Source organism: Benincasa hispida, chromosome 10 (genome assembly GCF_027475165.1).
Source record: "Benincasa hispida cultivar pf3 chromosome 10, pf3_genome.v1.1, whole genome shotgun sequence".
Lineage (NCBI taxonomy): Eukaryota > Viridiplantae > Streptophyta > Magnoliopsida > Cucurbitales > Cucurbitaceae > Benincasa > Benincasa hispida.
In genome coordinates, this window is record NC_143487.1 from 46700181 (window position 1) to 46772269 (window position 72089).

Genomic DNA, 72089 nt, shown 5'->3' on the forward strand with positions numbered 1-72089 from the left:
GAATATCCCTACTTGGGAACCTACTTGGAAAGGTGAATTAAATAGCTTTGATGCATACATGCAAGATTAAGGACAATCCACTAAAGAGTTTAATGTGACTACTTGAACTTGTTTTATTTCAAAGACAAAAGTTGTTTTTGAGCGGATTAAAATTATTTAGACTAAAATCAGTAGCCGGATTGTCTAAGTTAATGAACCCCTAGATAGAACATTCAGTGGGAGGTACTTGGGGCATCTGATGCTTCATTTAAATCTCTCGTGTTTCTCCCTTACTGTCCACACCGTGAGATCTATCCTCGGCCTCGTGGCACCCTTGGAGTGTCCCCCTAAAGGATGGTATTTGGGTAGGTCAATATCAAGGTGGATGGAGAGAATGTTCATAGTAAGTGGGAGCGAGAAGTGCGACAACATATCCCACAGTCTCTCTTATTAGGTTGAATAAAGTTTCTACACATCGCCTCGAGGAACCCTGGGAGTGTCCCCCTATAGGATGGCAGCTTTGTGCATTTCTTTATTTGATCTCCTGTATAGGATAAGGTTACTTAGTCTCTTGTCCTAATCTGCTTTTCCCTACGGTGGGCACATTAGGGCGGGACTCTGAGGCCGAAAATGAGGGGTTATACTTACGTGAAATTGTTAAGTGCTAACAGTTCTGGACCGAACAAATGGTGGTTGTTAGGTTCAGTTCCAAGAGTTGGTTCTGCCTAATGGTTGAGAGTGTCTCATTCCAATGAAGAGGCATCTGATCACCCCACTAGTGACGTTTGTCCTGCCTCGCTGGGGCATCATTGCAAAATAGAAGTCTTTATCACTTAGGGTACTTAGGAACAGTTTTGCTAAAACTAATTAGTTAAAATGTGGTTTAGCAAAAGACTTATAAAAGTTTGTTCATTTTTCAGCAACGGTTTTGAAAATGGCTACAACCACGATTGCTTTGCTAAGCGCTGAAAAATTAACAGGCGACAATTATTCTAGTTGGAAACATATGCTCACGACAATACTAATCATTGAGGATCTTATGTTCGTCCTTATGAAGGAGCTTCCTCCTATTCCAGCTCCAAATGCCGCTCGAAATGTTCGGGAGGCGTACGAGCGATGGATGGTGATGGAAAATTAGAAGTCAAATTATTCAACAACTAAAATCCTTTGGACGCGGTATGCGATGCATGTTCTTAAGATATGCGTTGATAGTCATGCATCAATGGTCATGCGTTAGAATGATAATGCGTTAACGAATGTATGCGATGACCATGTGTCCTGCCACAAGTTTTCTTGCGCTCACGCCAAGTATAACGCGAACGCAAGTTTCTCGGATAATCTGAGGTCGAACACAGGGACTTGTAGCTATATGTATGTGGTAATGTGCATGTGGCAAGAATGGAAGGGAGGTTGCTAAGTTAATCCTACTCCTACTCCTATCTAACAGACAACACAATGAGAATATGTATGAGAGGTAGAGATACGACAACACTTGACATGAAATAAATGTACGGAAAAATAGATAAAATGTTGAGATGATTTCATTGCAACCTTTAAGAGTGACCGCAAGGGCAACCTTAGTCAACGCAAACCATGCAATCATGCTACACATACGTGAACCTAACTCTAGGACGTATGTGGTGTATCTGCGATATTGTCGAGAAGCCTATGCCTGCCTAGACCTCCATAACCCGGTCACTAGCTCTCGCCACATGAGCGTGGCTGCCGCATAACCCCTTATTCTACATCCTGGATGCATGAAAATTCATTCTGTAGGGTGCATACGCTGTGTGAAGCAAATAGAGCTTACCTCTAAGATCCCCATTCTTGCCTATGCGTTCCAATCCGCTCTCTAGAGTCTTAGATTTGTGTTTTAGACTAATCTCCCAAGTATGCCTAAATGATGAATGATGCGCTCATAGGACAAGGTAACCACATGAACTTTGCTGACCTAAGATTGTTCCTACCCCTAGTGAATAATGCATATATTGCTTAATGCAACCAACCACTTACCCTCCTAGGCAGTTAGTTGTTGCTGACTTTACTCATAGACAAGCAATGCGTTAGCCTATAGACAGGCGTTGCCGCAGCTTCACACTAAGCAAATAAGGTGACTCACACACTCACACAACGCACACCTCTTGGTGGGTTGCTACATGCTTCATATCCCTAATCCACATGACTAAGTATGCGATACCCAAGCAATCCCACTAAGTGTTGCAATGAAAGTAAAGATGCTAAGCAAAGAAGATGGAGATGAAGTCGAAAGAAACATAGAAATGCATTGAAAACAAATTGTATTAATTCCTTAATCACAAAATGTCATATAATACAATATAAGAAAATAAAGATAAATGAAGTGACCGGTTGGAAGCAAGGACTTGCTTCCAGCGGATGTGCATCAAGGCTGTCGGTGGTGCCATGGATGGGCGGAGGAGCTGACTCTCTCGAGATTTAGCTCTGGTCGAGGGCTCCGATGTCACTCGGAATGGATAAAGGAGGTGGAGAACTCTCAAATATCTTCTCACGCAGTTTGTCTGAATCACGGGGAATCATGGGGAAAATCCTCAGATCACAAGAATCATCCCCGATTAACTTGAATTTCTGCTCATCAGCTTCTATTTATAGAGCTTAGATCGCCGACATCATTAATTGAACTGCTCTGAATATGACATTCGACGCGTTAGTCCTTTCTGAACCTCTGCCACTAACGGCGTGGTAGGTGAAATGTAACATCATCTTTTGGTTTTTCTCGAGGTAGATGCGTTGATGTGTTCATTCCACCAACCCTGCATTGATCCCATTAGTATGCATTGTTGCGTAGCCACAATCATTTAATGACCGCATTCACTTAATACCACAACTCTACACGATGACCGTAATCGCTAGGCGAGTGCAACTCCCATGCAATAGATGTATACGGCTGATTACCGCAACATCCATGCGTTGATCGACGCGTTCGGCCTTGCGAAGGAGTGTTTCTCCTCATGCGGTCCTCTATGCGGTAGTTCAGTTTCCGCATTTGCGTCCATTTCCTGTTTTAGCTACAAAAATAGAACATTGAACGCATAATAATGCATAATAACGAGTTAGCTGAGATTCAATATGTTGAACGACGCAAGCTCATTTTCTCGTGAATTCCTATCATGATTGACGCATATTCTGCTTAACGACCTTCATAATTCTAAGTAAAAGGCTTAAGATGACATGCATTTCTGCATGTCATCAATGGACATGGGCGAATGAAAAGGCCTGAGCCTATATCTTGGCCAGTCTTAGTGATGTGTTGGCCAAGAAGGATGAGCTCATGGTCTCAGCGTATGAGATCATGAAGTCCCTACAGGGGATGTTCAGTCAACCGTCTGGATAGCTCAAGCACGAGGCTCTTAAATACATCTTCAACTCCAAAATGGAGGAAGGCATCTCTGTTCGTGAACATGTGCTTAACATGATGGTTCACTTTAATGTGGTAGAGATGAATGGGTCTAGAATCGATGAAGGTAGTCAGGTTAGCATAATCCTGCATTCATTGCTAGAAAGCTTCCTCCACTTTTTTTGCAATGCAATACTTAATAAAGTGGAAAATACCCTTACAACTCTCCTCAACGAGTTGTAGACCTATCAATCCTTATTGAATAGTAAGGAGAAAAGAGGAGGTGAGGCAAATGTTGTTTCATCTTCAAAGACGTACCATCGAGGTTCGACCTCAAGGATGAAGTCTGCACCTTCTTCTTCTAACACCGGAAAGTGGAAGAAGAAGAAGGGTGGTAAGGGGAACGGGAAAGCACCTACTAACCCGCCACTTGTCACCCAGAGGAATAGGCGTTCGACGTCGATTGACAAAGGAAAATGTTTTCACTGCAACCAGGATAGACACTGGAAGAGGAATTGTCCTCGTTATCTGAAAGAAAGGAAGGCCGCCAAGGCTAAGGCTAAGGCGAACAAAGGTAAATATGATTTACTTGTATTAGAAACTTGTTTAGTGGAGAATGATGATTCTGCCTGGATTATTGATTCGGGTGCCAATAATCATGTTTGTTCTTCTTTTCAGTGGATTAGATCCTGGCAGAAGCTGGAGACTGGTGAAATGACGATGTGAGTAGGCACCAAACATGTCATCTCAGCTGTGGCAGTGGGAGGAATCCAATTATCTTATAAGATAGATTTCTTGTTTTTAAAGATGTATTTGTAGTTCCTGAGTTGAAAAGGAACTTAATTTCTGTAAAGTGCCTGTTTCAATGTAAATATACTCTTAATTTCAATGTGGATAAAGTGTTTATTCATAGAGATAGAGTTGAGATTTGTACAACTAAACTGGAAAACAACTTATATGTGCTAGGACCGTTGGCCTTAAGTTTCCTCCATAACATAGAGATGTTTAAAACTGTCGTAACTCAATCTAAACATCAAAGAATTAAGAAAATACCCAAATTTGGCACCTTTGATTAGGGCACATCAATCTCAATAGGATTGAGAGGTTGGTGAAGAATGGCCTTCTAAGTGAGTTAGAAGAAATTTCTTTACCGGTGTGCGAATCTTGCCTTGAGGGTAAGATGACTAATAAACCTTTTACTGGAAAAGGTTATCGATCCAAAGAGCCTTTAGAGTTAGTACATTTTGACCTCTGTGGTCCTATGTATGTGCAAGCCAGGGGAGGCTATGAGTATTTTATCAGTTTTATTGATGATTACTCTAGGTATAGGTATGTTTATCTGATTCAATAGAAGTCTGAATCCTTTGAAAAGTTCAGAGAGTTCAAGGTTGAGGTTTAAAATGCATTGGATAGACGAATTAAAATACTTCGATCAGATCAAGGCGGAGAGTTTTTAGATTAGGGGTTCCAGGGCTATTTGATAGAACATGGAATCGTTTCCCAACTCTCAGTGTCGGGTACACCACAGCAGAATGGTGTAGCGGAGAGGAGAAATAGAACTTTGTTGGACATGGTTCGTTCAATGATGAGTTATGCTTTCTTATCGGACTCGTTTTGGGGTTTCGTAGTGGAGACTGCGGTGTACATACTCAACTGTGTTCCTTCCAAGATGTTGCGAGAACACCTCTGGAGTTGTGGAACGGGCGTAAAGCTGGTTTATGTCACTTCCACGTATGGGGTTGCCCAGCACAATTGCTTGAGGCTAATCCAAAGAAATTGGAACCACAGTCGAGGTTGTGCCTCTTTGTAGGCTACCCCAAAGGTACACGACGGGGTTACTTTTATGATCCGTCAGAAAATAGGGTGTTTGTTTCCACGAACGCTATTTTTCTAAAGGAGGATCATATTAGGGAGCACAGTCCACGTAGTAAAGTCGTGTTACGTAGCTTTCCAACGAAACTACTGAAACTTTTAAAAGAGTTGTTGAAGGCCCTACTTCATCAGCAAAAGTTGTTGATGATAGTTCATCTGGTAGGTCGGTTCCACCTCAAGAGTTGAGGGGCATGGATCTCACGGCATGAACATTTAGGGAGAAATGTGATGGAATCATTGACATATCAGATATATCTCTTCCTCCCACTGAGTATTCTATAACCAAGGGTTTTGTTTACTTAGAAAAAACACGGCTAAGAATTTTAACTAAGTGACTTTTTAGGTTTGCCCAAAAGTAACATTTACCTTGGATAGTTTAAACAACTTTTGATCATCGTCCATTAAACTCTTTAATGGAGTCTTTAACCAACTGTCGCATGTTTACAAAAAAATCTATCTAGTTCACCTTTCCAGGTAGGTTCGCAAGTAGGGGTGTTCCATTTCCGTCAGCTTAAATACCCCAGCCTAGACAGAACCCGCCTTAGACAAAAGGTCCCTTATAGATAGATTTATATACAATTTTAATCTTTTATGCCAATCAATTTAATCCTATTAAACCAATTTAAAAAGATTAAACTAGGTTGTTAATCCCATTAGAACCTTGAACTTAGGTCTATCTCAATTCAATTTTAAAACCCTTTTAAAACATGAGTTCACCTAAGTCTGCATGCAACTCTTTCTTATCGATTTTAGTTCTAATTTCTATTATAACGCTTATAACAGAAACAACCAAAATGAACCACAACGCAAAGCAAACACATACAAGGCATTCATAACGCTTACAAATTGGCCTAAGTGTCATGCTCCATGCATTGTTTATTCATTGCTACTTTTATATAACTCTTATACAAATAAGCAACGAACCAAGCAAAACATGCTTCCATTCACCCTTATACTATAACTCTTATAATATAAAGATGATGCATGAATATGCTTACTGCATACATAATATAACTCTTATATTTCATGATGCATGCGCATGTTTTTTTGTAATTTCATCATGACATATTATAACACTTATAATACATGATGCATGAATAATTGCACAACCTAAGGTGGGTTTCAAATCTATATGTCATACATTATGCCATATAAAATACATACATCTCATGTATATAAAACAAAAAGTTGATGAACCGGGATAATTAGCCTTAAATCCTTAAAACCAAAAGCTAACTATTACAAAAGCAAAGAGTCACCGGTTCAAACAGGCGAACTAGGTCTTGAACCGTCCGAGCGAAGGAACGTGTCTTCACTGATCATATAGCAAAAATCATGCGATCGTCTACAAGAAAGAGTAAACAATTTACTCAATCGTTTACCAACGCTTCCAGAGCTAAATGATCGTTTAGCAACGATCGTGTACCTTTTACTATGTGATGAAGCATGAGGTACGCAATCGTGCAGCGCGCAACGCATAACGCAAACCTTAAACGATCGTCTAAACGACAACGATGCAGTGAAGCACAATCATTTAAAGGATCGCTGAGCGAGCGCCTAAGTATCATATACTGCGTGATCGTGTGGTCAATAACGATGCGATGAGGCATGCTAACTACACGATCATTTAGTGCGTGCGTCTTTTATTACACGATGAGCATCATATGCTCCACTCGATCGTTTACCTCCAGCGTCCACGCGATCGGGCAATCAATGCTACGCGATAGAGAAAACATTTTACCCTAGCTAAACAATCATGTAGTAAATACTACATGATTGCATAGAAAAATCTACACGATCGTTTAGCCAAATCCCAACGATCATTTACCTGAGGCTACACGATACAACCAACTCTTAGTCTTCTTCTTTGCTAAGAACCGTATCTTTATGCTTTAAAACTTCATCACGAACGACTCGACAAACTCAAATACTTTGAATTACAAACTCGATTTCTTCTTAAGTATGCCCAAAAACACAGGAGGCCTTACAAATTAACACTTTGTAATTTAAAAGAAAGCTTTTAAACAGAGGCAATTAACCCGTAAACATTCATCAACGCCATCCACAAACGCATTTAACACTTAAACGCAAATGCAGAAAACCCACCACGACTGTAAAAGAAGTTCAAAACATAAATGAAATTTGGAATATCAGAACAACCTGACTTTGATACCAATTGAAGGAAATCAGACATGAGGATTTCCATGAGCAACGGAATGATCATTCCAAATTCCATTCGAAATTGAACATACATAATTACAGTCAAGAAACGGAAACTAACCGATCATGCACAATACGAAATTATAGCATGCTTGATAATAAGATCAAGGGAAAGATCATACATATTTTTGAAGACTCATCTTCAAACTCCCTCGATCACGTTGCTCATTCATTCTTCAAGACAGCAACACATGAATGCTCGAACACAGTGACTGCAACAGCACGATCAACGACAAACTCGAACTCAACGATCTTCAAGATTACGAACCCAACGAATAGCCTCTAAATATCTCGAACTAAGTCGAGTTGAGTAAGACACCACCACAATTGCTACCTTGGTATTCTCGGTGTGAGAATCCAGAAGTGTGGGCTCTGTGTGGACTTGGTTAGAGGAAGAGACCGGAGGAGTAACAATTGTGTAAACGATTGAGCATGTGGGAGATGATAAGAGACTATCGTATAGACGAATGCCCAATCGTTTAGAAGACGGCAAGCTATCGTATAGCAAAAGCCCCGCGATCATTTAGAAGACTACCAATTAAGTGAACTATCGTGTAGTGTCACTCCATGATCATTTAGTTTTTCTTTAACTATCGTTTATTGAATCCTATTCACTTAACAGCAAACTGTGAGTCTATTCGAGAATGGAAACTCTACTAAATTTTAGGAAAACATTTTTTCTTTTTATCTCACGGTTACAATAAAACTATCAATAACCTCCTACTCAATTGGTTATTAGAGAAAAAGATATAATCATCCAATAATTAATATTATTCTAAATATATATGATAACAAACTTACCATATTATATTTATAACCTATAGTTTTAATATTTCATCTCCTGAAACATAAAAACCATAGTTCTTTTTCTATTTCATGGTACTTAATGTAAATCTCATTTACATTAATCCTCCACTTGATGTATCTCATACATCACACCGATCATATCATAGATAATCGAATTTTCCCTTGTTTATTTGAACATTTCAAATCAACATCAAGAACTGATTCTCAACTTGAATCCATTGAGCTACCAAGGGGACCTTATAGACATGTAGCTTGAAGCTCCAACGGTATGTGAATAACTGACTAAACTCTTTAGTCACTGGATCCACCATCTATCAACTGCCAGGACTCCACTAAAGACCGACAGTTGCACTTTCCTTACTACAAGTATATTTTGTGTCTATATTAACCAATCAACAGTGCGATAACCCTTCACAAATTGCTCGTAAGTACAGTTGGGCCAATAACCGTTATGCTCTTGTAGTTACATCTAACTTTTTAAGTACCACTGATTCCTCTAATGAACATAAGTCATAGTCCTACTATGACTGAGTTCTCTCTTCCAAAGAGAAGTTGTGGCCACTATGTTCAAGACCCAGAATCAGCCCTTAAGGAAGCAATCTATCTACTTGCCTCTGCTTGGGGAAGGAGTGAATTTCATCTTGTGTAATTGAGTTCCCAGATCCCAGAGCAGACAAATCTCCAAATGACCGCCCTCAAAAGCAGAAGTTCCCAAAACACTCAGGATTGAGGTCATGTCATCTATGGTCGTTTAGGTGAGATGTAACTCTCACGTATCAACGGCGTTATATAAAGAGACAAATCATCTCGTGGTCTGGCCTTACACAAACTCTTTGTATAGGAAACCCCTGCTCGCATGTCTCCACATGAATGGTCAGGAACTACCATCTGTAGTAGTTCACAAAAATTGTAAACCTCTACAAAGCGGGTTGTACCCATAGTGTCACTAGGATCAGGTATCCCTCCTTAATCCTTATACTACAGACCTTTTTAGGTTATCACTTAAGGCATGATCCACTTGTATATCTCATATACATGCTTAAGTTTACATACAATAACCATGGAGCTTTGTTTATTAGATATAAGTAACTGCCAAATAAAATAACTCTTATTTTATTCATAACAATATGTACAGTGTACAAACTACGAGACTCCAGGAGAATTAGGACACCAATCCCAACAATATGTAGATGATATCCTACTCATTAGGAATGATGTATGTCCACGGACTAATATTAAGGAATGGCTAGCTACTTAATTCCAAATGAAAGATTTGGGTGAAGCATAGTTTGTTCTAAGGTTTCAAATCATTAGGGACCGTAAGAACAAAAAACTGGCATTGTCTCGAGTATCGTATATCAACAAAATGCTTGTCAGGTATTCAATGCAAAATTTTAAGAAAGATTTATTATCTTTTATGCAGGGAATTATCTTATCTAAGGAACAATGTCCTAAGACACCTCAAGAGGTTGAGAAGATGAGACGGATTCCCTATGCATCTGCAGTGGGTAGCCTTATGTATGCCATGTTGTATACTAGGTCAGATATTTGCTATGCAATAGAAATAGTCAGTAGATATTAATGCAATCTAGGATTTGATCACTAGACAATAGTTAAAACTATTCTCAAGTATCTTAGGAGAATGAGAACTATATGTTTGTGTATGGTGCTAAGGATTTGATCCTTACAAGATACACTGACTCTGATTTTCAGATTGATAAGGATTCCAGGAAATCCATATCAAGATATGTGTTTAGTCTTAACAGAGGGGCTATAGTATGGTGTAGCATCGAGCAAGATTATATTACCGGCTCTACCATGGAGGCAGGGTATGTAGCTGCTTGTAAAGCTTCTAAAGAAGTTGTCTGGCTTAGAAAGTTTTTGATAGATTTGGATGTTATTCCAAATATGACACTGCTGATCACTCTTTATTATGATAATAATGGTACTGTGGCAAATTAGGAGCCTCAAAGCCACTGAAACGCACATAAAATGTTCATTATTTGCCTTAAATTTAGGATGGTCTTTAATGTATTTTTATCAGAATTTACATGTTTACTAATGATTTCCAGAATTTATGATCTAGAAGTAAATTATACTTAAAATGAGCCAAAAGGACCAAATTAGGCTTAAAGGAGCTAAAACCGAGCAATGTACCAAAGAGGGTGAAGAGATGAGAGGAAAAATGCCAAAGAAAACAAAGGGCAAAGTAGCATAAGGCTAGCGTTGCGACGTTGCCCCATTACGCTACAAGGCAGTAACTATGTTAATTGAAGCATAGCAATGTTGGGTGTAGCATTACAATGGTATGACACATGACATAAATTGATCTCGCGCGTTTGATGGAGAGTAACAATGGAGTAGCGATGCTAAACGCATTACGTTTGAAGGCAGTAACTGCGCTTGAAAAGGCAATGTCGCTACGCTACAAGTACCATAGCATTACGTTGCAGGAAAATCAAACCAATGTCATTATGTTGTGGTTGAGCATTGCGACGCTTACTTTTCATATTTGAAAAATCTACGAATTTTGGCAAGGATTTTATTCCCAATTTCTCATCCTCTATGTATTTTAGATGTCTCCAAATACAAGGGCCACGAAAAGAAGGACATTCTGACCTAATTTTTAGATCTAAAGTAGTGAGATCTTACCAAAGAATAGAGTATGAAGAGTTATTATGGAGACTGTTCAACTTTTTGACATGCTAACAAAGAGAAGAGTGACAATGGCTACCAAAGGAGAAGCATTCCGGACAGGATTTTCTCTGGTTCTTTATTTTTCTCTACTTGGATGTTTCCAATTTTGTATGCAAATATGTTTATAAGAATCATGAATGGCTACACTCTTTGTTTTAGGGTTTTGTTGGATTTACATATGGATCTGGATTAATGCTTAGGAATTCTACGGAATTGCATAACTTTTTATCTTTTAATGTTATTGTTCTTAATTTATATTGATTGTCCATCTATGGATTTTAGATTAAATGTTCAATTCGGTAGGTTGCATGTTTAATCGGACTTATAACATTGAATTGATATTAATCTATCACGTATGTAGTTAGGAAGATAGTAAAAGTTGATGATGATAATGTTTAATGCCATGGGTCTTAATTTGATATCACGATGTTAGTTATCATTTAGGGTTGCATGAAAAATATTTGTTTTTGAAAGATAATAATTCGAAATTTAGTTTCTAGACTTAGATCAATGGTTTTGCTTAATTCCACGATTAACCTAAGTATTGTTCAATGAAGTTTGTAATAAAATCGACACCTCAGGACACTATTTTATTCTGAAATTACATTTGTTTGTCTTGTTATTTTATTTTATAGCAATTAAATAAAAAAATCATTCAAATTGACTTTCCAATTCCCTAGCTGAAATCGACACTATTCTAAATAGATAAGTAGTAATTGTTCATTTAATCCCTGAGGACGATATTTGACCTCTTAAATCGTTTTAATATACTATAACTTAACCACGTACACTTACATGTTTTGCACATCAAGTTTTTGGCGCTATTGTCGGGGATCAAAGTAGCAGTTTTTGCTCACTATTCAAGAATTGGAGAAATCTTATATTAGGGCTTATTTTTGTGCTAACCTTGTTGGAATTTTCTTTTAACCTTGTTGGAATTTTCTTTGTGCACCTCATGATAAGGACACACCTTTTTTGTCTCTTGATCCTAAGATTGAACGTACCTTGAGACGGAACGTTAGAGACAAGCAAAAAGTAGGAGAAGAGATGGTCGGAGAAGCGGAGAAGACTATTAAGGATTATTTCCAACCACCCTTACTCGTGAATGCACCTAAAAATGCAAACAACTTTGAGTTTAAATCGAGGATGATTCAAATGGCGAGGGACATTGCTTTTATAGCACATCCTACTGAAGATCCTCACAAGCATCTGAGATCATTCCTTGAAATTTATGGGATGGTAAAAATAAATGGAGTTTCTAACAATGCCCTTTGCAAGATCAAGCTAAGGATTGGCTTGAAACAATTCCACTAGAGAGCATTGGAACATGGGATGAACTAGCTTAAGTCTTTTTGAACAAGTACTTTCCTCCCACCAAATCCTCTAGATTGAGATATGAGATTGTAGCTTTCTCTCAACAACCCAATAAACATCTGTATGAATGTTGGGAAAGATATAAGGACCTATTGAGGAGATGCCCACAGCATGGATATCCCAATTGGTTGCAAATTCAATTCTTCTACAATGGGTTGAATGGTAATACTAAGTCCATTCTAGATGCTACTACTAGGGGATCGATCTTCAGAAAAACCACTATTGAGGCTTATACTATCTTAGAGTACATGGCCACTACAAGTTATAATTGGTCAAGTAACAGAGATTCCACCACCAAAATTGTCGAAGTGTATGGTGTTGATGAGGTAAGTGCCTTTAAGGCTCAGTTGACCACAATTACTAATATTTTGTCTAAATTGGTTTCATCAGGAAAATCATTAAATTCACCATCAATAGCTTCTCAACCAGCCATGGCAGTTGAATCTTAACAAGTTTTGGGAACACAAAAGAGTCGGACGACCAACTATGTTGACAGAGGACATATTAGAGGCCACTGATAAATTCCTACTCACTATCATCCTAGTTTAATAAATCATGAGAATTTTTCCTATGCTAACGATAAGAATGTTTTGTAGGCACCCCCTGGTTTCTCTGGTGTAGGTCCATCAAATGTAGAGAAAAAACTTCTCCAGAGGAAGTAATGTTCAAATTTATGAAAGAGTCTAGAGAAAGAACCACGACTTTGGAGAATATAGTTCAAGATCATGGGAAGGCAATTCCAGCATAAAAATGCATCTTAGTCCAATGCAAAAAGGTAAACTCCCTAGTTGTCCTAAGAAGAATCCAAAAGATGAATGTAAAGCCTTAAAATTGAGGAGTGGAAAAAAGCTGGCCACTCGTTTGAGAGATGACGATGATGATGAGCCACTTGAATAAGAAGTGGAAGAACTCAATGATGAACTTAGCGAAATACAAGAACCTAAGGAAGTTGTTAATGAAGAGCAACCAAAGGAAAAGGTAAGTGAACAAGAATCATCTTTAGGTGAGTCTTCTACTTCTATACCTTTTATGACTAATAATATTCCTTTGTTGGATTTTATGTCCTAAAACTCGTAGTTTGTAAATTAATAAACATATTCTGTTTTGTTTTTCAATAAAATTGTTATTGAAATTGTGATCTTGAATCCAATAAACTAAGGTCCTGAGGCCATTTAATGTAGTTTGAACTTTATGTAGTGACATAAATGTGGATCAAATTCAAATATATAGCCAAAATAGTCTATAGTATATGAATAAGGTTGGGCGCCTTGTTCTGGGGACATTATGGATACGGCCTACTTTGTAGTTAGTACAACCGATGAGATTCTAAATCATTCATGTGGAGACATGAAAGTGGGGGCATCCTATGTAAAGAATTTGCATAAGACTGAACCATGAAATAGTCACTATTTACGTTCTAAATGTCGTTTTATAACTGACTATTTCGTTAATTGATGACCTAGGTAACTTAATCTTAATCCTAAGCTAACTATGAATTCCTGTTCACTCGGAATTATCCTTAGATCTGCATAGGTGAGGGCAGCTCATTATCGCTGGCCCAATAAGCCTCCCATTTCAGGGGTAAGATCGGGTGGATAGCTGGAAACATAGGGTGCAAGACGGAATTCACTCCTACCCGTTATAGGGATAGTAGATAGGTTGTTCCCTTTAGTACTGAATCCATGTCTTGAACAAAGGGCCCCACCCTTTCCTTGGCCCGATAGGGATTCAGTTTATAGGTGGGACCTTAAACCAATTATTCATTAGAGGATCAGTGGAACTTAAGGAATAAGATGTAGTCTCAGGGGTAAAACGGTTTTTATGACCTAATCGAGATTAAGAACAACCTATGAAGAATTAGCTTACTAATCATGGTTATATCAAATGGACACAAATATATCTATAGTGAGGGGAGTGCAACTACGGGACTATAGTGGACTGACCCGTTAGTTAACGAATGTAGATTAGCTCTATCTAAAGAGTTTATCCAGCTAATCTCGGATCATTGGTGCCCACGATCTATAGGTCCATTAGGTTCCCCTACTAGCTCATATGGAATAAACTTAGAATAGTATGATAGAATAATTCGAATTGTTTGAATTAGGTGAAGAGAGAGAAACCGAAAAGTATATATGATATAGTGGTCGTGTTTTCAGTTTAGAGATACAGCTTTAATATTTAAATGTGATTTAAATATCAAGAATATGAATACATTCATATTCGGAAGCTCGAACATAATGGAAATGGTCAAAGATGTAAAAAGTCAAAGAGTTGACTTTTGGCTTTGAAAAGTCAAACTTTGACCGACCTTATATTCAAATGTGATTTGAATTTCGAATGCGGATTCATGCTTGGGAGGTCAAAATTAGTCAACATGGAAAAATTCATTAAAAAAAATCAAAATGTTGACTTTTCGGTCAAAGTTTGACTTTGACAAAATGACTATTTTGCCTTTTTGACTAAAGTTAGTGGGAAAATCCAAACTTTTGTTAGATAATTCCACTAACAAAATAGTGGGCTAGGTGTTGGCTTATAGTGGAGACATTAAGCCCACTTAGATGGTGGATTCTAGGTGTTGGGTTTTTATGAATTGATTTCATTCAATTTTTGCATGGCCTTTTTCTATAAATATGAGCTTTGAATTTGGATTAAAAACTTTTGCCCATTTTTACAAAAACTAGTTTTTTAAAATTTGGGCTGGAAAAATCACATTTTTGGAGAAAATTTTTCAACCCAAACCCAACCCAAAATTCCATTTCTTTTTCCATCTCTTTCTCTCTCTCGGGTTCTTCATTCATCGGGTCCCACAACCCGGTTCTAACTCCAGAGGATAGTAGGTCAACTCTAATGATGGTCCGAAAGAGTTCGAGTCGAGATTCAGCAAGGAAAAGCGTTTTTCGGGAGCTTCAAAAGTTGTATGCTATCCATTTTAATTTATTGTTTTTCCTTCAATTGCATGCTTTTTTCCTTTAAATTAAAAGCAATTAGAGTGTAATTAGATCCTTGTTCCGCTGCGTATGTCTCTTGTTCCATCATGTGGTATCAGAGCATGCTTTAATTACGCTTAATTGCTTTTGGTGGGTAGTTTTTCCTTTTCTATTCAAATGTTGAATGAAATGTGCACAAAAATGGGTTTATTATGATTTTGGCATTGTTTTTCTTTAAATTTCTTGTGGAATTTTGTAATTGTTCACATGTTTATGAGCATTAATGTGTGAAAAAGGGTCTATAAATTTTTTGGAGTCATTAGATGTAACATCCACACCTTTTTATTTATTTATTAATAATGTAAAACTTTTCCTTTGTCCTTAGTTGAAGGGCATGTTTGGAATTTTGAATTTAAAGTATAAATGTGAGGATTTAAGTGTTGTTATGGAAATTATTCAAAAATTATTCAATTTGAAAAGTTATGGCAGGAATTAATTATTTTTGGAAAAAAGAAAGGAATTAAATAGTATAAAGTGGGTTAAGGAAAGGATTTAATTAGAGTTATACTATTTTCCTTTTATTATTATTGTTGTTGTTGTTGTTGTTGTTGTTATTATTTTTATTATTATCATTATCATTATTATTATTATTATTAGTATTTTTTAAAAAAATAAAAAGGACCCCCCTTCACGCCTTCTCCCTCATGCGAGCCCCCCCCCCTCCATTTTTTGCTTCCACGCCGCCTTACTGCGCCACGCCTCTCAGCCGTCCAATCGCCACCGTCCAATCTCCACCGCCGCTCGGCGTGTAAGCTTCTACCTAGTCGACTTCTTCGTCGCACGTCCGCCGCTCTCAGCCCGACCATATTCGAGTCGCCGACGTCCTCCTCCGCCCAGATCCAAGCCGAGTCTCTCCTCCACCACCCACCGAGTCGCTGTCGGCTGCTTCCAGCGCCGCCATCCCTGTTCGTCGCCAGGACCCGCTTACACCACTAGACTTGTGTTTTGAGTAAGCGATTGATTATTTTTTTGAGCAAGATTTTGGTTGATCTAGTTTGATTACCCATTTGGATTTTGGGTTAAAAATTCATTATCTCTATATTTGGAATCCAGATCCAAGATTGGAGTACTTCGGAGTGCGCAATGTGCTGTTTAGCAGATTCGAGTTCGTTTGACAAGTATTTTTGGTAAGCATTGTGACCCTTGTTGTTGATTGTTAGGTAACTTTTGGTTGTTGGACTGATGGAGAGTTTGGTTTTAGTTTCTCGAAGGTTCCAAGTCGTTGTCCTTTAGGTTCTAAAATCTGCTAAGAGGAAATTTTGAGTCGAAATCTCGCGAGTGTTGGTTGATCAAGTTTCGTTGGGTAAGTTCATTGGTGATCCCTAAATTTAATTTGTATGTATGGATCTTAGTTCCAAGAATTTAAAATTTTTGTTATGTTCTGTATTAAGGGACTTAGTTCAGGGGTTTTTGGTTGGAGATCATTAGCATGGATTAAAAAAATCAGAATTTGATTTCGAGGTAAGTAATCTTACCACTGGAACTGCCCACGGGCCAGGCTTTAGTTGTATGCTAGCATGATAAGTGTATGTTATGGTAAATGTTAGCATGTTGATTAATAGTATGACCTGAATCAAAGTATGTTCTGGCACAAATTCTGATTTGTTTACATACACACCTAAGTGCTTGATCGTTAGTATGTGTTTTCATATGTCGATGTCTGATCTGCTGGTGTTGAGGCATACTTGTATGTTGTGGATTTATGATATAAGTTATACATGGATGATGTATAATATGTTATTAAGAATTATGTGTATGTGATGCAGACATGGTATCAAGGATTTTTATGTATGTTTTAAAACCGTACAATGTTGAATCATAGCACGTTAAGACTGTGTGAATATCCTCATTGATTAGTTAGATGCTCACCAGTTTGTGTTTCCTTCGGGATTCACCAGTTTGTGTTTCCTTCGGGATTCACCAGTTTGTGTTTCCTTCGGGATTCACCAGTTTTGTGTTTCCTTCGGGATTCACCAGTTTTGTATTTCCTTCGGGATTCACCAGTTTTGTGTTTCCTTCGGGATTCACCAGTTTTGTGTTTCCTTCGGGATGCACCAATTTTGTGTTTCCTCCGGGATTCACCAGTTTTATGTTTCCTTCGGAATTCACCAGTTTTGTGTTTCCTTCGGGATTCACCAGTTTTGTAGGCATACTTAACTACAATAGGATAGAACTCAGTCTCTTATCTGTTACATGTATTTATGTGCCATATGTGGGTATCTAGAGGACATAGATGCCTAGCCTGACCCCAGTGGTGGGACTACTTACTGAGTATTTCATACTCATTCTTTCTTATGTTGATGTTTCAGGTAAGGGTAGAGATGCACCAGCGATGGCACAGCAGAATTCATGATCGAGCCACTGGGAATAGTTTTTATGCTTCTGCATCATGAGATTTAGAGTTCTTTTCATGTTTCTCTTAATGTTTAGTTTTGATGTTTGAAACTTATTATTAAGAATTGTTTTTCATATGTATTTATTAACCTTTATGATTTATGGGTACCCTATTATTGTTTTTAACAATTGCATTTAATAAATGTCTTTTGAACTTCTCTTGTTTTAATTAGCATTTATTTCAAATAACTGAGCGTCGTTTTAAATTCTTTGCATGCATTTATTTTAGTAATGGCCTTACCTAAGTCCTAAGGGGTCGGGTCGTTACAGTTGGTATCAGAGCCCATATTTTGGGTTCTGTAGACTGACTTACTACATAAGTCTAGATTGTCCATATGGCCCATGACCGGATTCCTCGTCATCGCCAGGTACGTCTTATCAATTACAAGTTTTATGATAGTTGTGCATTAAAATATTTGTTTGGCTTAAATGCACCAGTTATGTTTGAATGCTAGGTTAGTGACTCGTTAGAAGTTATTATAAGAGGATTATTAGGTACGACACTACAAAAGGAGAAAAGTAAAATAGAGTAAATTATGAGGCCACTTGGTACTAGTTAATCTCATAAAAATTATGTTAGGAACGAACAAATATACGCCTCGGTTCAGATATGCTAAAGATTGATGAAACTATGTAGAGTTATGACAATTTAGGAATGAAGGTATTTAAATGTTTAAGGCAATGAATAAAATTGTCGAGACAAGAATTGATCAAGGACTAATGTTATGTTTTTGTGTTGGATAGTGCAATCGATGGTAGCATAAATCCACAGGCCAGTACTCAAGTATAAGGTTAAAAAAAAATTATGAATAAGAAGGAAAAGAAAAAGAGTCTATAAATTTATTGAAGGTTTGGAGGTATTAAGAACCCAACATTTCGAGAAGAATTTTAGAAAGGATTCATAAGTCATAATCATTTGGGTAATACTACGACTTGATGGAGTGGGCAAAGTATATGTGATGATATGAAGAATTCTTTTGGAATATCTAGCTAAGTTGATATTGTTTAAGAAAGTCAAAATAGTTAGGCATGAGTTTGGACTTAAAAGGGATAAAAGCAAGGTGTTATTTGTTTGGATTATTTTAGAGTACCTAGATTAAATTCATAGCGTTATTGTGATGAGGAGATCCAAGTTGGGCAACTTTGAACAAACAAAAGTCTTTCGGAGTCTAAAAGCATGAAAATTGGCAAAGGAGAATTCTACAAGATGGAAATTCTTAGTGAGAGATATAAGATTTATGGAGGAGTTAAGTAAAATATAATTTAGTAAAGAGATTATGTTCCAATTGGACAGTGGAAAAAAAAAGTGTCTTGAATTTAGTGGTTTTATCAAAGATAAGTGTAAAGGAGAGAGAAGTATCCAAGGAAGTTTACTTTTTGGAAAGAGAAAGGAATTTATGTGTTCGAAACTCCTAGTTAGGTATGGTTTGAAGGCTTGATAAGAAGGGTTACAAGGAATTTGTTTTGGTGTAAAAGAAGAATACCTCATTATCATGTGGAACTTGAGGACAATATGTGTTAGATGGAAAGATAGCTTAGGTAAGTGATTGGTATGGAACTTTGTTTTAACACAAGAATCTATTACCGAAATAGAAGGTTAAGAAGGGATAAGTTAAAATGGAGTTATTAGTAACAGTAGATGATCGAGAACTATTGACATGGTATGTTAAAGCTTCATTAATTAAGAGGTAAATCATTGAGGGCATTGGTAAGATTTAAGGGATTTTGAGTTTGTGTGCTAGTTGGAAACATGAACTAGAAAGACCATCAAGTTGATTGAGAAAAGAAAATAATCCAACTCGAGATAGACAATAATAGTATATGCACAAAAGTAAGTAAGTTGGATCTTCCAATATAACCATTGGTGTAAGGGATAGACTTGGCAATAAAGTTGAGTTGATAGTAAGAAGTTACTAAAAGTGGGTTTGGAGTATTACAAGATAGTATGTATTCTCTTGCATAGACAATGAGTTAACTAGCTTTAGGGAGTACGAGTAATCTAAGCTAGGATTTATGAATCAAGAAGGTTTTATCGTTAAAAAAAATGACTTCAAGGATCAATTACGGTTATTACGAGGTTATGAAAATGTGTTATCAATTGACTGGCGCTTTAGCAACCAGGGACATCAAAACCTCATTTTCAAAAGGAATTTTAGACTCATCCACAACAGGGTCTAAGTAATGATATGTGATTGTTTTAAAGCTAAAGAATAATATGAGGATTGGCTCAAGCAAGTTGTATAGCCCATGACAGTATAGAGCCTTATGAGGGGTTTCTCATGAATGTGAGGCTTAATTAGATAGAGTTATTCTTGGACATGTAGACCCTAAGAAAGTCATCACAGTCAGTGCTTCTAGAGTAGAAGCAGTTGACCAGTTTTGTTCTGGTACGTATCTTCAGATGACGCATTATATAGTATGACCAGTTTCTTCACTGCACATATAAAGTTTTCCCAGTGACAAAATGGTAAGTTCAAATGTATGTTTTTAGTGGATATGACTTTCTTAACTTCATGACCATTTTCACAGTTCTCAACTCGGACGTGTAGAAGTGTTGTTGATTTTCAACATCTTAAGTTTCATAGTTATTTATGGAAGGGGTTGTTACACCTCTTTTGGTACTAGTTTTAGCTATGTCAAACGATGAACCTCGTTTTGCATCTAGCTTTTTTGAAGAGTCTTCAATTAGCATTAGGTACTCGATTGGATTTTGGTACAATTGTTTTTCACCAATAGACTGATGGTCAAATAGAACGTCTGAATCAGATATTGGAAGATATGTTGTGCGCTTGTGCACTAGAGTTTTCAGGGAGTTGGGACTCTCACCTGTATTTAATGGAATTCACATATAATAATAGCTATCAGCCTGCCACTGGCACATTGCCATTTGAGGCCCTATATGGAAAAAGTTGCAAGTCTCCAGTATGCCAAGGTGAGGTTGGTGAGAGGAAGTTGTTAGGACCTGAATTGGTGCAGAACACGAATGAGGCATTACAGAAGATCAGGGCTCGTATGCAACAATCTCATAGCAGACAGAAAAGTTATGCCGATGTAAGACGTAAGGACTTGGAATTTGAGATTGGTGTGAAAGTGTTCTTAAAGGTGACACCCATGAAAGGTATTATGAGGTTTGGCAGGAAAGGGATGCTGAGTCTGACGTTCATTAGGCCTTTCGAGGTCTTGGAGTAAATTGGCCCCGTAGTTTACCGTTTGGCTTTGCCCCCAGCATTGTCTTCAGTTCATAATGTATTCCATGTTTCGATGCTAAGGAAGTATGTGACAGATCCATCCCACGTAGTCGACTATGAGCCCTTGCGATTGAATGATAACTTGAGCTACGAGGAGAAGCCCATAGAGATCCTTGCCAAAGAAGTTAAGACATTGCGCCATCGGGAAATTGCTTTTATGAAAGTTCTATGGCAGAACCACCAGTTCAGGGAATCCACCTGGGAGTAAGAGGATAGGATGAAGGCCTAGTACCCGGAGCATTTTTCAAGGATGAACTTTCGAGGACGAAAGTTCTTTGAGAGGAGAAGAATGTAACATCCCACACCTTTTTATTTATTTATTAATAATGTAAAACTTTTCCTTTTTCAGTAATTGTCCTTAGTTGAAGGGCATGTTTGAAATTTTGAATTTAAATTATAAGTGCGAGGATTTAAGTGTTGTGTGGAAATTATTCAAAAATTATTCAATTTGAAAAGTTATGGCAGGAATTAATTATTTTTGGAAAAAGAAAATGAATTAAATAGTATAAAGTGGGTTAAGGAAAGGATTTAATTAGAGTTATACTATTTTTCTTTTATTATTATTATTATTATTATTATTATTATTATTGATAAAATTGTTATTGAAATTGTAATCTTGAATCCAATAAACAAAGGTCCTGAGGCATTTAATGTAGTTTGAACTTTATGTAGTGACATAAATGTAGATCAAGTTCAAATATATAGCCAAAATAGTCTATAGTATATGAATAAGGTTGGGCGCCTTGTTTTGGTGACACTATGGACGCGACCCACTTTGTAGTTAGTACAAACGATGTGATCCAAAATCGTTCATGTGGAGACATGAAAGTGGGGCATCCTATGTAAAGAGTGTGTATAAGATTGAACCATGAAATAGTCACTTTTTACGTTCTAAATGTCGTTTTATGTATAAAACTAACTATTTCGTTAATTAATGACCTACGTAACTTAATCTTAATCCTGAGCTAACTATGAACTCCTGTTCACTCGGAATTATCCTTAGATCTGCATAGATGAAGGCAGCTCATTATCGCTGGCCCAATAAGCCTCCCATTTCAGGGGTAAGATCGGGTGGATAGCTGGGAACATAGGGTGCAAGACGGAATTCACTCCTACCCGTTATAGGGATAGTAGATAGGTTTTTCTCTTTAGTACTGAATCCAGGTCTTGAACAAGGGGCCCCACCCTCTCCTTGGCCCGAGAGGGATTCGGTTTATCGGTTGGACCTTAAACCAATTGTTTATTAGAGGATCAGTGGAACTTAAGGAATAAGATGTAGTCTCAGGGGTAAAACGGTTTTTATGATCCAGTCGAGATTACGAACAACCTATGAAGAATTAGCTTACTAATCATGGTTATATCAAATGGACACAAATATATCTATAGTGAGGGGAGTGCAACTATGTGACTATAGTGGACTGACCCGTTAGTTAACAAATGTAGATTAACTCTGTCTAAAGAGTTTATCCAGCTAATCTCGGATCATTGGAGCCCACGATCTATAGGTCCATTAGGTTCCCCTACTAGCTCATATGGAATAAACTTAAAATAGTATGATAGAATAATTCGAATTGTTTGAATTAGGTGAAGAGAGAGAAACCGAAAGTATATGTGATATAGTAGTTAGGTTTTTAGTTTATAGATACTGCTTTAATATTTAAATGTGATTTAAATATCAAGAATATGAATACGTTCATATTCGGAAACTCGGAAATAAAGGAAATGGTCAAAGATGTAAAAAGTCAAAGAGTTGACTTTTGACTTTGAAAAGTCAAACTTTGACCAACCTTATATTCAAATGTGATTTGAATTTCGAGAAAATGAATGCAGATTCATGCTCGGAAGGTCAAAATTAGTCAACATGGAAAAAATCATAAAAAAATCAAAATGTTGACTTTTCGGTCAAAATTTCACTTTGACAAAATGACTATTTTTCCCTTTGACTAAAGTTAGTGGGAAAATCCAAACTTTTGTTGGATAATTCTACTAACAAAATAGTGGGCTAGATGTTGGCTTATAGTGGAGACATTAAGCCCACTTAGATAGTGGATTCTAGGTGTTGGATTTTTATGAATTGATTTCATGCAATTTTTTGCATGGTCTTTTTCTATAAATATGAGTTTTAAATTTGGATTAAAACTTTTGCCCATTTTTGCAAAAATTAGTTTTTTAAAATTTGGGCTGGAAAAATCACATTTTTGGAGAAAAATTTTCAACCCAAACCCAACCCAAAATTCCATTTCTTTTTCCATCTCTTTCTTTCTCTCTCGAGTTCTTCATTCATCGGGTCCCACAACCCGATTCTGAGTCCAAAGGATAGTAGGTCAACTCTAATGGTGGTCCGGAAGAGTTTGGGTCGAGATTCAGCGAGGAAAAGCGTTTTTCGGGAGCTTCAAAGGTTGTATGCTATCTATTTTAATTTACTGTTTTTTCCTTCAATTGCATGTTTTTTTCCTTTAAATTAAAAGCAATCAGAGTGTAATTAGATCCTTATTCCGCTGCGTATATCTCATGTTCCATAATTCTTATCCTTAGAGGTTCCAGAAAAAGAAGTTAGATGAGCAATTTTCTAAGTTTCTAGGGATATTTAAGAAATTGCATATTAATATTCCTTTAATTGAAGCTTTAGCATAGATACCTAATTATGCCAAATTCATAAAGATATTTTGTCAAAGAAAAAGAAACTTGAACAGTATGAGATAATTGGTTTTAGAGAGGAATGGAGTGTCATCCTACAAAAGAAACTTCCTTCGAAATTAAAAGATCCAGGGAGTTTTACTATTCCTTGTCCTATTGCTCTCTTACTGTTAAGAGAGCCTTAAGTGATTTAGGTGCTTCTATTCATCTTATGTCTCTATCTGTTTACAGAAAGCTTAGACTGAAGGAAGTGAAGCCTACCACAATCTCCTTACAAATGCTGATAGATCTTCAGCATATCTACGAGGGATAGTTGAGGATGTGCTTGTCAAGGTGGGCCAATTTATTTTTCATGCAGTCTTTGTGGTTCTGTACATGGAGGAAGACTCTGAAATCCCCATCATCTTGGGAAAACCTTTCTTAGCCACAGAAAGAGCACGAATTGATGTTGAGGAAGGTAAATTAACTTTTAGAGTCAATAAAGATAAGATAACTTTTGGCATTTATCTATCCCTCAAGTGAAGGATCTTATTGAAGGGAACTTTGAGCGGAAGCGAAATCGTCCCAAATCCCATTTTTTATAGAATGAAATTTTTACAGAAAAAGAAAAAAAAATTATGTATTTACATAAATTATAACATGTTTTAAAAAAAGGTTTTATAAACCATTATCTTTGAAAACAGATCTTCAAGAATCCCTTAAACTAGAAATGGACACTACCACGATGGCGACCTTAGTATTCTCAAGTAAAAAACTTAGGAGTGGTGGGCTCTAGCTATATTGAAATGAGAGAATGAATTGTGAGAAGAGAGGAGGAAGAGGAATTGTGATTGATCTCTAAGAACAACTCTCTCACATAATGTTTTTGTCTCTTTCAGTGAAGAATGAGACTCCCTCCTTTCAAAAGCCAAAAATCACCAACCACCCACTTACATGGGTGGAGAGAAAAAAGAGGGTTAACTCCCTCCCTAATTTAAATAAATTAATTTTAATATATAAAATAATAAAATTAATTTATATATAAAAAATTAATATATATATATATATATAAATACGATAACTAATTTATCATGATATATATATTAAACTACATGTTATATCAAATATAACTTATAACTTATAGTTTTAATATTGTATCCCTTACAATATAATATATAGTTCCTTTTCTCTCTCATATGAAATTTAATATAAATATTTAAAAATTATGAATCCAATTCATATAATTAATATTTGAATCTTATTCACATATTTATTTCCTCTATCAAATGCTATAATGTATCAAATACATTACAATAATTATATCGTATATAATTAAAATAACTTAATTATATCATATATAATTAAATCCTTTTATTAATTTGAACAATTCAAATTAATCCAAAAATTGATTCTTATTTAATCCTATTGAGCTACCAAGGTAACTTCATGGATCTATAGTTTGAAGCTCCAACGGTACATGAATAATGAATCAAACTCTTTAATTAGATTATTCACTATCCGTTAACTGTCATACACTCCACTAAAAACCGACAGCTGCATCTTCACACCATAGATATATTTCTGTGTCCACTGGATGTAACCAATCAATAGTACGATGACTCTTCACAAATTGCTCGTAAGAACAACTAGTCCAAAATTACTGTTTTGCCCCTATAGTTACATCTAACTCCTAAAGTATCATTGATCCCTCTAATGAACAATAGATCATAGTCCAACTATGATTAAATCTCTCTTGGGCCAAGAGAGAGTGTGGCATCACATTGTTCAAGCCTTGGAATCAGTCCTTAAAAAAGCAATTTATCTACTTACCTCGACCTCCGGGAAGGAGTGAATTCCTTCTTGTGTAGCTGTGTTCCCAGCTCTTCAATCAAACGAATCCTAAAAATGGTAGACTTATTGAGTCGACAATTTGGCCTCTCTCACTCATACAAATAAAAGGACCGCCCTCATAGACAGGAGTTCACAGCTTACTCAGGATTCATTCATGTTACCTATGGTCATCTTGGTGAAATGTAAGTCTCTATTATGAACAACGTTATATGATGAGACTAAACATTTCGTGGTCCGTTCTTATACAAACTCCTTTGTATAGAATATCCCAACTCACATGTGTATACATGAATGATCATGATCAGATTATTTGTAGTAGAACAATTGTAACACTTACAAAGCGACCATACTCATAGTGTCACAAGGATAAGGTACCCAGCCTTATCCATCTACTACAGACCATTTAGGTTATCATTTAAACATAATCCACCTGTATGTCTCTACATACATGTTTAAGCTACAAGATAACCTTGGATGTTAGTTTATTGGTTTGTGGTTAATGCAACAAAAATATGGAATAAAATATCACATATTTTATTAAATAAACAATGACTTTGTACAAAACCTTACAAACGATAGAATCTGATGAGATTTAGGGCATCAACCCCAACATCAAGAGCTTTAATGAGGTAAGTACATGTCATAGGATATGTAACAAAGATGAGAACCCTATTAAGCATGCTTTTGTATTACCTCCTATGCCATCTTTATATGAGTAGGATTGATTAAATTTGTTGATTTCAGTGGCGATGATAGTATGATTGTTAACCCTCTGATTGGTTGTTATGATAAGTTATCTTTTAGGTATGGATATGATACTTTGATCTCAGGATGTGGAAGCATGGATGAGAGATCTAGACCATCATGGGATACGACGTGAAGAATGAGTTCAATTTAGCTAAGAGACATTAAACCAAACGCTTATTGGAAGGCAACCCAATATTTTTACTGCTTTCTTTATTATTTTTTTCTTTAGTTGTTTTCTTTAAAAAAAATTAGAGAGTCACTCATTTTTTCTCATATTTTTTAAGGTCTAATTCAATACAAAAGGTTCTCTTTCCACTAGCTTGATTGGTGGACTCCTGCACACTCCTAGGCTTGTTTTTCTGCGCTCTATTCTTTTTTACATTGAGGACAACGCAAATTTCTAAATTTGGGGTGTGAGGTGTCCCTTGTACTTTTGTGTTTGTTTGTTTATCCTGTTATGTGTGTTTATTTATGTGTTTATCCTGCTATGCATGTTATTTTGAAATTTAAAGAATATTTTAAAATTTTTAACATGAGTTGAAGAGATTTGATTAATTCTTTGTTATTTGTTGTTGATGTTGATTGTCCATGATGAGAGTTGATTATGCATGTTGAATGACTCATAATGGAGATAAGATCGCAATATCTTGAAGTATGATCTATCTATGTCCCACTTTGAGTCTTCTATATCATGAGCACGTAGTCACTTTGATTTAGAAATGTTAACTAAAAGTAGAATCATGTTTAGTTTATTTGGTTGCCACCTCGAAAGGCCCCACCGGTTGTAGAGTTGATGACATGATAGTTTGTAATTTTAGATTAAGAGGGAAGAAAATAATATTTTGTTAGCCTAAAAAAAGTGTATACTCATGTGTTTAAAAGAAAGATTCTATTTTATGCTTTCAAACTTGTAATGTGTATGCATAGATGGGGGTAAAAAGAGCTACATTCCTGTGATTAGTTAGAACACCTGGGAATTAACTAGGTACGATTTCCTGCAGTGAGTGTGTGAAAGCTAGTATCCCTAGATAAAATGATGCAAGTTTTAAAACCCAGGATTCTAACTAAGGCACCTTAGTAGACATATTACTTTCTTGAAATGTGTGGATACTTGATGATTGGTGCATGAGCTAGAGTAGGGGGAAACTAGAGAAGTTTTCTTGAACCTAACTTTAGTTTATGAGTTTTAAATTGACTATGACTTGCACACACACATGGGAGATGATTAAATTTGGCCATGGACGACCATAACGATAGCCTTGTTTGAATATTTCTGCTTGAGTTCTCAACTGACTATTCTCTAAGGCATGAATCGCTAGCACACTTACTTAGAATTTTTCTTTTCTCTTGTTTATTCTTTGCTCGGGACTAGCAAAATCATAAGTTGGCTTGGTGAAACACACACAAAATGTTCGTTATTTACCTTAGATTTAGGACGGTTTTGTTGGATTTTATGTCCCAAAACTCGTAGTTTGTAATATCATATTCTTGTTCAATAAAGCTGTTATTGAAAATATTTAGTAAAAATTAAATTATATATTCATGAATTCAATAAACTAAGGATCCAAAGCTATTAAGTTTAAGTTTGAACTTTATGCAGTGACATAAATGTGGATCAAGTTCAAATATATAACCAAAATGGTCTATAGTATATGAATAAGATTGGGCGCCTTATTCTGGGGACACTATGGATGTGGCCTATTTTTGTTAGATTTTATGTCCTAAAACTCGTAGTTTATAAATTGTTAAACATATTCTGTTTTGTTTTTCGATAAAATTATTATTGAAATTGTAATCTTGAATCCAATAAACTAAGGTCTTGAGGCTATTTAATGTAGACTTGAACTTTATGTGATGACATAAAACATAGATTAAGTTCGAGTATATAGTCTAAAATGGTATATAGTATAGGGATAAGATTGGGCGCCTTGTTCTGGGGACACTATGGATACGGCCCACTTTGTAGTTAGTACAAATGATGTGATCCTGAATCATTCATATAGAGATACGTGAGTGGGGGTATCCTATGCAATGAGTTTGTATAAGACTGGACCACGACTTAGTCACTTTTGCTTTATAACACCGTTTACTGTATAAAACTGACTAATTCAAATTTAATGACCTAGGTAACTCGATCTCAATCCTGAGCTAACTATGAACTTCTGTTTATTCGGGATTATCCTTAGATCTACATGGGTGAGAGTAGCTCAACTGCGCTGGCTCAATAAGCTTCCCATTTCAAGGGTAAGACCGGGTAAATAGCAGGGGACATAGGGTGCAAGACAGACTTCACTCCTACTCGTCTCTAAGGGTAATAGATAGGTTGTTCCCTTAAGTACTGACTTCAGAATAAGAACAAGGGGCCCCACCATCTCACTAGGCTGAGAGAGACTCGATTTGTTGGTTGGACCACAAATCAATTGTTCTTTAGAGGTTTAATGGGATTGAAGGAACAAGAAGTGTTCTCAGGGATAAAACGGTATTTTGACCCAGCCAATACCACGAACAACATGTGAAAGATTGACTTACTGGTTATGGTTATATCAGATGGACAGAAATATATCTACAGTGAGGGCCCGAAGGGAGTGCAACTACGGGATTTTAGTGGAATGACCCGTTAGTTAACAAATGTTGATTAATTAGGTTAAAAAGTTTTACCAGTTAATCTCGGATTGTTGGAGCCCATGATCTATAGGTCCATTAGGACCCCCTGCTAGCTCATATGGATTAAACTTAGAACAATATGTTGGATTAATTCGAATTGTTCGAATTAGGAAAAGGGATTAAAACCGACAAGTATATGCGATTTCACCATCGTTTTTTATGGCGCTCAATGTCCAAATGTGATTTAAATTTTGAAAATATGAATGCGGATTCATGTTCGGGAGGTCAAAATTAGTCAAGATGGTTAAAACTGTAAAAAGTCAAAGGGTTGACTTTTTCACTAGGGAAAGTCGAATTTTGACTTTGACCAAATGAAAAAAAGACCATTTTGCCCTTGACTAGAGTTAGTGGAATTATCCAACATTTTTGTTGGATAATCCCACTAACTTAAGTGGACTATGTGTAAACATTATAGAACGACACATAGCCCACTTTGGTTTAGTGCTTTGTGAGTTGTTGATCTTTGGTGAGTTTTATAAAAAGAAGTTTTCTTTTGAAATAAACTTCTTCTTTTCTCCTTTAAGCAAGCTGATTTTTTATAATTTTGGTTTCCAAAATTCTCACCAAAAATTCCCTTTTTCTCACATTAACCTTGAACCACTATTTCTTCCCCTTTTCATTCATTCATTCACCGGGTCCCACAACCCGGTTCTGAGTCCAGAGAATAGCGGGTAAACTCTAGTGGTGGTCCGGAAGAGTTCGGGTCGAGATTCAACGAGAAAAAGTATTTTTCGGGAGCTACAAAGGTTGTATTATATCCCTTTTGTTTTTTTCCTATATTTGCATGCTATTTTCCTTTTAATTAGAAGCAATTACAGTGTAATTAAATCCTTATTCTGCTGTGTATGTCTCGTGTTCCATAAATTTTGTAGTTAGTACAAATAATATGATCCTAAACCGTTCATGTGGAGACATGAAAGTGGAGGCATCCTATGTAAAGAGTTTACATAAGACTGAACCATGAAATAGTCACTTTTTACGTTCTAAACACCGTTTATGTATAAAATTGACTATTTCGTTAATTGATGACCTAGGTAACTTAATCTTAATCCTGAGCTAACTACGAACTCTTGTTCACTCGGAATTATCCTTAGATCTACATAGGTGAGGGCAGCTCATTATCGCTGGCCCGATAAGCCTCCCATTTTAGGGGTAAGATCAAGTGGATAGCTGGGAACATAGGGTACAAGACGAAATTCACTTCTACCCGTTATAGGGATAGTAGATAGGTTGTTCCCTTTAGTACTGAATCCAGGTCTTGAACAAGGAGTCCCACCCTCTCCATGGCCCGAGAGGGGTTCGGTTTAAAGGTTGGATCTTAAACCAATTGTTCATTGGAGGATCAGTGGAACTTAAGGAATAAGATGTAGTCTTTGGCGATTTTTATGACCCAGCCGAGATTACGAACAACCTGTGAAGGATTAGCTTACTAATCATGGTTATATCATATAGACACAAATATATCTATAGTGAGGGGAGTGCAACTACGGGACTATAGTGGAATGACCCGTTAGTTAGCAAATGTTGATTAGCTTCGTCTAAAAGAGTTTAGTCAGCTAATCTCGGATCGTTGGTGCCCATGATCTATAGGTTCATTAGGTTCCCTTACTAGCTCATATGAAATAAACTTAAAATAGTATGATAGAGTGATTCGAATTGTTTGAATTAGATGAAGAGAGAGAAACCGACAAGTATATGTAATATAATGTTCAGTTTTCAGTTTAGAAATACATCTTTAGTGATTAAATGTGATTTAAATATCAAGAATATGAATACGTTCATATTCGGAAGCTCGAAAATAATGGAAATGGTCAAAGATTTAAAAAGTCAAAGAATTGACTTTTGACTTTGAAAAGTTAAATTTTGACCGGCCTTATATTCAAATGTCATTTAAATTTCGAGAAAATGAATACAAATTCATGCTCGGGAGGTCAAAATTAGTCAACATGGAAAAAATCATAAAAAGTCAAAATGTTGACTTTTCAGTCAAAATTTGACTTTGACAAAATGACCATTTTGCCCTTTGACTAAAGTTAGTTGGAAAATTCAAACTTTTTGTTGGATAATTCCACTAACAAGATAGTGGGTTAGGTGTTGGCTTATAGTGGAGACATCAAACCCATTTAGATAGTGGATTTTAAGGTATTGGGTTTTTATGAATTTGTTTCATGCAATTTTTGCATGGTTTTTTTCTATAAATTTGGGCTTTCAATTTGGATAGAGGACTTTTGATAATTTTGCCAAAATTAATTTCTAAATTGGTATGGAAAAAATTACCATTTTTTAGAAATATCAAAACCCAAACCCAACCCAAATATATATATATATATATATATATCTCCTATTTCGATCTCTTTCTCTCTCTCGATTTCTTCATCCATCAGGTCCCACAATCCGTTTCTGAGTCCAAAGGATAGTAGATTAGCTCTAGTGGTTGCCCGATTCGTATTCGGGCAGAGGTAGAAGTGTTTCGAGAGCTTCAAAGGTAATATTTCAAAAAACCCTAATTAATTAATTTAGGGTTGTATGTTTTTTTTTTGTGTAATTAGAGTAAAATCGGTCCTCAATTTTGTTGCTCATGCCTATTTTTCTATCAATGGTATCAGAGCATGTTTTAATTTTACTCAATTTCATGTGGTGGGTATCAATTTATTAGATAAAATTGAGATTGGAAACTAAAATGGTTTTTAGATTTTAGCAATTAAATTAAGTTTTTTTTGTAGTATTAATTTGTAATTGCTCACATGTTTATGAGCATTAATGTGTGGAAAAGGGTCTGTAAATTCGCTAGAATCATTAGAGTTGAAATTAGGTTGTAATTGATCGGTTCCGGGAAAGAAGACAGCTTCAATTTTGGAGAAAATTGGCTCATAGACCCGAAATTGCCACCAGACCCTAGACAATGCTCCCAGACCCGACCCGTTGCCCGGATCCGACTCGTGCGCTCTGCCCGCTTTAGTCGACCCGCGTTCCAGTATCCATTTACCGCCCCTGCAAGTGTTGACCAGCCGGTCCAGACGGTTTGGACCGGTTCTGTTGAGCCGGTTTGACCGGTTCAACCTAGTTTTTGGAGTCTTTGGGCCGGTTCGAGAGTTTTTTGGCCGATTCGAGTTGATTCAAAAGTATTTGAAGCTGGTTCAAGAGCGGTATTTTGTACTACACCAAATTATTATTGTAATAATTTAGTTGTTGGCTTAATTTAAAAGCCAAAACCAATCAATTTTAAGGTATTTAATTAATTATGCATGTTGATGTATGATAACTTGTAGAAATACAAGTTATTTTTGCTCTTAAGTTGGAACAACTAAGGTTTTTAATGATAGATTCTCCTCATTTTTAGAAGAATCGCATGGATTTATTCAAACATTAGCAAACTCATGCAAAAGAAGTTTTATTACTAAATATCATGGCACTAACGCATTGTATTGCAGGATTTCAACGCAAGGATTAACGCTAATGCATTAGACAAGTGTCGTAGGAAAAGCTCTAACGCATGGGCCATGCGTCGGAGGGAGTTCAACACAGAGAAGATTCATTGCTCTAAGTTGATTGTGTCACATCACCACTTGCAAGTATGGGCACCTGCAGCAGGCGGCGTCTGAAAAGCTTCCACGCAGTAGGCAGCGTCTGAAAAGCTTCCGAGAGTCAGACGGCTAATCAGGACTTTAATGCTGCCCATTCACCAAGTGGATGTGACCAACACCAATAAATAGATGAAGTCCCTCCAGAGTTAAGAAGTTCGGAAATTATAAAAATCCTTACTCTCTGTATATTGTAGTTATAATCCTAGTTCTGTAGAGGCTGTGCTGTGGTGCTAGAGGATCAGAAGGGTTGAGAATCATCACCACCGCCGGTCAGGGAGTGGAGGAAGCTAATCTTGAGAAAGACATTTCATCCAATACCTAAACAAGTGATTGTACGCAATGAGATTAAGCCAAAGAAATACAAGAGATTGTATTCTTTGGCTTGACTCAGTTTCCTTCTTCTCATTTATAACTTTCATTCCATTTGATTAAATATTGCTTTTGTAAAAACTCTCTGTTTCTTTATAAAATTCATGTGTTTGATCCATCATACTTGCCATTGTTTATTTCTTGTTTATGTTGAATGCATTAATACTTTATGCACAACTTCATTCTAAAGCTCAAGCCAACTTAACAAATTTGTAAAAGCATCTTTAACTTAAATTGTTCGAAAGAATAACTAAGTTGCATTAAGTAGGACACCTAGTACAGCTAGAGATAGACTTACTGGTGTGTATTGCATTTTGTGTTAGACGCACGCATCCCAGAGATAGGCTTTGTATGTTATTCGCATTAAGAAATGTTGAATGAAGTCTGACGCATAAAAAAAGATAAGCAAACCATCCCATCTCATTCACATCACATCCTAGTTGTGTATACTCGTCTTAGATCGATGCGTCCACTTACATTAAACTTCATTCTCACATGATCCATCACTAACTACTCAACTTTTTTGCATCTCTTGTACAGGCACGGTAATTTAGTGTAAATAACACATTCCTCACATTTATTTAGGAAAACCCTACAGTATATATAACGCAAGGTCTGCGTTTGGTTAACTGAATCCCTGAGTTCGACCCTGGACTTACCAGGAACCTAAATTAGATTTATACTTGGATCTGGTTTAGGAAAACTTGAACGTCATTAGAAGGAGTTGTGTGCGTTCTGTTGCATATATCTGACGCCCCAATGCGTTACAATTACTTAAACGTATCAAAGCATAAACGCATCACTTATACTTAAAACTATTTCTTCCAATTTATTTTATACAAAATACTCCTAGAGCGAATCACGATAGCAACGAACAATGTATGTTTTAATTATTTTTTGAATCTTGTTGTGCATATACTATATAGATTAGAAATCCCACCATAGATTAACACGTACATGCATTTGATATATGCTATAATTGTTGTAATGTATATAGTATGCATGTTAAGTTTTTTTTAATATAAAGTGTTATATTAAAGCATGATCATTGATGTATGATTCTAGAGTTATAATGGTTATAATTTTTTTTTTATAATTGTTATAAAATGACCTAGACTTTAAAATCTATAACAAAGGTAAAAGTTGCATGCTCACTTAGGATTAAATTGGTGTAATTTTAATCGGCTTTTCTAAAGAGTTAGAATAGGTTGATTACTTGTTAAACAAAGAGTTATTTACTTACCTAGGGGGATCTTGTCTAAGGTTGGGGGTTCTTAAAATGACGGTTTACAAAACACCTCCTACCTGGAGATCAAACTGGCGTCTAAGTCAAATAACCCTGTTTTAATGAGCATGCATGAGAGATGTGAGGTAATAAAATTTGTTTATCACCTAGACATCATAGGTTAAAATCCAATATAAGAGTTATACATGGATCTATCACCTAGACTTAGAATATATTTAATTTAGCCGAAATATATTTCTAAGTTCTTTTTATACCCTAAATCGTTATAGAACACTTCAACTAGAGAGAAGTAGTGTACTTTTAGCTCTAGCGTCCCTAAGAGTTCACATCGTGAGGTCCATGCAGGGCTTTGGGTTGTGCTTAGGAGCAGACTCCCTTCGAAGAGTGTTTGCATGGATCAATATCAAGGTGAATAAGGGAAGTAGTTCATAGTAAATGGGTGAGGGTTATGTAACAACATATCCTACAGTCTCTTCCATTAGGTCGCACCGTGAGATTCCTATAATGCGCCTGCATGTCTACCATGTAGCGACCTTTCCCTTTGGAGGGTTGTATTATAGGATTCAAAACACCAAGAACTCCAAATCTGGATAGGCTCTCTTAGATCAGTTTTCATATTGACTTTCCACTTTCGGGAGCAAGTTGATTTTGGTCTCTAAAATCCAAAAATAGAATGTTACACTTACAAGAATTACTAAGATGTTAGTATATTCTCGACCAAAGTAGCGATAACTAAAGTGCTATAAGAATAAAGAGTTATTTTGGGGTTAGCATCTAGTCAAGATTGTCTTGGTTCAAAAAGGAATAATCGACTGCCCTTCAGTGGAGGTTACTCTAAACTTTTGAAATATTGTTGCAAAATATAATAATGAAGGGTACATTATTAGCTTTTTCTGCTAATTTAATTGGTTTCTTTGTGATTATAGTTTTTCTAAAAGAATATGTTTATCTTTTTCAACATGAATAGCTCGATAATTCAACTCTTAGTTTCCGAGAAACTAAACGACGATAATTATTCAACATGGAAATCAAATCTAAACACAATACTGGTGGTTGATGATCTAAGATTCGTCTTAACTGAGGAATGTCGTCAAGCCCCAGCCTCAAATGCTAATCGAACTGTTCGGAAAGCATATAATCGATGGGTCAAAGACAATGAAAAGGCCCGTGTTTACATTCTTGCTAGCATGTCTGATGCTTTGACAAAGAAACATGAATTCTTAGCTATGACTAAAGAGATAATAGATTCATTAAGAGAAATTTTTGGGCAACCATCATGGTCCCTTAGACACGAGGCAATTAAGCACATTTACACAAAACGGATGAAGGAGGAGACCTTTGTTAGAGAACATATCCTGGACATGATGACGTACTTCAATATCGCTGAAGTAAATGGCAGACCCATTGATGAGGCTAATCAGGTTAGCTTTATCTTACAATCTCTTCCGAAGAGTTTTATAACTTTTCGGATAAATGCATCTTTAAATAAGATAGAATTTAACCTCACTACCCTTCTTAACGAGCTCCAGCAATTCCAAAACCTTACTTTAGGTAAGGGGAAGGAAGTGGTAGCAAATGTTGCTACCACTAAGAAAAAATTTATAAGAGGGTCGTCCTCTAAAAACAAAGCTAGACCCTCTAAAGCTCAAATGAAAAAGAAGGGGAAAGGACAGACTCACAAGATAAGAAAAGGAAAGAAGGATGCAGATAAAGGAAAATGTTTCCACTGTAACCAAAACGGGCATTGGAAGATAAATTGTCTGAAGTACCTTACAAAAAAGAAAGCTGAGAAAACGGCACAAGGTAAATATGATTTAATGGTCGTTGAAACATGTTTAGTGGAATATGATACTTCAACCTGGATACTAGATTCAGGAGCCACTAATCATATTTGTTTCTCGTTTCAAAAAACTAGTTCTTGAAAAAAGCTTGAAGAAGGTGAGATAACCCTCAAAGTTGGAACAGGAGAGGTTGTCTCAGTTGAAGCAATGGGAGATCTGAAGTTGTTTTTTGAAGATAGATATATAGTACTTAAAAATGTTTTGTATGTACCTCTTATGAAGAGAAATTTGATATCTATCACTTGTATTATAGAAAAATTATATACAATATCTTTTAATATAAATGAAGTGTTCATTTTTTGTAAAGGTATTCAGATTTGTTCTGCTACACTTGAAGACAACTTATATAAGTTAAGATCAACTAGAGCATATTTTGTTTTAAATACTGAAATGTTTAGAACATTAGAAACTCATAATAAAAAACAAAAAGTTTCTTCCAATGCCTATCTATGGCACCTAAGACTTGGTCACATAAATCTCAATAGGATTAGAAGATTGGTCAAGAGTGGACTTTTAAGTCAGTTAGAAGATAAGTCTTCCATGTGAATCCTGTCTTAAAGGAAAGATGACCAAAAGATCTTTTTCAGGAAAAGGTCTCAGAGCCAAAGTACCCTTAGAGCTCATATATTCAGACCTTTGTGGACCAATGAATGTTAAAGCTCGAGGTGGGTATGAATATTTCATCAGTTTTATTGATGATTATTCAAGGTATGGTCATGTCTACCTGCTTTATCACAAGTCTGATTCTCTTGAAAAGTTCAAAGAATATAAGGCTGAAGTTGAGAATGAATTAGGTAAAACAATAAAGACACTTCGATTAGATCAAGGTGGAGAGTATATGGACATACGATTCCAAGACTATTTGATAGAAAACGGGATCCAGTCACAACTTTCTGCACCTAGTACGCCTCAGTAGAACGATGTATTAGAAAGAAGAAACCGAACCTTATTAGATATGGTTCGCTCTATGATGAGCTATGCTCAATTGCCTTATTCCTTTTGGGGATATGCACTTGAATCTGCTATCCATATTTTGAACAATGTTCCCTCTAAAAGTGTTTCAGAAACACCTTATGAGCTATGGAAAGGGCGTAAAAGTAGTTTACGTTACTTTAGAATTTGGGGTTGCCCAGCATATGTGTTGGTACAAAATCCCAAGAAATTGGAATATCGTTCAAAGTTATGCCTATTTGTAGGTTATTCAAAGGAAACAATGGGTGGTCTGTTATATCATCCTCAAGAAAACAAGGTATTTGTATCAACAAATGCCACATTCTTAGAGGAAGACCACATTAGAAATCATCAACCACGCAGTAAAATAGTGTTGAAAGAAGTTTCAAAAGACGCTACAAATATACCTAGTTCATCTACTAAAATAGTAGATAAAGCTAGTATTTCTTGTCAGTCACATCATTCTCAAGAGTTAAGAGTGCCTCGACGTAGTGGGAGAGTTGTTCATCAGCCTGACCGCTATTTGGGTTTAGCTGAAACTCAAATCATCATACCTGATGAGGGCGTAGAGGATCCATTGACCTATAAACAGGCAATGAATGATGTGGACTCTGACCAGTGGATAAAAGCTATGGAACTCGAAATGGAGTCAATGTACTTTAATTAAGTCTGGACTCTTGTAGATAAACCAAGTGATGTGAAATCAATTGGTTGCAAATGGATCTACAAGAGAAAACGAGATCAAATTGGTAAAGTACAGACTTTTAAGGCTCGACTTGTGGCAAAGGGTTATACCCAGAGAGAAGAAGTGGACTATGAAGAAACTTTCTCTCTCGTTGCCATGTTAAAGTCGATAAGAATACTCTTATCCATTGCAATTTTTTATGACTATGGAATTTGGCAAATGGATGTCAAGACAGCCTTTTTGAATGACAATCTTGAAGAGAGTATCTATATGGTTCAACCAGAGGGGTTTATAGTTCAGGGTCAGAACAAAAGGTTTGTAAGCTTGAGAAATCCATTTATGGATTAAAACAAGCTTCTAGATCCTGGAATATAAGGTTTGATACTGCAATCAAATCTTATGGCTTTGAACAAAATGTTGACGAGTCTTATGTTTACAAAAAGATCATTGATTCTATTGTAGTGTTCTTGGTTTTATATGTCGATGATATTCTACTCATTGAGAATGATGTAGGATATTTTACTGACGTCAAGCAATGGCTAGATACATAATTCCAAATGAAAGATTTAGGAAATGCGCAGTATATTCTTGGGAACCAAATTGTTCGAAATCGCAAGAATAGGACACTAGCCATGTCTTAAGCATCTTATATAGACAAAATGTTGTCTAGATATAAAATGCAGAATTCCAAAAAGGGTCTGTTGCCTTCCAGACATGGAATTCATCTGTCAAATGAACAATGTCCTAAGACACCTCAAGAAGTCGAGGATATGAGAAATATTCCTTATGCTTCCGCTATTGGAAGCTTAATGTATGCAATGTTATGTATTAGACCTGACATTTGTTACTCAGTAGGGATCGTCAGTAGGTACCAGTCTAATCCTGGAAGTGATCATTGGACTGTCGTTAAGAACATCTTAAAGATCTTAGAAGAACTGGGGACTACATACTCGTGTATAGTGCTAAGGATTTGATCCTTACTGGATACACTGACTCTGATTTCCAAACTGATAAAGATGCTAGAAAGTCTACATCTGGATCAGTGTTCACTCTTAACGAAGGAGCAGTAGTGTGGAGAAGCGTAAAACAGACCTGTATAGCTGACTCCACAATGGAAGCTGAATACGTAGCTGCTTGCGAAACAACAAAAGAAGTAGTATGGCTGAGGAAATTCTTGACAGATTTGGAAATTGTTCCAAATATGCATCTACCCATCATCTTGTATTGCGATAACAGCAGTGTAGTTGCAAATTCAAAAGAACCTCGAAGCCATAAACGGGGAAAGCACATCGAGCGCAAGTACTTGCTTATCTGGGAAATTGTACACCGTGGTGACGTTGTAGTGACCCAAATACCTTATGAGCAAAACATTGTTGATCCTTTTAAAAAAAACCCTCACGGCTAAAGTTTTTTAGGGTCACCTACAAAGTTTAGGTCTACGGTATTTCTAAGCTAGGACAAGTGGGAGGTTATATTGGGTGTGAATGCCCTAGTTTATTGTATTCATATGTTTATTGTACTCATATGTAATATTAATGTCTCGAGATTATGTTGGGCGTGAATGCCCTAGTTTATTGTATTCATATGTTTATTGTACTCATATGTAATATTAATTTCTCACAGTTAAATTCAGCATCATTTGATCCTACTAGGAGTTTTCGTCCAAGTGGGAGTTTGTTGGATTATATGTCCTAAAACTCGTAGTTTGTAATATCATATTCTTGTTCGATAAAGCTGCTATTGAAAATCTTTAGTAAAAATTAAATTATATATTCATGATTCCAATAAGCTAAGGAACCGAGACTATTAAGTTTAAGTTTGAACTTTATGTAGTGACATAAATGTGGATCAAGTTCAAATATATAGCCAAAATGGTCTATAGTATATGAATAAGATTGGGCGCCTTATTCTGGGGAAACTATGGATGCGGCCCATTTTGTAGTTAGTAGAAACGATGTGATTCTAAACCGTTCATGTGGAGACATGAAAGTGGAGGAATCCTATGTAAAGAGTTTACATAAGACTGAACTATGAAATAGTCACTTTTTACGTTCTAAACGTCGTTTTATGTATAAAACTGACTATTTCGTTAATTGATGACCTAGGTAACTTAATCTTAATCCTGAGCTAACTATGAACTCTTGTTCACTCGGAATTATCCTTAGATCTACATAGGTGAGGGCAGCTCATTATCGCTGGCCCGATAAGCCTCCCATTTTAGGGGTAAGATCAAGTGGATAGCTGGGAACATAGGGTACAAGACAAAATTCACTTCTACCCGTTATAGGGATAGTAAATAGGTTGTTCCCTTTAGTACTGAATCCAGGTCTTGAACAAGGGGTCCCACCCTCTCCATGGCCCGAGAGGGGTTCGGTTTAAAGGTTGGATCTTAAACCAATTGTTCATTAGAGGATCAGTAGAACTTAAGGAATAAGATATAGTTTTGGGGGTAAAACGGTTTTTATGACCTAGCCGATATTATGAACAACTTGTGATGGATTAGCTTACTAATCATGGTTATATCATATGGACACAAATATATCTATAGTGAGGGGAGTGCAACTACGGGACTATAGTGGAATAACTCGCTAGTTAACGAATGTTGATTAGCTCCGTCTAAAAGAGTTTAGCCAGCTAATCTCGGATCGTTGGAGCCCATGATCTATATGTCCATTAGGTTCCCTTACTAGCTCAAATGGAATAAACTTAGAATAGTATGATAGAGTGATTCGAATTGTTCGAATTAGGTGAAGAGAGAGAAACAGAAAGTATATGTGATATAGTGGTCGGTTTTCAATTTAGAGATACAACTTTAATGATTAAATATGATTTAAATATCGAGAATATGAATACGTTAATATTCGGAAGCTCAAAAATAATAGAAATGGTCAAAGATGTAAAAAGTCAAAGAATTGGCTTTTGACTTTGAAAAGTCAAACTTTGACCGGCCTTATATTCAAATGTGATTTGAATTTTGAGAAAATGAATACGGATTCATGCTCGGGTGGTCAAAATTAGTCAACACAAAAAAAAATCATAAAAAGTCAAAATGTTGACTTTTCGGTCAAAATTTGACTTTGACAAAATGACCATTTTGCCCTTTGACTAAAGTTAGTGGGAAAATCCAAACTTTTGTTGGATAATTCCACAAACAATATAGTGGGTTAGGTGTTGGCTTATAGTGGAGACATCAAGCCCACTTAGATAGTGGATTTTCAGGTGTTGGAATTTTATGAATTTGTTTCATGCAATTTTTGCATGGTTTTTTCCTATAAATTTGGGTTTTTCAATTTGGATAGAGGACTTTTGACAATTTTGCCAAAATTAATTTCTAAATTGTATTGGAAAAAATCACCATTTTTTAGAAATATCAAAACCCAAACCCAACCTAAAAAAAAATATCTATCTCCTATTTCCATCTCTTTCTCTCTCTCGGTTTCTTCATCCATCGCGTCCCACAACCCAGTTCTGAGTCTAGAGGATAGTAGGTCAGCTCTAGTGGTTGTCCGGTTCGTGTTCCGACAGAGGTAGAAGCATTTCGGGAGCTTCGAAGGTAATATTTCAAAAAATCCTAATTAATTAATTTAGGGTTATATGTTGTTTTGTGCAATTAGAGTAAAATTGGTCCTCAATTCCGCTGCGCATGCCTATTTTTCTATCAGGTTTTTAATGTGTTTTTATCAGATTTGACATGTTTACTAGTGATTTCTAGAATTTATGATCGAGAATACTTAAAATAAGCCAAAAAGGACCAAATTAAGCTTAAAGGAGTCAAAATCGAGCAATGAACCAAAAGGAGTGAAGAGAAAAGAGGAAAATGCCAAAGAAATCAAAGGGCAGAGTAGTGTAACGCTAGCGTTGCGACACTGCCTCATTACGTTATAAGGTAGTAGCTACGTTATTTGGAGCGTTGCAACACTATGACACATGATGAAGATTGATCATGGGCGTCTAAGGAAGTGTAACGATGGAGTAGCGACACTCAACGCATTACACTTGAACGCATTAGCTACCCTTGAAGAGACAACGTTGCTATGCTACAAGTAGCATAGGTTACACTACGCCAAAATCAGACCAACATCGTTACGCTATGTTTGAGCGTTGTGACGTTGGCTTTCCATATTTGAAAAATCTATGAACTTTGGCAAGGATTTTATTCCCAATTTCTCATCCTCTATATATTTTGGATGTCTCCAAATACAAGGGACATGAAAAGAAGGACATTTTGACCTAATTTTCAGACCTAAAGCAGTGAGATCTTGCCAAAGAGTAGAGTGTGAAGAATTATTGTGGAGACTGTTCAACTTCTCAACGTACTAATGAAGAGAATATTGGTGATTTCTACCAAAGGAGGAACATTCTGGATGAGATTTTCTTTGGTTCTTTATTTTTTTTCTCTACTTTGATGTTCTCAATTTTGTATACAAATAGTTTATAAGAACCATGGATGACTAGACTCTTTGTTTTAGAGTGTTGTTGGATTTACTTATGGATCTGGATTAATGCTTAGGAATTTTATGGAATTGCATAATTTTTTATCTTTTAATGTTATTGTTCTTAATTTATATTGATTGGTCATCAATGAATGTTAGATTGAATGTCCAATTCGATAGGTTGCATGTTTAATCGGACTTGTAACATTGAATTACTATTAACCTATAAAGTGTGTAGTTAGGAAGATAGTAAAAAGTTGATGATGACAATGTTTAATGCCATGAGTCTTAATTTGATATCAAAATGTTAGTTATCATTAAGGATTGCATGAGAAAGAATAGTTTTCAAAAGATAATAATTCAGAATTTAGTTTCTAAACTAAGAAAAATGGTCTTGCTTAATTCCATAATTAACCTAAGTATTGTTCAGTATATATATGTAATGAAATCGACACCCTAGAACACACTTTTATTCTAAAATTACATTTTTTTTTGTCTTGTTATTTTGTTTTATAGAAGTTAAATAAAAAAATCATTCAAATTGACTTTCCAATTCCCTAGCTAAAATCAACACGGTTCTAAATAGATAAGTAGTAACTGTTTGTTTGATCCCTGAGGTTGATACCCGACCTCTTATGCTGTTTTAATATACTATAACTTGACCACGTACACTTGTGCGTTTTGCACATCAGCCGTAAACAAGGAAATCACATCAAGTGCAAGTATCACCTCATTAGGGAGATTGTGCAACAGGGAGATGTAATCGTCACAAAGATCGCTTTGGAGCACAATATTGCATTTATGAAGACTCTCGTGACTATAGTTTTTTAGGATCACCTGAAGAGTCTAAGTCCACAGAATATGTGTCATCTTGTCTAGGTCAAGTGTGAGTATTATGGGGTATAGAGTATGCCCTAGATTGTATTGTACTTTATATTGTATTTAAAGGAACTCTTATCAAATAGTACCTATGAGCGGAAGCAAGATTCTTCCAAATTCATTGTGATAGAATTACAAGCATTCACAAACATCCATACAAGTTATGCATTTCAGAACAAATTATGGCATGCTTTGAAAAAATTAAATACAAAGGAACAAAAGACTCACCTTTGAAGAACTTTTCTTTTCTTTATCTCTCATTCTCGCTTGGAACAGCACCTCTTGCTATCGCTATAATGCTAAGTAAATCGTCTACCAAATCTCGTTATCGCTCAACAAAATAACCGTCTTCTACACGAACAAGCAGCAACTTGGACACCATCACTCAGTGACCTTGGTATTCTCGGAGTGAGAATTCAATAGGTGTAGGCTCTGTTGGATCTAGTAGAGGGAGGAGGAAAGAATGATCGTATTCAACGACCAAACAAGTGAGAGAGGTTTGGAGTCTATCGCATAGACTGGTGCTTTATCATTTAGTAAAACAGGATGATCGTTTAGACGATCGTTTAGGTAATCTCGCTCAGGCACGCGATCACTTAGTAAAAACTACACGATCGTTTAGATAGATGCGCATGTACACGATCGTTTAGGAAAAACTGAGGCTATCGTGAAGGCTCTTGTTAGCTAAATGATAGACAGTGTACAACTTTATGAAGCGATAAATACAATTCTTTAGCAAAATGTAAACTATTTTCATTTTATCCTTCAGTTATGAAAACTGAATGCAACCTCTCACTTTCACGTATGGTTATGGAGAAAACCACCAATAATTATCTCATAATAGTTTAATTATAAATAAATATAATAACTAACTTATCATATTATATTTATAACCTATAGTTTTAATATCACATCATATGTAACATTTAAACCATAGTTCTTTCCTCTTCTACAAGATATAAATCACGTTTATATCCTTTTTCTCCAATTAATGTATCTCATACATCATGTCAATCATATCATATATAATTGAACCAGTTTAATCATATCATATATAATCAAACTCCCTCTTGCCAATTTGAACGTTTCAAACTGACCCAAAAACTGATTCTCAACTTGAATCCTTTGAGCTACCAAGGGGACCTTATGAACCTATAGCTCAAAGCTCCAACGGTACGTGAATAGCTAATTAAACTCTTTAGCCACGATATCCACCATCCGTTAACTGTCGGACACTCCACTAAAGACCGACAGTTGTACTATTCTCACTATGGATATATTTTTGTGTCCATCGAATATAACCAATCAACAGTACGATAATCCTTCACAGATGCTCGTAAGTATAACTGGGCCAATTTACCGTTTTGCCCATATAATTACATCTAACTCCTTAAGTACCACTGATCCCTCTAATGAACAATATCTCATATTCCTACTATGAGTGGACACCTCTCGGGCCATAAAAAGGTGTGCGGCGCCACATCGTTCAAGCCCCGAAATTAGCCCTTAAGGGAGCAATCTATCTACTTATCCCTACTTCGAAGAAGGAGTGAATTCCTCTTGTGTAGCTGAGTTCCCAGCTCCTCAATCGGACGAAACCCCAAAGTGGTAGGTTTGAGTTAGTAATCTGGCCACCCGTACCCATGCAAATCAAAGGACCACCCTCAAAGGCAGGAGTTCCCAACTCACTCAGGATTGAGGTCATGTTACCTATGGTCATTCTAGTGAAGTGAAGCCTCTGTCATGAATGATGTTATATAACGAGACTAATACACTTTGTGGTCCGGTCTTATACAAACTCCTTTGTATAGGACGCTCCCGTTCGCATGTCTCCACATGAATGATCAGGATCAAACCATCTGTAGCATATCACAACACTTGTAACAATCTACAAAGCGGGCCGCATCCATAGTGTCACCAGGATAAGGTTTCCCTTCTATATCCATATACTACAAACCATTTTGGTTATCACTTAAGGCATGATCCACCTGTATGTCTCCACATACATGCTTAAGTTACAACGACAACCAGGGATCTTAGTTTATTGGTTATTGGTAAAGAAAATAAAACATCCCATGTTTCATAGACAATAGTGGAGAAAATATCATATATTATTACATCACATATTGATGGTCTTACGAGGGAGGGACCTTATTATTCAAGACCAGTCAACATTCAAGGGAGCAATTCATTTACTTACCCTAAAGATAGGAAAAAGTGAATTCTATCTTATATAGAAAATTGACCCACAATCCATTTAAATACGATTTCAAGAAAGTTGAAATTGTAAATACTTGGAAGGAGTGAATTCATCTACTTCACCTCACATATTGTAAAAAACTAAAAATAAGTAAAGTTGAAATTGTATTTAAAATTAAGTTAAAAATTATTTTAAGTCTCTAAACTATGTAAGTAATAATTTAGTCATTGAACTTTGGTTTGTAAAGATTTAGTCCTATACTTACAATTTTATAACAATTTAGTCCTCGAACTTTACTATGTAACAATCTAATCCTTGAACTTTAAAATCTGTAATGTTCTAATCCCTATTGTAGAAGTTACTTTTAATGATTAATGAGATTCCATGCATAAATAAATTGTTAAACTAATTAGAGACTTATATTTTTACAAAATACAAAGTTAATATTATAAAATATTAAAAATTGACATCTAATTTTGATTAAATTTTTTATGCTATGGACTAAATTGTTACAATTTTGAAAGTACAAAAACTAAATTGTTACATACTAAAGTTTATGAACTAAATTGTTACAAAAATGAAAGTATAAGAATTAAATTATTACAAACTAAAGTTTAGAGGCTAAATTATTACTTTAATGAAAGTTCAAATAACTAAAATATTTTTGGGCTAACAAGAGAAACAATAAAGTTTAAAGTTTCATTTAGAAAATTTGCAAAAAAGTTTCAAAATTATAAAAATAGAAAAACGAATTTATATAATAAAAATACTAATTAGTAAATGACAAAATTACCCTAAAACAACCAAATTAAGTACAAATAAAAATGTAGAGATACATTGCTTCCAAAACAACATGAATACCACAAATACACTCTACCTAGACATTCTAGAACTACAAATACATAGTATCTAAACATTCAGAAGCAAAATTAAAAATCACCCAATATGGTCCTTTATGCAAGGAAGATGACAAGTGGAAGTCATTAGAAACTTATGGATGTATACAACGATGTGACCATTGGAAGTATGATTGCGTTTGATATCAAACGTAGGGAGTCTCATCATCTTCATTCCATGTGACCATTTTGCTAATTGGATCTTGAAAGCCAACTTTAAACATTATCAATCCCAAAACGTCATTGTTGAAAATGATGTTCAAAGTAGAAACAAAAGCAAAAAACATGTGTGCAACGTTAAAAGTTAGCCAAGATGATGGAATTCAAAAAAGAGTTGTTGAACCAACTATTAAATACATGAGATTTGAGATTGCAAAGGAGAAAATAAGATTTTGGGGCGGCTAAATGAAGAAGATGAAAATAATAATAATCATGATGATGATAATAATAATAATAAGAATGAGAATACTACTACTACTAATAATAAACTGAAAAATATATTTATACACACTCACATGTTTCAAACATTTAAAATTTAATTCCCATTTATAGGTTTCGTTTTAGGTTCAACAAGCCATTTTTACATGTTTGTATATGAAAAATTGAAAACATAAAAAATATAAAGAAAAAAAATCAAATTAATTTGATAACAATATGTATAAAATAATAATAAAAATATTTAGATACAATTGAATTTGTAACAAACATATAAACAAATCAAAAGTTAGTTGGATATAATCAAATTTGATAATAAAAAATAAATTCAAATATAAATTGGAGGAAAAAAAAACAGTAAGTTTTTGTTTATTCTAATTAAAAAAAATTGATAAGTAGTTAGATAAAATCTAATTTGATAATAAAATATAAATTCAAATATAATTCAGGGAGAAAAATCAGGAAGGGAGTTTGTTTATTTACAATTACACTTATTCATAATTCCGTTTTCATAAGCTTCAACAATTACACTATATTTATAACTTCATCAACCACAAAAACCTATGAAAAAGCCTAACTCGTTTGTTGTAGAGGCATAACAAAAACATCAAGATTGCAAAAGTGAATACTTATTTATTTGTCAAAAAGACAAATTAATGATATAATAATATATCAAGATGATAATATGTATAAAATATTCTGTAAAATCCTAATTAAAACAAAAAATTTAATCCTAATTTAGAATAATAAAAAATGAATAAAATAATATAAAATTTAAAGATATATCCTAAATTAAAATCCAAATGGTGATAAATAAATTAAATATTGATTAATTCTAAAAGTAGTTAAATCAAATCAAAACAAATAACTAATTTGAATCGAGAAAAATGAGGAAGAGGTTGGTTTATTTTAAATTAATTCATGAAGCATTATCAAAATCTAATTTTTATATTAAAAACAAATTTAAATTTCAAAAGAGAGAAAAATGAGGAAGAGATTGGTTTATTTTAAATCAAAGAAAACCTAAATCGATGAAACCATCGTGTTAGTAATAAAAGTTATGGCAATGTAACAATCCAATTGATTCTTGTGCAATCAACGCATAACCATTTTTTAAGGAAATGATATTTCTTTTCCCAAAACGTTAAAATAATATAAAAAATAGCCTATACAACTAATTTATTACAAATATGAGAAATATACCGTTAATTCATTAAAAATGTATGTATACAATTATGAAAAACAATATAGAGATTTGAATAAAATATATGGATAAATGAAGTTTTAATAATATATGGATATTTCAAATATAAATTTGGTAGAAAAATTTGGATATTTTATTAAGGTGAGATAAATTCGAAAAGTGGTTAAATAGAATCTCAAATAATAATAAAATATAGAGATTATGTTAAAGCAAAATTAGGAGGGCAATTGTCTTTGACAAATATCATATATACTTTGTTTTATATTTTAGAATTACCTGTATTTGTAGTTTTATCAACAACATCTACTAACAAGGCAAATAAGATATTTAGAAATTTGTAGCCATGTGCATGTCACATGAGTTGCCATAATTCTTATTTTTGGGTGATTTTTCCATTTTTCAGAATTAAACCTGAAATTCCAACAATTAACCTTCAAACTAAAAACACTTGGATTTGGACATGTATCGATGGAGCCCATTGGCATACGAAAGCCCAATATCTATCTCTATTAAATTTCAGCCCAGTTTCATCTTTATGGGCTTTAAACTGGGCCAAAAATATCGAGCCTAAATTTCAGGGTGGATCCGAAACCTTGTTGAACTGCCTCTCTCTGCGACTGGCGCGAGCCACCATCTTCTTCGTTCGAAGAAAGCCTGGAAGGAGGGTTAAATCCATCGATATTCGTACAAATTTTGCGCCCTATGGTTGGGTCACTGAAACCAGGATACCATGGCATTCTTCTGTAGAATTAACCAATCCAAGCTCAAGTCCCTTTCGGCTCAATTCAAGAGACATTACTTTCAAATCTCTCATGTTGCTTCGCTTGATCCCGGTTGTACAACGAAACATGTAGGTTATGTAGAGCGGATAATTCCCCGCAGACCAGCTGATTTTGCCGATAATGTTAGATTCTATGCTGCTCCGGTTCAGGTTGGTTTTTGATTTTGAGTTTGAATTATATGAAACCTTGGGTTCTTTTTCTATTTCTCTTAAGGGTTCAAACTCTGTTTTAGTCACTACAATTTCATGCCTTGAACTTTCAAGTTACATATTAGAGTAGGGAACAAAATAAGATTTGAATTGTGTTTTTAATTATTTCTTTCTAATGTCATATTGGTGAAAACTGGTTTTAAATTTGGCAGCTCGTTTGAATTATAGGTTTGGATTATAGGCTGTTTAGTTTATGGTGACTGATGTTGTTCACTCTATGACATGTTACTGAAGTTTCAAGGTAAGGCGAAGAAGGAAGAAAAGGACACGAGTGGGCCGCGACTTAATGATAAAATTAAGGCTGATCTTGTGAGGCTTGTGTATGATGATGGTATGTGGGACAAAAATATTGAATTTTTGTTATTATGATAGTTTGAGATTCCCAAGTTGCGATGCCTTCTCACGTTCTTAAGATTGATACCACGTTCATATAGTGATGCATCTAGGTGGTTAGCATAGTTCGCTTCCCTCTGATAAAACGAGAAGAGTGCATGGAACATTAAATTCTCATACCTCGGGGAAGGAAGGCGTGTGTTTACTGTTTGATAGGTTTTTTGGTTTTCTTCATGTCTAATATTTCATGTAAAACTACATACTAACAAAATTTGTTAGAAAGCAAGTATTGCATCTATCAATTGAAATGAGTGACGGGGTATGCTAACTTGTTTGTGGAAAAATAGTAGCATGACAATAGTGGAAGTATGAGTAAGAAAATAAGTGTACGTTTTCTTAAGAGAATGAAGCAGTATAGTTTAGACAAGGAGGGCTTCCTCCTTATGGGGCAAGGGTCAAGGCAGTTACGCTACATTCTCAATTTGACTTGAATGTCAAAAGCAGGATTAGTACGAAAAATTCTTTTAGGAGACACCATAAACAAAACCTAAAAAGAGGTTCTATTAAAGTGCAATAGTAGACCTCGAACTCACACCCGCTTACTTCTAGGATGTTCCCTGAACAACTCTACCAGTTGCCATTTTCCATAAAAAGAGGTTCTCTTAGAGAAAAAAACTGTATCAAATTTTTTCTTTAGAGGTCCAACTTTCTCTTTAAACCTAGTAGCCAAGAAAGAATCAGTACACCCATCATCACCGGTCTCCAAAAACTCTTAGGGGTCGTTTTTTTCGTGGGAATTTTGGATTCCCATGGAGTGGGCATCCAGATTACTGAATTTGTTGAGCGGTAGTGTAAGATGCCTATCTGGAGGGCATCTCAAGAGTTTTGGATGCCCTTCTGAAACATGGGTTTTTGGATTCCTGTATTAAAGGCATTCACTTTTTACCTTTTTTAACCCTTTTTTTTCCATATATCTATAAATATCACTCTTCTTTATTTTCATTTTATAATTAAAATAAATACCGTGAATTATGTATTTTACTCTCTTTGATTATATTCTATTTGTTCTTTTAGAAAGATATTCAAATTCAAATTCAAATTAATATTTATTTTATAAAAGAAATCTTAAATTAATATATATTATTTTGTTGAGAAAAATAACAAATAAAATAATAAAACTATATTAATATAAGGGTAATTATTTTAAATGGTGAAATTGCTGAAAATATTTTCAAGTATAACATAAGGTAACTGCCTATCGGTGATAGACCATGATAGACATCTATCAGTGTCTATCACCGTCTATTATTGATAGATAGTGATATTTTGCTATATTTGCAAGTTGACTCGTTTTCCTTTATTTGAAAAGAACCTTTAATTTAAAAAGAAATTCAAATTAATAAAAACAAATATGTTATATGAGTTCAAATTATATTAAATTAATTATAAATTAATAAATAGTCGTAAGGGCATTTTTGGAATATTATGTAAATTTAAGACATTCTCGATAATAAACAGTTTTTAGGTAAGAAATATTTCATTGAATAAATGAAATAAAAGGAGGGACCCCTTAGCACTTAAAGGTGATTACAAAAGAGATCTCCAATTGGAAACTAAATAGGAAAGACTTAAATGTTTAAAGGTTGCTTTGGTTTGCACCAATACAACACCGTAGAAAGAGTCAAATCCAAAAAATGATCGAAACTAGAAGAAAGATCTCTAAAAAGATACGCTCGCCCCAAAAAGTCCAGAAGAAAGCTCGCATAAAAGTTAACCCGAGGGTCTTCTTAGTACCATGAAATGGATGACCAACCAACAAAGAAGCAAGATTGTCGAACATATTGTGGGAAAGAACCGCCGACCAACCAACAACTTTCATCATGATATGCCAAAAATGCAATGCAAAAGGACAATGCATAAAAAGATTAGCTGCACACTCCGATTGATTATGGCATATATGGCACCAAGATGGAGAGATGGTCATATATGACATTTGTCATTGAAGGCGACCAGTATTAGTTGCACCAGGGCTTAGTTCGCATAAGAAAATTTTGATTTTCTTAGGAAAATGATCCATCCAAATAGCTGAATAAACATCCTTGACTTGGAAATCAACAGAACCCACCAAATCATCCAGAAGAGATTTAACACTAAACGTTGAAGATGTATCAATAGTTCAAATCCAAGTGTCAGGCAAACAACGAAAACTGACAGGAAATAATAATTGAGACAAGGCGACCTATTCAAGAGTTTCTCAATCATGGAGATTACGACGAAGATGCAAATCTCAAGCCTCAGAATCCTCAATCCATACATCAACAACCTTAATATTCGGTAATCGAGTAAGCCGAAACAAATGAGGAAATACCGTATAAAGAGCTCCACAACTAAGCCAAGGATCCTTCCAAAATGAAATAGATGTACCAGAGCCAAGCCGAACACGTGTATGATTAGCCACTAAATCAATAGTCTGACAAATGAAGCGCCAAGGAGATTTAGAATGTCCACGAATAATTGTCGGTCAGATACAAGAGGGAGAACAATACTTAGCCACAATAAGCTTCACCATAAAGCATCTTGTTCAGGTAGAAAACGCCAACACATTTAGCTAAGAGAGCTAAATTCTGATGCTGAAAGTTGCCAATGCCAATACTAATACCACCCATCAATTTAGAACGTTGTGTGATCTCCCAATTCACATTATGCATCCCATCTTCATCATGAGCCCCCTCCCAGACGAAATCACAAATCAACTTTTCCAAACCCTTAATGATGTCAGAAGGAGCATAATAAAGAGATGAATAATAAATGGGCAAACTAGACAAAGAAGCCTGTATTTTTGGACATCTATAATTCCGACATCTATAAACCCTTAATGAGGATGTCAGACATCTATATTTTCGGACATCTATAATTTTGAACATCCAAAGCTTCCAGTTATCTACATTCCCAAAAAACAAACGGCCCCTTAGAGAATGGTTTTTCTCATGTAGAGAAGGTGTAAAAATGTATTGGGCTTGCATTATGCATGTTGATTATTTTTATTTATTACTTGTTGATGTGTTGCATATATTTTTGCAGGACAACATACAATTCTTTCGCTACGTGAAGCACTTGAACGTGCTCGCGAGCTCAAGCTTGATTTGGTTGAGGTAAAACTTCTATTTTTAATATTGCTATCTTATGTTGTCTTTTTATATTTATAGATGTACTTTCAACCATAGTGTTGATTTATGTTAATATTTTATTTTATTTGGTTTTATTTGCTGTAATTATTTGGTTAGATTCTTTCCTACACTGTTAATATTTTTTTTATTTCATTAAGTTTGTATTCTATTTAAATTAGGGTCTTGTACTCTTGTAATAATAAGAGAGATAATACTTTTTCACATGTTATCAGAGCAAAAAATTGTAGTGAAACCCTAAAAGACCTAATTTTTGAATAACCTAAAAAACCCTAGTTATGTTGTCGCCGCCGCCGATGAGCTTTTCCTTGTTCGTTGTTGTTGGCGGTCCCTCAGAACCTCGTCGAATGTCACATCTTTGCCAGAGTCATGGTTTTGCTTCTTCTATTTGCATTTCGTCGTGCTTCTTCGCAATTTTCTTTGCGGGGTTTTTTTTTCCCTTTTTTGCTTCTTCGTTCGCATTCTGTCTTGCTTATTTGCGATTTTTTTCTCTTCTGTTGGCCGGTCATTGGTCAAGTTTGCAGCTTCTGCCGTCCAGCTCCGTCGTTGGTCGTCGTCTCTCACCGCTACCACTATTTTCCCCTCATTTTCTCTGGTTTTTTCTTTCCATATCTATTGTTTTTCTCTTTGAATTTGTTTTTTCAGCAATATGTTGGACACTAAGGTACCCATCGCTAAAGTTTTGTGACAATCATATCCATCCAACTAGTCCTACTGTCCAAATAAACCACCATTCGATTTAATGAGGATAATTTTCTTCATTGGTCTCAATGTGTTCAGATGTATATTTGTGGACAAGGGAAGATTGGCTACATCATGGGAGAAAAAACTGCCCCCAGTCCAGATGACCCATTGTTCGCCAGGTGAGACGTTGAAAACTCCATGGTTATGACTTGGCTTGTCAATTCGATGGTTGAAGACATCGACTCTAATTTCATGTGTTGCTCTACTGCCAAGGAATTGTGGAATAGTGTTAACTCAGATGTATTTTGATTTGGGCAACCATCACAAGTGTTTGAGTTGAACCTGAAATTGGGTGATATACGACAAGGCACTAACTCAGTTACACAATACTTTCACTCACTAAAACGGATTTGGCAAGACCTTGACCTCTTTGATATGTATGAGTGGAAGTCTACAAATGACCCAAAGCACTATAGGAAAGCTGTTGAAGATGGTCGTATTTACAAGTTCCTTGCCGGCCTTATTGTTGAGTTTGATGAAGTTAGAGGTAGAATACTTGGAAAAACTACTCTTCCAACCATTAATGATGTTTTTTTAAGTTTGCAGGGAAGAAAGTCGCAGGAATATTGTGATTTGCCAAAAAAAAACTATTGATTTAGTTGAATGCTTTACCTTGGTGGCTGAAAATACTGCAATAAACCTCGACATAACGTGAAACTTGTTGAAAATTCCATGGAAAACTTGCGAATGGGAGAAGTTCTAAGCAAGGTGGCAAAACTCTCATCAGCATACCTCTAATGCTAATGTTGTTGACTCTAGCTTGTTTAGTAAAGAGCAAATTGATCAAATTCTGAAGTTGCTAAAGACCACTTCATCATCTGATAATCCTAGTGTTTTCTTGGCACAATCAGGTACTAGTCCTCAAGCTCTCTCTTGTCTTAGTTCATCTCATGGATTAGTGATTCTGGAGTCTCTGACCATATGACTAGTCCCTTTTGTTTATTTGAATTATATTCTCCCGTGTATTGCAATGAAAAAATTCACATTGCCGATGGTAGCTTCACCTGTATCGCAGGAAAAAAAACTATTTCTTTGACTACAAAACTTACTTTACATTCTATCCTTCATGTTCTAAAATTAGCTTATAGTTTGTTATCTGTTAGTAAAATCTCTAAAGATGCTAACTATCGTGTTATCTTTTGTGACATTCAGTGTATCTTTTAAGATCAGGACTCGGGGGGATGATTGGACATGCTAGGATGATTGATGGTCTCTATTACTTTGACGGCGTTTCAGCTAGTCATAAAAAAGTTTAGGGCTTGAGTAGTGTTTGTTCTCATTCTGTTAAAGAAACTATATTGCTTTACCATCTTAGATTAGGGCATCCTAATTTCTTTTACTTAAAGAATTTGTTTCCCAATTTATTTAAAGGATTTGATTGTTCCGTTTTTCAACGTGAAAGTTGCATTTTTGCCAAACATCATCGATCTACTTATTTGCCTTAACCTTACACGACATCACATTTTTCCTTAATTCATACTGATGTTTGGGGTCTGTCTAAAATCTTGACTCATAGTGGTAAGCGTTGGTTTGTTACCTTTATAGATGATCACACTCGTGTAACTTGGCTTTATTTGTTAATAAAAAAAGTCGAAGTAAAAGAGCTTTTTGTTCGGTTTTACAATATGATTGAGACTCAATTTCAAACTAAAATTCGAATTTCTTCACTCTGATAACGACACTGAATATTTCAATGAACAATTAACCAATCTTTTGCAAGATAAGGATATTTTTCATCAGGCTACGTGTTGTGACACGCCTCAGCAGAATAGCATTGCTGAGTGCAAAAATAGACATTTACTTGAAGTTGTCCGTGCCTTTATGTTTTCTATGAATGTTCCAAAAAATTTGTGGGGTTATGCCATACTTACAGTTGCATATCTGATTAATCGAATGATGTTTAAGGTTTTGAGTTTTAAAACTCCTATGAATCACTTCAATGAGTCTTTTCCTAATAATCGACTGTCCTCTGATTTACCAATTAAATTGTTTGGGTATATTGCTTATGTCCATACTCTTACCCTTTCTCGAACTAAACTTGATCCTCGAGTCACTAAGTGCATTTTTGTAGGTTATGTCCTTTATAAGAAGGCTTACAAATGTTTTGATCCTTTGACCAATAAGTATTTTGAGAGTACGGATGTGTCCTTTTTGGAAAATCAACCATTTTTTAGCCCAAGTTCTCTGCAAGGGGAGACATCTAACTTTGAAGATAATTTTTGGGACACTTCATCTCTCCCGAACATCAATGGTCCTGAAATTGTGAGTTCTAGTCCTTCGATGCCAAGTGTGGAGAGTTCTTATTCAGGGGGAGAAACACTACAAACTGACTCAACAAGTCGAAGTTCTGAACTTCAGGTTTATCTAGAAGAATCTTAACTCAAAGAGATCGAGATCAAATAGTTGATTTATCATAGGACCAATCAAATAATCCGATGAATGATCCAGAAGATCCAGGTATTAGACACTCTACCCCTATTTCTCCTAGTTCTTCACTTCCTTCTAATCCTTTACCTGATATCTCTGATCTTGACATTCCGATAGCCCATAGAAAAGGTATTCATCGGTGTACTAAATACTCTATTGCAAACTACCTCTCTTACCATAGATTGTCTGATGATTATAGAGCTTTCACCTCTAGGATAACAAATCTATTTGTGCCAAGGAATATACAAGAAGCCTTGAATGATTCGAATTGGAACTTAGCAGTTAGGGAAGAGATGAGTGCTCTAGAAGAAAATGGCACGTGGGAAGTTGTTGAGCTTTCAAAAGATAAGAGAACAGTGGGATGTAAATGGGTGTTCACTATAAAGTGCAAAGCTGATAGGAGCATTGAAAGATACAAAGCGAGGTTGGTTGCTAATGGCTTTAACAAACCTATGGGATTGATTATCATAAAACCTTTGCCCATGTCGCAAAAAACATTTCCATTATATTATTGTTATCTATCGCAGTTAATTTTTAGTGGCATCTTTATCAGCTTGATGTAAAAAATGCATTCCTTAATGACGAGCTTGAAGAGGAGGTATTTATGAACTTATCACCAAATTTTGAAGCCAACCTTGGAACCAACAAAGTTTGCAAGTTAAAGAAATCTTTCTATGGCCTTAAGCAATCTCCTAGAGCGTGGTTTGGGCATTTTGAGAAAGCACTGATAGGTTATGGATTCTGTCAAAGTCAAGCAAGTCACACCATTTTCTACAGACATACTAGTCATGATAAGTTGGTTGTTTTAATAGTTTATGTTGATGATATCATTCTCACAGGTAATGATGAAGCTGAGATGAACAACTTGAAGTGCGAACTAGCTAATGAGTTCCAAATTAAAGACCTGGGAACCTTGAAATACTTCCTAGGAAAGGAATTTGCTAGGTCAAAACAAGGTATCCTTGTTAATCAAAGAAAATATGTTGTTGATTTACTTAAAGAGACGGGCTTACTTGGTTGTCGTACAGCAGAAACTCCTATTGAGCCAAACTTATTGCAAGTTGCAAAAGATACATAGATAAAAGACAAGGAGAAATACTAGACTCGTGGGAAGACTTATTTATCTATCTCATACTCGTCCAGATATTGCTTTTGCTGTTAGTATGGTGAGCCAGTTCATGCATGCCTCGATGCCAACCCATTTTGGAGCTGTCTATAGAATTCTAAGATATTTGAAAGAGACTTTAGGAAAAGGGATACTATTTAAGAAGAATGGTTATTTACACGTGAAAATTTACACTGATGCTGATTGGGCAGGTAGTACCATAGAAAGGAGATTAAGATTAACATCTGGCTATTGTTCCTTTGTTGGAGGCAATCTTGTCATGGCGAAGCAAAAAAAACAAAGTGTGGTAGCCAGGAGTAATGCTAAAGCAGAGTTCAGGGCTTTAGCATATGGCATTTGTGAGAGCATATGGATAGAAAAGATTATTGGAAGAGTTGAAATTTATCCAGGCATTGCCTATACGGGTTTATTGTGACAATAAGGCTGCCATCTCTATAGCACTCAACCCAGTCTTACATTATAGGACAAAACATATAGAGGTCGATAAACATTTTACAAAGGAGAAGATTGATACTGGAGTGATATGCCCTACATATCTCTCTACAACAAAGCAAATTGTTGATGTACTGACAAAGGGGCTTCCAAAATTATAATTCAGCAAATTGATTAGCATGCTGGCAATGGAAGACATCTTTAAACCAGCTTGAGGGAGAGTGTTGATTTATGCAAATATTTTATTTTATTTGGTTTTATTTACTGTAATTATTCTGTTAGATTCTTTCTTACTCTGTTAATATTTTCCTTATTTCATTAAGTCTGTATTCTATTTAAATTAGGGTCTCATACTCTTGTAATAATAAGAGAGTAATAATATTTTTTCACACATAGTAATTAAAGAAGTCTTTCCTATTTATTATTAGGTCTTGCAAAATTTGATTCCAATCGTCAAATATTTTTCAGGTCCAACAAAAAGCCAATCCACCTGTCTGTAAAATTATGGACTTTCACAGACAGAAGTACAAACAGCAAATAAAGGAAAAAGATCGTGTTAAAAGCAAGGTGAGTTTCTCAAGGCTGTGTACATATGGGTTCGTGACTATTGTTAAGACAGTGATAATGCTTTTAGTCTAGATATGGAAATCAATCATTTGTTATAAATAACTTCTGTTATTTGTTGTCATGTTGATGCTGATCCGTACTTTATCGTCAAATTATATTTCAAGTTGGTTTTGTATTGCTGTTCATTTTGGAAATGAATCGAACATGATATAAATTAGCCAAAGACTTAGATGATTGAAACACCTAACATTTTTGCACTACCTTCATGGTTGCTTAAATAAAACACACCATCAAATCTGGTTATTCGAGCTTCATTATTAATCAAATAAAAATGATTATTCATTCACTGTGCCTTTGCTTTGTTAAGTTGGGTTCTATGAGAATTACAATTAATTTGCTGCAATAAATTTTGACCTTTTTAAAGTTATTACAAATGCAAATCTCTAGAGCTTTGGCTTAATTTATTGAGTGACCATTTTGAATTTATGCCAGTTTTAGTTACCTTTCCCCTGCAGAAAAACCTGTTAGTAGTAGTACTTCAGGCCTTTAGAAATGACACATTCAATTGATATTAGAAAAAGTGTTGTACATATTGTGAAACATATTTTTATTCTTGCAGGCTGAAGTGAGTTTAAGAAAGGGAGATCACAAAGAAGTCCGCTTCACTGGGAAAACTGTAAGTAATTTATTTTTGAATGATTAGACCTTTTGCTGCATGGAACGTAACTTGAAGACTCTCTGGTGGTGATATGATTGAATTGCCTTACTGATGAGACATAATTTAGTTTCCTAGTCTCTGTCTCTCTCCACGTCTATCAGAAAACTACATTGAGTACAAAAGTCCAAGAATGACCATGAATGTTGTGTTTAAACTATGGCTACTTCACTCATGAAAGTTCTGTACCATCCTTTTTTTTTAAAAAAAATGACTTGATAGCTCAAGATTGATATGTTCTTAAAGGATTATTAATTCATCTTTAGCATTTTTTGTCCCGCATTTTTTAGGTGTTCGGGAATCTTGTGGCCAAAAATGTTAACCAACTTATAATTGAGATGACCACTTATCGTATCCATCCTAATTCCGGGACGGGTTATATATATATGATAAACCAAACTTTTATTGGGAAAGCATGTTTGTGGACAGAAGCATTTAAAAGTCAAAGCTGGATATCTTCATCAACCCATTTGTCATTGCCTGAAATCTAAAAGTAAAAAATTTGGAATCTAGGATTGATTAGTGATATTGTTATACTGTTTCAGCATTAGTTAATCTCCTGCGATTGTTGTTACTACCGACAACATGACAATACTTTTGGTTTTTTCCCCTAACCCAAGGATTGTCGAGGCTTTGGTTCCTTTCTCTCTAAGACACTATTTTGTTCCAATATGTCTGATGCTATGACTAAGAGTTGAGACACAACTCTGTTTCCAGTCCGAGTCCTTGAGCTCTAAATCAACAGCCTTTTGCCCTCTAAGAGGGCTTAGAATAACACTTTTGGTATGATACTAATTTTTTTTTAATCTGATCTTTAGGAGGAGAAGGACCTAAGGATGAAAGCTGATATGATAAAGCGATTGATGGAACGTGGTTACCGTGTGAAGGTATTACTTTCTCATTTACTAAATAACTCCTTATAGTTTCTGTTTTTTTAGGGTGTGTTTGGCCTAAGGAGTTGAGAAGTTGAAGTTGGAAAGTAGGAGTTGGGAACTCCACTCCAGAGTTGGATCCCACTACTAAAAAAACATTAATTTTATATCTTATCAACCCCTTACACTGTGGGTCCTAGAAGTTCACAACTCCCTAGACTTCATAATTCCTCATTCCTCACTATTCCATTCTTTAACCCAAACACCCCCTAGTTTCTTATTTCTTTTCAGAGGTTGATAGTCGTTTGTTTTTGTTTTTCTATACAAAATCCCCACATAATGGCCTACCTGTCGCCTTTTTCTTTCCTAATTTGGAATTGCTGACCATTACAATTCCCTCTTAGCAAACCACAACCATACCATTAACTATTGACCAACTAACGAACTCTCATCCAGACCCTGATCTAAGATATTTCACCAGTTTATATAGTGCTAATTTCTCTAAATTTTCAGTTGTGCCATCCAGTTCTCACTTTCTATCCTTGATTTATTTTTGAGTATCCTCATTTAGATGTGGTGTCTTTGATTACTCTGGGTTGGCTTAGTGGTCAATAAGGACCATGAAAATAATAAAGAGCTCGGTATAAATGAGTTAAACCATGTTTACCACCTACCTAGGATTTAATATCCTACGATTTTTCTTAGAAACTAAATGTAGTAGGGTTAGTTGTCTCGTGAGAATAGTCAATATGCTTGCAGGTTGGCTTGAACCTTCACGAATATTAAAAAAGATAAAATTGGTGTCTTATGGGATAACGATATGCCATTGGTGTGTAGATCATGACTATATGCTTCTTCTATTTGTACAATCCTTATAATCTCTTTCCAAGACCCCCACTTTGTGAAACGTACTACCGCTGATCTTAGTTGTTCAAATTGACGTTTTAAACTTCATGGTGCTCAATAGTAGCTTACTTTGTATGTTCCCTTTACAGTGTTCTGCCAGGGGTGGTGAGAATCAGGACTTGGGCGGCTTGTTATCTCGTCTCTCTGCTTTGGTATAGCCTCATGAACTACTTCATTTTCTCTCATAAGGATTCCAATTAATCAATTTCTGTTGGTCTTATTCTTCCCACGGCTTATCACTATCTTTCGCAGATAGAGGATGTTGCAATAGTGGAAAGTGGACCAAGGTTGGAAAAAGGGCAGGCATATGTTGTAGTCAGGCATGTTAAATTTGGCCCCTCGAAGAAAGGGGGTGGTGGTAAAGCATCGAAAGTTGTTGCAAATGCGAAACAGATGGTTCAAAATGGCACCACCCCTCTGGTTTCAGCAGCCCGTTCTTCAAGCCCCTGTGACAAAGAAATGGATCCTGAAGAATCAGATCCTGAAAACGATTTTGAGAGTTCTGAAAAAACAACCTGGTCGGTTGTTGATCGTAATAATGATTTGGACGAAGTGTTTGACTTGAAAGATGATACCAATGGGATTCCCTCCACAACCACTACCAAGAAAATGAATGTCGTTTCAGACGGGGATGTTAGAACCAGCTCAGTTCCACTTTCTCAACAAGATTCTTCCTTCAAAGTCGATAATAGATACAAAAAGATTGAACCTACAAACCGTTTCCAACCACCAAATGTAATGGACCGCAACAGCCGAGGTGCTAGAGATTCACTCCGATCAGAACCCCAGATTCGCGATCAGAGGAGGCACCCTCCTACAAACACAAACTTTTCACCCTCCATGAGAGAAACCAGCCAATATGATAACAATACTTCTTCATCAAGAAACGTTAAGCATTCTTCAAATGAGACATCCAAGCTTGGTCCATCACATCATACCAATTCCGGTCCATCCAAAACTAGCTTCGGGATCTTCAGTTCTCTAAACTCCAATGCTCCAGGGAAGCAAGATCCACCAGCCACAAGTTATCAACACAATCGAGGGCCTCCATTCACGCCATCGACTAATCCTAATGCACCTGGTGCTGCAGGAAATACAAAGTTTCCAATAACAAACTCTGAAGACAATTTGAACGAGGGACAGAAAAGCTGGGGAGTTTTCAGCAAGGGGAGTCCAAATGATACCCCAGACAGGATATCAAAATCTAACTAAGGTAAAGGTAGAACATGCTTACAGTGATTGTTTCAAATATTACATGGTAGGCTGAATTTTGATGAGGATATTTATTTAGACATAAGACAGAGCAGAGATTTTTGTTTCAGACATGTACTGCTATGCATGCCCTGTTTTAAATGGGCAACATAACTTTTCTCAAATATATCTGTAATAAGACATTAGCTCTTCTGGTTCAAAAATTTAAGAGATAAGAATGAAAACATAGTTAATTTATTCCCTATGTATGTTTGATGACAAATTATATAGTAGATGGATATTAAATGGTGTTATATAATTGTGTTGTGTTGGATATAGTTAAACCTAAGGAGTCGTTTGGATCGAGGTTTTCTCAATGCCCAAGAATTAAAGATGTCTGAAATAAAATTACTGGGAATCAAGTATGACTATGTTTGGTTGTACATGGGAAAACAATGTCTGTGTGGTAATAGTATGTGGGAATTAAAAAAATTTGAGATTGTGAAAACAAGTCCAAACGATCGTTTACAAAATACTATACGATCGCTTATATTATCTACATGATCGCTGAGTCTACTACACGATTGTTGAGTAATAAATTGCTATACGATCATCTATCCAATGCTATACGATTGTCTACTCAATGCTATACGATCGTTGAGTAACAAAATGCTATACGATCGTGTACCCAATGTTATATGATCGCTTACCAAATGCTACATGATCACTTACAAAATGCTACACGAATGCTATACGATCGCTGAGTAACAAAATGTTATACGATCGTCTACCCAATGTTATAAGATCGCTTACCAAATGCTACACGATCGCTTACAAAATGCTACACGAATGTTACACGATCGCTGAGTAACAAAATGTTATACGATTTCACGACTGGAAGGAAGGAAAATTGTGGTAGGAAGCGGTAGAAGAAATGAAAACTCACACTTCTCAATGGGTATGCAATTCCTTCATTTGTGTGGGTAAAAGATACCTAGGAAATTTGTGTGGGTAAAAGATACCTAGGAATTGCCTTTTTCAAGATAAATAAACAAATCTCACAAACCAAACATGGGCTTTGTAAACCTATTTCTATTCCCACCAACGACCCCTAAGTTCATGATCGCTCACTTTGTAATAAAATCATTGGAAGAATAAAAACCAAGGCTAACTCAACTCTTAAACTTTGTCCTTGTTTCGGAAATATGTTTTACTCAAGTTATAATATTATCTTAAAATATGTTTGGCTCTCACAAAAGTTATAATATTATCTTTGAACTTTCATAAACATTTCAAAACTATCTATGAAATAAAAATCTTTTGCTAGAATGTTGGACAAAAAATGAGATATAAAATCATATGATAGTGACTTGAAAGAGAATGGGTGGACCCAAATATAGACGTATTATTCCAAATCCTCCATTTCATATCTTAGTTTTTATCTATAATTTTAACATATTTTTACTAAAAATAATTTTTGAAACATTTACAAAGGTAAAAGTTTTTAAGCATGTACAAGCATTAGATTTAGTTATACTACTTTTTTTTTGTTAAGATGCTTTTTTAACGTGGTCTTTTTAAATATAAAAAAAATATTTAAGAATATCTACACTTTATAGTAAAAAATTCTAAAAGTACAAACATTTTTTAAATTTTTTTATTGTAAAGTTTAAATATTTTTAATTTTTTTTATTTATAAAAATTTTCTTTTTTAATCGTGTGTAATGTATATGCTATACTACTGATTTTTTATTTTTTATTTTTTATTATTATTATTATTTTGGCAATATGTGTTTTAAATCGTGTGTAAAGTAAAAGAATGTGTTCAAGTATATTTTGGCTGCTTCCTTAAAAAAAAGAAAAAGGTATATTCTAGTTGCTGCTCAATATAGTTTTCGTACTTAATATTTTATATTCTAGGGGACGTTTGAGACAAGGAGTTGATTATTATAGTTTTAGGTTATTATAATTGAGTTATGATAGTTTGTGTTTGAAGTGTAGATTATTTTAGTTTGGGTTATAATATTATGTGTTTAAGGTGTAAGCTATTTTAGTTTGAGAAGTAAATAGTAAACACAGTATCAAATAATAAAAAAAAACGATGAATGTCAAATAGTAAAAATCGTAAATACTCTAGTAATTAAGGGTTTTGAAATAGTGTTAACTACAGCTAATTAGGGGATACAAAATATTATTTACTGTAGCAATATATGTTTATTATAGTTTTAGGATAGTCGTTTCCCAAAACACACATTTAGGTGCCGTTTGTTTTTCTGGAATGTAGATAATCGGAATCTTTGATACCCAAAATTATATATATTGGGAATTATAGATGTCCGACATTTTTAGATTATTTGTTTTGTAGAAATATTTTTGCAGAGGGAATATTTTGATAACTGTGTATGTTTCGTAGGATTTGTACTCGAGAATGCCTTAAATTTACATAAAGTTCCAAGAATGTTCTTACGATTATTTATTACTTTATAATTAATTTGATATAATTTGAACTTATATAACATATTTGTTTTTATCAATTTGAACTTCTTTTAAAATTAATACAATTTTTATTATTTTTATATGTTATTTTTCTCAACAAAATAATATATTTTAATTTAATTTTTTTATAAAATAAATATTAGTTTAAATTTAAATTTGAATATATTGCTAAAAAAAATAAGAATTATGATATAACTAAAAATATAAGATATTCATGGTTGACAGTATTTATTTTAATTACATAATGTAAATGAAGATTAATATATATATGTAAAATAAAATAAAATGGAAGGACAAAAAAGTAAATTAGGGATGCTCTCAACTCGGAAATCTGGAAAATCCATGTTTTAGAAGAGCATCTAAAACTCTCCATATGCCTTCCGTTCGGGCATCCTAAGATGCTTGAGAATCTTCAGATGTCTAATCTAGATGTTCACTCCATGGAAATCTAGAATGCCCGCGAAACAAACGACTCCTTAATATCTAAACATATCTATGTCAATCTTATATCATCCAATTCTCAAACATCCATTCTTCATTAATTTTGTTGATCTAGAGGGAAAAATCTTTAACTATTATTGCAAGAATAAAAAACACAATAATTTACTTGTAAAACTCTAAACTCGAAGAAAAACCATGATCCACTAAAAAATACAGGTGTACACGTATATTTATATATATATGTATATATATATGTATGTATATATATATGTATGTATAATTAAACAAGTTAGAATTACAAAGATATCAAATACATAGGTAAAACCACAAGTAGAGATGTCCATGGGGCGGGGCGAGGCCGGGGATGCCATTCCCCATCCCATTCCCGCTCCCCATTTCATTCCCCATCCTTGTGAAATTCTCCACGGGGATCGGGGCGGGGATTCCCCACAGGGAATTCAATTCGCGGGGATCGGGCTCCCCGTGGGGAATCTTTCTCTGTTATTATTATTTTTTTTTGTAAAAAACCAATTAATTTAAATCACTAATGTGAGCAATTAACTTTATCACTAAATTATTTATTATGGTTAGTTTTATATAACAATTCGAATTTAAAGATAAATTACTCAAATTTTGGCCTAAAAAAGCTAATTAATTTTTTTAGTAGAAAGAAATAAATATAAATTAAATTATTCACATATATAATGTAAATTTAAACATATTCATGATCTTTCCCAATAAATAATCAAATTTGAAATTTAAATGTAATATTTATATAATAATAATAATAATAACATAACATTAAATAACTATACTAAATAAATATGTAAAAGCTAACTGGGGCGGGGACGGGGAACGGGGTGGGGCCGGGGTCGAGGGTGGGGACGGAGAATGCATTCCCCATCCCCGTCCCCGTTTAGTTCACGGGGAATTTATTCCCCACTTCCTCTCTCATTCCCCTCTAATCGGGGAATCTCTACCCCGATTGGGGTGGGGCCCATCCCCATGAGGAAATTGAACATCTCTAGCCACAAGGCCTAATTTCATAAAGCAAAACAGGAGGCTAAGACAAAGTAGAATACTCATTCTACTTCAATAGAAGACTTAAAAAAAAAAAAAAGGAATCTTTATTAAATAGAGGAATTAAGTCATTTAAAATCACAAAAATAGCTAAAATCAAATAATTGGAACTACGAGATGATATTTCATCTCAAGCCAAAAACTAAAAAATCATCTACAAACTCCAAATTCTGAACACCCCAATATCATAGACAAAAGTACAATACACTTGAGTACCGATTGGAGTACAAAACCTCCCACATTTGAATAACCCTACTAAAAAGAAATCTACTATGTGAAAATTTATTACAATCAAATAGATTCTCTCCATATTTTCAATTACAAGATCATTATACCAAAACTTTTATATCACATACACCATTTGTCTCAATCTCAATAAGAATACAAAAGAAAATTTAACTAGAGTTAACTAAACTAAACTTAAAGAGGGTGTTTGACACACCAACATGGGTTGAGACGAATTGGTAAAAATTATCAACTCAATGTTTGTCCCACTAACTTTAAATATTGGTAGAGTTGAGTTGGTTTTTTTTTACCAACTCATTCCAACTCACCCCTGTTCTCCCTCTAACTCACCCAAACTCTCTCTCTCCTTCAATGTTTTCAATGACTCCACCCATCGGCCACCGTCAGCCACCGTCGACGGCTACAACTATCACACTCCGGTGACACTTCAATCATCACCTTCGTCGGCCAACTTTGACGACCAACTATGGGCTCTGGCAACCACCTCCAACGAAAACTTTGGCGAACAACTCTGACGACTACCTTCACACAAGCAACTCCGACAACCACCTTCGCTTAACCAACTCCGATGACCAACTCCAGACTCTGTTATCCAACTTCAACGATAACTCCGACAAAGACCTTCTTCGACTCAACACCGGTGAACACCACCTCTATCAACCAACACCTCGATTGAAAGATCACCTCTAACGAGACCTTTGATGACAATCCTACTTAGTTTTGGTATTTCGATGTAATTCATCTCAAACCTTTAAAGATATGTTGTAGTATGTTTGATTTTAATTTTATTTGCATTTATCTTTATTCTAATCTAATTATAGTTTGTATCTTAATTATAAAGCCCAAACTAATTGCACAATTCCTCCAATAATTAGTTTGAGGTTCATTAATTCTAAGTTCGGAGTCTACTTTTTATAATCCAAATTTTGTTTAATTGTTTAGGAACAATTTGTGATGTATCAAGTGCAATTCATTGTTATGCATTTTTTTACACGTGCATAAACATTTTTGTAGATATTATTATTTCATTTGTAAGTGACAAATTGGACTTAACCATAAAAACTAATCATAAAAAATGTTTGTAAAAAATGAGTTTGCACAAAAAAGAAACATCATTTCGTTGTATTAATGTAAAATGTAAAAAGCCAAACGTTTGCACAAAAATCAAACAAAATCATTCCGTAACAATTGAAATTCATATCTCACAAAATGGGTAAAAAATAAGATGAGAATTTAGTTTTTTTTTTTAATTAATATTTATGGTTGAGTTAAAATTTATTGAGAGAAACTTGAGGGTTAGGGATTAGAGAAAATGTTCATATATTATAATTTGACATGTCTTTGGAGATATAGATAAAATTGTTACGTAATTGAGTGTTCAAATTGTGGTGAAAATATGTTACATTTTTCAAGAAGAAAAAACAAAAAGCTGTTCAATTTTTAATTTTCTTCAGTGTTCATGATTGATGGCTAAGTACTTGTGAAAAAATTTCGTTTATTTGGTGTTTGGGAATGAATATGTATATGTATGTATGTATGTGTGTATATATATATATATATATATATATATATATATATATATATATTATGCAATTGAGTGTTCAAAAATTGAATTCACAATTGTATTTAGTATATATTTACTTTTGTAAGAATTTGTTATGATTTAAGAATGGGAAAAAAAGAATAAAGCATTTTTTGTGTTAAAAATTTTAAGAAAATATTTGTTTAGTTGGAAATTTAAAAGTGTAAAGAAAAAAATTTAAGAAAAAATCAATTTCATTTAGTTACTGAACCATATACCTAAACTCAACTCAATTCAACTCTGCATTCCAACACAAACTTTCTGATTCAACTCAGCAAGTATGTAGAGACATAAAAGTGAATCTTGTTTAAATAATAACCTAAATGATCTGTAGTAGATGGATAAGGTTGGGTACCTTATTCTGGTGACACTACGAATACGACCTGCTTTATAGGTGTTACAAGTGTTGTAAAGTACTACAAATGATCTGATCCTGATCATTCATGTGGAGACATGCGAGTAGGATATCCTATACAAAGAGTTTGTATAAGACCGGACCACGAAATGATTAGTCTCTTTATATAACGTTGTTGATAATAGAGACTTACATTTCACTAGGATGACCATAGGTGACATGACTTGAATCTTGAATGAGTTGGGAACTCCTGCTCATGAACGCAGTCATTTGATTTGTATGGTTAAGAGTAGCCAGATTTCCAACTCAACAAACCTACCATTTTGGGATTCTTCTAATTGGGGAATTGAGAACTCAGCTTCATAAGACGGAATTCACTCCTTCCCCGATGCAAGGGTAAGTAGATAAATTGTTTCCTTAAGAGCTGATTCCGGGTCTTGAACATAGTGGCCACACCCTTTCTTGGGAAGAGAGGACTCAATCATACTGGGACTATGACTTATTGTTTATTAGAGAAATCGGTGGTACTTAAAGAGTTGGATGTAACTACAGGGGCAAAACGGTAAATTGGTCTAGTTGTACTTACGAGTGATTTGTGAAAGGTCATCACACTGTTGATTTGTTATATGGACACATAAATATATCTGTAGTATGAAGAGTGCAACTGTCGATCTTTAGTGGAGTATCTGATAGTTAACTAATGGTGGATATCATGATTAAAGAGTTTAGTCAGTTATTCACGTATCGTTGGAGCTTCAAGCTACAGGTCCATAAAGTCCCCTTGGTAGCTCAATGGATTCAAGTTGAGAATCAGATTTTGGGTTAGTTTGAAGTGTTCAAATTAACAAGAAGAAATTTGATTATATATGTTATAATTAAATTAATTAAATTATATATGATATAATTGATATATGTATTTGATACATTATTATTTGATTGAAGGAATTAATATAAATATGATTTATGGATTTATATTAAATACCATAAAATAGAAAAAGAGCTATAGTTTATATGTTGCATATGATGCAATATTAAAACTATAGGTTATAAATATAATATTATAAATTAGTTATTGTATTTATTATAATTTATTAATTATATGGTAATTAATATTTTTTTTCTAAATAACCAACCTTGGTGGGTGATTATACACGGTTTATGGTAACTGTGAGATAAAAGAAAAAATTATTTTTCAAATAATTCGTTCGAAACGTCTCACATATTATCTATCGAGTAAAAGAAGTTTTACTACAAATAGTTTTACAAAGCCTAAACGATCAAGCGTCGAGTTACTATACGATAGTACTCGTTTCTACATGATTGAGTATCAAGTCTATATGATAGACTTCTTCCTCTATACGATTGTTCATCACATACTCGATCGTCTACTCAATCGTTTACTTCCTCCATCCCTCTATCCAAAATCATACGGAGCCCACAACTCCTAGATTCTCACACCGAGAATACCAAGGTAATCTTGTGGTAGTGTCTTGTTCTGTTCGAGGATCGAGGATCGAGTTTAACTTGCTAGTGATCGAGGATCTTCCAGTTGATCGTGCGTTCGTGCTGTTTGGACGAGTTGGTGACTGATCGAGGGAAATACGTGAAGAAAGAGTTCTTCAAAGGTATTGTCACTTGATCCTTTGTATTTTATTTAAGAAGCATACTGTAATCTATTCTTTATGCATAATCGTTTCTGTTTGATTGTAAATGTTCACTTTCATAATGGAGTTTGGAACGATCCGATTTCGCTCACTGGTCCTCTAGTTTTAGAGTTCCTTCAATAGGACACTTCAAGTGGAGGAAACCCTAAAGAACAAAATGTTTGATGCATAGATGGAAGCTTAGACTCATAAATAGGCCATGTGGGCGCATAGATGGGTGCATACTTAGAAAAAAGTAAGGCAAAGAGGATACATGGCTATGTTTTTTAGTTCAAAAGAGAAAGCTATACCTTGAGAAGAAGACATAAACCAAGGAATAAGGAAGTAAAAGAAGGATTGACGCATAAGATCAAGGTTGGACGCATAGGGTTAAGGTTGGCGCATAGAAGACTTTGTGGATTCCATTTTTGGATTTATGAGGAGCAAGATGGAAGCACAAGATAAACCCTTAGGAAAGAGTTACACCAAGGAAGCTCAAGAACCCTAGTTAGATACATACCTAGGAAGAAAAAGTGTAGGTTAGGTGCATATCCTAGTTATGAGCCAAAGGAAGAAGCTATGCTATAGGTGAGAAGCAAGTTGGGAGCATACCTAGGGAACCATGTGTCGATCACCTCATAGACGGATAGAAGGAGCTTTTTGGACGTATATAGGGTGGTTGGTGAAGCGACCATGTGGCCAACATAGCTATCATGCGTTCATTTGAATAAACTTGGGGAGCAAGGTCGAATTGACAACAAAATGGGATATGTAGCTCAACCAAGTGAAGTCTTGGTTGAGCCAAGGATAGGGTGGGCGCATAGTAGGACATGAAAAAGGTTAGAATGACATCTCAAAAGTAGCTATGCATTGGCCTATGCATGATAAAGATCTTCTAGAGCCCAAACCTCTATTTCTCCTTCCTGTTGTCCACCTTGCTTGGCCCTTGACTATCAACTACAAATTGGTTGAAATTGAAACCATCTAAGTTGAAAGCCATAGTGCTAATACCTAATTTAAGCTCTGCATGTAAGGAAGAGGTGTCAAGAGGCATGCATTGGACCTTGCATGGTGTTGGCTCATAGACTTACCATGCAATTGAGTTGTCATGCGTTGGGAGCATAGGAAGGATGATAAGGACCCCTTTTGGATACCTATAAATACCCGAGGAGACTTTTTTTCATTTCAATACTCAAATTTCATCAAGAACTTAAAAAAAGAGAAAGTTCGAGAGAATTGAGGAATCCAGGGAGAGGCCTATGCGTTGAAGAAGGGACACCATTCGTTGATCATGCCTACCATGCATTGAAGAGGAGTTCCATGCGTCCAACCAGTTTGCAGGAGAGCAACCTTTGCGCCCACAGTTGTCTTGGTTTGTTCTAAGGGGTAGATTAGCATCTGTTGGAGTTGGTAAGATTGGGCTAAGACCAAAAAGATATTCTAAAATTATTTTGGCCTAAAAAATCTAGGATTCTAAGTTGATTCTTGGATTAACATTGGTTCGGATTGGGATGGTTATGTCTTATTTCTTGACATTGTTTATGATTATTTCCTGTGAAATAGTTTCAAAACGAATTTCTAAAAGAAGAACCTAGTTTCTTTAAAGCCTTACCACTCACTGAGCTTCTAGCTCATGTTTTCCAATGTTTTGTTCCTCCCTCCTTCCCTCCAGGTAGTGAAAAAGGACGTTCTGGAGGTTAGGATCTGCCACTCTAGTGGAGCGAAACCCTAGTGAAAGAAATCGGATACGAGGATTTTCATGAGCAGCGAAATGATCTTTCCAAATTTCAATCATATATGAACATTACAATTATAATCACGAACGGAAACACACGGTTATGCATAAAACAGAAATTACAACATTCTTTACTACATGATCAAGGGAAGGAACTAACAACCTTTGAAGACTCATCTTTAAGATCCCTTAATCACGAACGCTCGATCACAACAACATAACAACATATGAACGTTCGTCCAACACGACCACTACACTGCACGATTACAGCGAACTCGAACAAAGCGATCACTAAGGTCACAAACACCCCGAACACCGCAAACGGCCTCCAAAGAACCTCGACTGTGTCGAGTTGAGTAAGACATCACCAAGAAGGTTACCTTAGTATTCTCGCTTATTTTGAGTCCCACAACTCAATCTAGAGCACTAAGAGAATAGTAGGGAAGATCTATGGCAGTCTGCACAAAGATTTGGAGGAATTAGCAGCTGAAAATCAAGAGTTCAACGGTTCTTCAAAGGTATTTCTTGAAACCCATTAAATTCTGTTTGAGCATGTTTTCGTTTTTGCCAAAATCAATCAATTAGAGTGCTTATCGATCATCGTCGCTTCTGTTGCATGCTACTACCATCTCAACACCTGGGTATAACCCTTTGCCACGAGTCCAGGCTTAAAGGTTTGCACTTTTCCATCTACACCTCTCTTTCGCTTATAAATCCACTTACACTCAATAGGTCTTACTCCATCAGGTGGATCAACAAGCTCCCAAACATTATTGAAGTATAGACACCATTTCCTAGTTCATGTCCTTAATCCATTCATCTTTGTCAACATCCTCCATTGCTTTCTTAAAAGACAATGGATCATCGACCCCATCATTAGAAATGATGTTCTGGGCTTCAGTTAAACCCATGTAGCGATCTGGTGGGTTCATAAACCTCCCACTATGTCGAGGCAGTCTCAACTCTTGAGCTGGTTGACTAGATGTTCCGGCCTCAACAACTCTTATTGATATGTCAGTTTGTTCAACAACTCTTGTTGAATCCTCAATAGTCGCAGTCTCACTAGAAATCTCTTGCAAAACGAGCTTAGTTTGTGGCTTATGATCCCGAATGTGGTCTTCTTCCAAGAAGATAGCATTTATAGAAACAAACACTTTGTTCTCACTCGAATCATAAAAGTATCTACCTCTCATTTCCTTGGGGTAGCCTACAAAGAGGCAAACCTTCGAACGCAGTTCCAACTTCTTTGGGTTAGTCACTAGCACATATGCCGGAAAACCCCAAATCTTGAAGTGGCGTAAACTACTTTTAAGGCCTCTCCACAGCTCAAAAGGTGTTTCAGAAACACTTTTCGAGGGAACGTTGTTCAATTGATAACAGGCAGTCTCCACTGAAAAACCCCAAAACGAGTCTGGAAGGTGAGCATAACTCATCATAGACCGAACCATGTCCAACAAGATTCTGTTTCTC

At 35.3% G+C, this 72089-nt stretch overlaps 2 protein-coding genes across 2 annotated transcripts; both read left to right on the forward strand.

Annotated features, from left to right (window-relative positions):
• Positions 1-20538: 20538 nt before the first annotated feature.
• On the forward strand, positions 20539-21159 carry LOC150033405 (uncharacterized). The gene is made up of 2 exons (XM_090306398.1): positions 20539-20795; positions 20973-21159. The coding sequence occupies exons 1-2, from the start codon at positions 20539-20541 to the stop codon at positions 21157-21159; spliced, it is 444 nt and encodes a 147-aa protein (XP_090162524.1).
• Positions 21160-48128: 26969 nt separating this feature from the next.
• LOC120088691 (translation initiation factor 3 (IF-3) family protein) lies at positions 48129-61299 on the forward strand. Its single transcript, XM_039046110.2, has 8 exons — positions 48129-48483; positions 48778-48874; positions 51958-52028; positions 57259-57357; positions 57977-58033; positions 58891-58959; positions 59940-60002; positions 60103-61299. Exons 1-8 carry the CDS (start codon positions 48283-48285, stop codon positions 61060-61062), a joined length of 1617 nt encoding a protein of 538 aa, XP_038902038.1. The 5' UTR covers positions 48129-48282; the 3' UTR covers positions 61063-61299.
• Positions 61300-72089: the final 10790 nt, after the last annotated feature.

Coding starts and splice junctions, on each gene's coding strand:
- LOC150033405 (XM_090306398.1), top strand. CDS start 20,539: ATGGAATTCACATATAATAATAGCTATCAGCCTGCCACTGGCACATTG. Junction 20,796..20,972: donor TTTGAGATTGGTGTGAAAGT/GTTCTTAAAGGT, acceptor TTCGATGCTAAG/GAAGTATGTGACAGATCCAT.
- LOC120088691 (XM_039046110.2), top strand. CDS start 48,283: ATGGCATTCTTCTGTAGAATTAACCAATCCAAGCTCAAGTCCCTTTCG. Junction 57,358..57,976: donor AAGATCGTGTTAAAAGCAAG/GTGAGTTTCTCA, acceptor TTATTCTTGCAG/GCTGAAGTGAGTTTAAGAAA. Junction 60,003..60,102: donor TATCTCGTCTCTCTGCTTTG/GTATAGCCTCAT, acceptor TATCTTTCGCAG/ATAGAGGATGTTGCAATAGT.